The sequence below is a fragment of the Phaseolus vulgaris genome, chromosome 6, assembly GCF_051622355.1.
Source record: "Phaseolus vulgaris cultivar YP4 chromosome 6, ASM5162235v1, whole genome shotgun sequence".
Lineage (NCBI taxonomy): Eukaryota > Viridiplantae > Streptophyta > Magnoliopsida > Fabales > Fabaceae > Phaseolus > Phaseolus vulgaris.
In genome coordinates, this window is record NC_143503.1 from 20,520,810 (window position 1) to 20,592,898 (window position 72,089).

Below are 72,089 nucleotides of genomic sequence, written 5' to 3' on the forward strand. Positions count from 1 at the left end.
GCATATATGTTATATTGTGCTTTTGGGTTGGGTACTACTAACACTGGTCTTTGGCCAACAAAGGGATTTGGTGTTGGTTGCAGGTTGTGAGTTTTATTATGATGTTTTGGAGGTGAGTTTCGATCTTTGTTATATCTCTTGTGGTGGGTTTGAACAGGTCCGACGGATACCGGGAATGCCGACAGACAGGTAAGGGTACTTTTGGTTTTGAAGAAGAATGGGTTCTCCTTAGCATGGTGTTGTGGGTGTGAGATTTTTACTTGTATGTATTTGTATTGTGATTTGTAACAGTGCGTGTAGTTTCTTTGGTTGTAGTAGGGATTGTTTAGACTAAAGACTGGTTGTATGAACCAAGACGGGGTAGTAGGATTTTTTTGTATGGTTTTCCACTCCATTCTATTTGGTTTAGGGTATGTAGAGTCTGATTGGTCAAGTGCTGAGCAGGTTGGCTTTTGCCACTGTGAGTATATGGGTTGGGACACCCCTGAAGTGTTTTTATAAGGGTTGGGACACCCCTGAAGTGTCTAATTTTATTTTATTTATTCTTTGCTAATAAAAAAATGATATTTTCAACAACCTAAGAAAGAAAGCTTATTAAAAATGTTTTCAAGAGAATCAAGAGCCTTTGGATCATCGCTTGTGTGTGAAATAGGAATTGGGTTTTCTTTTCTTCTGTACTACTACTTTGTAAAGCCCAGGTGTATTCTATTTCCTTCTTTTGAATATTGTAATTGTGTGTAAGTCAGTTTAAGAAAGGGTTTCTGTAAACTGCGGTGTCGCCAATGAGTGTTGTGTGTTCTTGAGGGGTTCAAGATCAACATTCTTAGTGTGTTTTGTAATATAGTTTTGATTGCATAGTGAATTCTCAGTGGTTAGCTAAGGACCAGCTGTAGCTATTGGTTAAGAGTGAACCTGTATAAACCTCCTTGTGTAAATCTTGTTGGTCAAGAGTGATCAAGTGCTTTGAAGAATCCAAATCCAAGGTGTTTGATGAAAGGTTGGTGTGCTGCTGTGTGTGGGTGGGATCTGGGTAGGTTAAAGTGAGATCCACTCTTTTGTTGAATCTAAAATAGATGTGAATTAAAACCTTTTTGAAATTCTATGTTTTTCCAACTAAGTGAAGAGCAACCTGTTGTTTTGTCAAATCAACCAGTTGTTTTGTTCCTAGATGTTTTGAAAAAGGTTGAAAGTTGTTTGACTTGGTTGACTAAACTATCAAACCAAATCAATCGGTTGTTTCTGGTTTCAACCGATTGTTTCTTTGAAAATCCTAACAGAATTCTGTTTTTGATTGGTGAATCTGTTTTAAATTATTTCTAACTAAATACGCTCCTTCATTAAATGTTTTGACCAATCTTTGGAAAATATAAATAGTTTTTTATATGTTTCTAAAGAGTAAGAAATAGTTTTGAGAAATTCAGTTTGACATATTTGATCTCAAGTTTTCAAGATTCACATCAAGCTTTGGATTTTTAAGAGAGAGTGGAATAGGATTGCAATTGTATTCTTTTCAGATTGTTCTTTGATCAGGTGTAATCCTTTCTCAATCTTCTGTATTTCTGTTGTTGTATTGCCAAGGAGTGTTGTGTGTTCTTGAGGTGTTCAAGATCAATACTTTTGGTGTGGTTTGCCAAAGGTAGTGTGTTTCTTGAAGGGTTCAAGGTCACTACTTTGGTGTGTGGTGTTTTTTAATCTAGTTTGATTGCTTAGTGGATTACCTAGTGGTTTCTGGGAACTGGATGTAACTCTTGTTGTAAGAGTGAACCAGTATAAACTGTTTGTGTGCATTTCTCTTTCTCTTAAACTTCTTTAAATTATGTTTTTAAGCTGTTTAACTTTTAAATGGTATAAACAACCAATTGATTTGAAGAAACAACCGATTGTTTTTTCTGTGTTTTGCTTTAAAACAGTTTGTGTTCTTGGCTAACTTGATTCCTCTTCTAGATTTCTACACAGAATTTCATTGAACCTTCAAAAGTTTTCGAAAATCTCTTATAAACAATTCACCCTCCTCCTTTTTGCTTAAGGCCATATATTCTAACAATTGGCATCAAGAGCTAAGTTCTTGTAGTTACTCAAGTTTTTGATCCTAAATCTTTTTTCTATGGCTGAAGAACTACCTTTTGGGGAGGGTGCCTCAATTAACAGACCACCTTTGTTTTGTGGTTTGAACTATTAGTTTTGAAAGGTTAGAATGAAAATCTTTGTTGAATCTCTAGATAGGGGAATATGGGATGCTATTGAAAATGACCCTTTTATTCCTAAGCTTGAAAATGATGATGTTTTTATTGAAAAACCTTGGTCCCAATGGACTGATGATGAAAATAAAAGAGCAAGGTTTGATTGCATTGCAAAAAATATTATCACCTCTGCCTTAAATTATAAAGAATTTTTCAGGGTCTCAAGATGTGAATCTGCTAAGGAGATGTGGGATACACTTAAAGCAACTCATGAGAGTATCAATGAAGCAAAGAAAGCAAGGACAAGAAGTCAAGCAAGAAGGAAAAGAAAGAATATTAAAAAAGGAGTCAATCTATGTTTGATGACCAAAAAGGAAGATGATGTAAGTAGTGTAAGTTCTTGTCTTCTTTAAATGCTGAAAACTATAGTAATTTCTTCAAGCTTTTAAAGAAACTCATGAGGAAGCTAACTGATTGGCTCTCTTAAACAACCGATTGAGAGGGTTGAACAACTGTCTTGAAAATAGAGTCAAGGCATTAGAAGAAGAGTTGGAGAATTCAAAAACTGATTTGAAAATCTTGAAATGCTTTACAAAAACTCTTCTTACAAGTGTGACTCTCTTGTTTGTGAAAATTGTGAATTTCTTGAAAAGAATGTTCACTATCTTGTGAAAACTGTGGATAAACTTTCAAAGGGTAAATCCAACTTTGAGAATGTCTTAGCATCTCAAAATTGTGTTTTTGGAAAATCATGATTAGGCTTTAATCCACAGAGCAAGCAGAATAAGTTTTCAAACTGTTTTTCAAAACTGTCAGAAAAACAACCGATTGAAAAATCGAAACAACCGGTTGTTACATGCTTTTATTGCATGAAGAGAGGTCACTCTGTGGGATTCTGTAAAATTAGGAAATATTTTGTTCCTAAAGGTATTATGAGATGGATTCCCAAAGACTCTGAAGTTCCCAGTGATAAATGTAATGCAAAAGGACCCGCGTTTGTGAGGGGACCAAATCTACTTGAATTTGTCTTTTGTAGGGAAATGTGATGAAAAACATGCAGCTATGGTACCTGGACAATGGTTGTTCCAAACACATGACTGGAGATAAATCTAAGTTTGAACATCACTTTCAAACAAGAAGTGCATGTGACATATGGAGACAACAACAAAGGAAGAATTCTTGGAAGAGGCTCTATAGGAGACAAGAGCAACTTATTGATTCATGATGTCTTGTATGTGGAAGGTCTAAAACACAATCTGTTTAGCATTAGCCAACTGTGTGACAAGGGTTATCAAGTCATCTTCAAGCCAAACTCCTATGAGATATGTCTTCCCAACTCAAAGGAAGTAATGTTGATTGGTAAAAGAATAAGCAACTTTTATCTCTTAGATATCTCTTCTTCTTGTTCCATTGGTTGTCTTCTTTCTAAGCATGATGAATCTTGGTTATGGCATAGAAGAATAGCCCACATTCACATGAATCATTTGAACAAATTAATTTCAAAAGATCTTGTGATAGGGTTACCCAATCTCAAGTTTGAGAAGGACCACATATGTGAAGCATGTCAAAAGGGGAAACAAATCAAACATTCCTTCTAATTAAAGAATGTTGTTTCATCTTCAAAACCCCTTGAGTTGCTGCACGTGGACTTGTTTGGTCCTTCAAGAATCATGAGTCTTTGTGGTAACTATTATGCTCTTGTTATTGTTGATGATTTTTCTAGGTACACATGGACACTCTTCTTGGAATCAAAGAGTGATGCTTTCTCTGCCTTCAAAAAGCTTGCTAGAAGACTACAAAACACAAAAAACAGTAGCATTGGTTCTATAAGGAGTGATCATGGAGGGGAATTTCAAAATAAGAAATTCAACAAATTCTGTGAAAAGATGGGGATCCTGCACAACTTTTCTGCACCAAGAACTCCTCAACAGAATGGAGTAGTGGAAAGAAAGAACAGATCTCTTGAAGAATTAGCAAGAACCATGCTAAGTGAATCCTCCCTACCCAAAAATTTTTGGGTTGATGTTGTTAGCACCTCTTGTTATGTGATGAATAGAGTGCTCATAAGGCTAATTTTGAAGAAAAGTCCTTATGAACTCTTCAATGGAAGGAAGCCAAACATTAGTCACCTAAAAGTGTTTGGATGCAGCTGTTTTGTTCTGAATAATGGGAAAGAAAATCAGGGAATGTTTGATGAAAAAGCTGACAATGACATCTTTATTGGCTACTCCTCAAATAGTCATGCTTATAGAATCTACAACAAGAGACTAATGACTGTAGAAGGATCTGTTCATGTGGTATTTGATGAAATTGATCATAAAGATACGAAATCCTCAAAGAACAACACTGAAGAGGATGAACATAACATCATTCTGTAGAAGCTAGAATCCTGTCCAGAAAAACAACCAATTGATTTGTCGAAACAACCGGTTGAAATTCTACAGCAGGATGAGTTGCCTAAAGAATGGAGAATTACAAGGGATCTGTTAGTGGAAAACATCATTGGGCAGATAAAGGAAGGGGTTTCTACATGAAGTACTGTGTCAAACTTCTGCAGGCACACAACTTTTATCTCTCAAATTGAACCAAAGTCAATTGAAGAAACACTTAATGATGAGAAATGGGAGGTTGCAATGCATAAATAGTTGAATCAGTTTACTAGGAATGATGTATGGTTTCTTGTTCCCAAGTCAAATGAGATGAACATCATTGGATCTAAATGGGTCTTCATAAACAAGTTAGATGAGGCTAGTGTGATTACTAGAAACAAGGCAAGACTCGTTGCCAAATGTTACAATCAAGAAGAAGACATTGATTATGGTGAAACCTTTCCTCCAGTTGCAAGATTAGAAGTTGTAAGGTTGTTGCTGACCTTTGCTTGTATGAGTGGATTCAATGTGTTTCAAATGGATGTTAAGAGTTCTTTCCTTAATGGAATTATCAATGAAGAAGTCTATATTGAACAACCACCGAGCTTTGAAGATCATCAACATCCCAACCATGTATACAAGCTGAAAAAGGCCTTGTATGGGCTTAAGCAAGCTCCAAGGCCTTGTATGAGAGGCTTAGTAACTTTCTTTTATCCAATGGCTATGAGAGAGGGATGATTGACAAGACTCTCTTTATCAAGAAGTCAAATTTTGAAATTATATTGGTCCAAATCTATGTTGATGACATCATTTTTGGTAGTACCAAGGATAGTTGATGTGAAGAATTTATGGCTGCTATGCAAGGTGAGTTTGAAATGTCTATGTTGGGGGAGTTTTCATTCTTTCTTAGACTGTAGGTCAAGCAATCCAAAGATGGAATTTTCCTATGTCAATCAAAGTATTGCAAATAAATGCTCAAGAAGTTTGAAATGGAAAGTTGCTAAGAAGCTAGCACACCTATGCCATCAAGCTGTTATATGGATGCTAATGTGGCTGGAAAAGGGGTAGATCAAACCAAATATAGAGGATTGATTGGTTCCTTACTCTATCTTACAACAAGTAGACTGAATATCATGTTTGTCGTGTGTCTTTGTGCAAGATTTCAAGCAAATCCAAAGGAATCTCATCTCAAGGCTGCGAAAAGGATTCTCAAATATCCCAAAGGAACAACCAATGTTGGTTTATGGTATCCTTCTCACTCTCCTATACACTTAATTGGATATTCTGATTATGATTTTGTAGGGTGTAAGCTGGACCGAAAAAGCACAAGTGGCACTTGTCATCTTCTTGGATCAAGTCTCATTTCTTGGCATAACAAGAAACAAGCTTGTGTGGCTCTTTTCATTGCAGAAGCTGAATACATTGCTGCTAGAAGTTGTTGTGCACAAATTCTTTGGCTCAAACAACAACTAGAAGATTTTGGCTTAAAGATTAGCATGGTTCCTTTGCTTTGTGACAATACAAGTGCTATAAATCTCACCAAAAATCATATTCAGCATTCAAGAACAAAGCACATTGAGATTCGTCATCACTTCATAAGGGATCATATGAACAATGGAGATTGTGAGATGAAATTCATTGAAACAAGACTGTAACTTGCTGACATATTCACAAAACCTTTGCCAAAAGACAGGTTTTTCTTTTTAAGAAATGAGTTAGGCATTCTTGATTCTCAAACTCTTTCTTAAAACTGTTTTTCTCTCTTCCTAATTCTATTTATGAAGACAATAGCGGGAGAATATGGTTTATGTGTTGTCTTAAAACTGCTATAAACTGCTATTACTCTGATTTAAAATTCAGCTGCATATGATGTCTATTTTGGTGGTGCAGTTTGGTGTGTTTTGGCATAGTTCATGGCTGGTTTTTCTACTCTTGTGATTATGTAGAAAACTAGTTGATTGTAATCATAACCTGCTTTTAGAGATGGTCTGGATTGCATAGTTTCTGTTTTGCAGGTGCTGTTTCAAATTCAAAAAGATCAACACAAGCAACCAGGGATTTGTCTTCACCAAATAGGGGGAGATTGTTAATCAAGAGTGATCAAGTGCTTTGAAGAATCCAAATCCAAGGTGTTTGATGAAAGGTTGGTGTGCTGCTATGTGTGGGTGGGATCTGGGTAGGTTAAAGTGAGATCCACTCTTTTGTTGAATCTAAAATAGATGTGAATTAAAATCTTTTTGAAATTCTATGTTTTTCCAACTAAGTGAAAAACAACCTGTTGTTTTGTCAAATCAACCAGTTGTTTTGTTCCTAGATGTTTTGAAAAAGGTTGAAAGTTGTTTGACTTGGTTGACTAAACTATCAAACCAAATCAATCGGTTGTTTCTGGTTTCAACCGATTGTTTCTTTGAAAATCCTAACAGAATTCTGTTTTTGATTGGTGAATCTGTTTTAAATGATTTCTAACTAAAAACGCTCCTTCATTAAATGTTTTGACCAATCTTTGGAAAATATAAATAGTTTGTTATATGTTTCTAAAGAGTAAGAAACAATTTTGAGAAATTCAGTATGACATATTTGATCTCAAGTTTTCAAGATTCACATAAATCTTTGGATTTTCAAGAGAAAGTGGAATATGATTGCAATTGTATTCTTTTCAGATTGTTCTTTGATCACATGTAATCCTTTCTCAATCTTCTATATTTCTGTTGTTGTATTGCCAAGGAATGTTTTGTGTTCTTGAGGTGTTCAAGATCAATACTCTTGGTGTGGTTTGCCAAAGGTAGTGTGTTTCTTGAAGGGTTCAAGGTCACCACTTTGGTGTGTGGTGTTTTGTAATCTGGTTTGATTGCTTAGTGGATTATCCAGCGGGTTTTTGGGAACTGGATGTAGCTCTTATTGTAAGAGTGAACCAATCTAAACTGTTTGTGTGCATTTCTCTTTATCTTAAACTCCTTTAAATTCTATTTTTAAGTTGTTTAACTTTTAACTGGTATAATCGATTGATTTGAAGAAACAACCGATTGTTTTTCTGTGTTTTTCTTTAAAATAGTTTGGGTTCTTGGCTAACTTGATTCCTCTTCTGGATTTTTGCACAGAATTTTATTGAACCTTCAAAATTTTTCGAAAATCTCTTATAAACAATTCACCCCCTCTTGTTTAAGGCCATATATTCTAACAAATCTCTTTATCCCTTCTTTTATACACTTCATAACAAAGTGTTCTTTCTTTACTAGTACAAACAACATGTTGTTTTAAGAAAACAACTGATTGATTTTTTTTATAAAGAACTATAAAATTGAAATTTTATCTAGTTGAACGAAAAATTAATTGGTTGATTTTTCAGTACTTTTCACTTTACTTCCAATCTTTGCAAAACTCTTGTGAAAACAATTCACCCCCTTTTGTTTTGACCACACATTCTAACATGTTGAGCCTCTTAATGTAACCTTTTTGTTTGATGAGTTATATTTTGCTTTATGAGATGATGAATCCAAGAACTAACATTTTAATTGATTAAAACGTTTTTACAACTGGTTCTTAATTGATTTATGGAAAGTTGAAGTTTTTCAATATGTTATTATAAAAAAAAATTGATTACAAACACTTATAGATTTTTAGCTTTTTTTAAAATATATTTCCATATGCTGAACACTATACTTTAATATGTTACCTAAAAAGAGTTTCTATTTTGTATCATTATAACATGAGAAAAACCTGAATTAGACCATTTTTTAAAGTAAAATCAACAACCTAACTCGTGTTTTCAACAAGTTGATTTTCTTAACTGTAACCTTTCTTTCTAACTAAACTGTACTTTTAAATTTTCTATAATTAGGGACTTTTATGTTTGAGAAAAGAGTAATAGACACGTTTGCGAAACTATACTTTGTGAAAAAGTGTTTTAGAAAATATGATCTTACAAGTTTTGAAAAATATTGAGGTTCTTTGAAGTTCTTGGAGACTTGTGTTCATCATCTTGCTAAGTGAATGGTTTTTCATTGATGTTGCGAGGATAAAAGACTATGTTGTTTTTCTTAAACTCTTTGCTCCATATTTATTCGTTTCATACTATTAATTTGATGTTTCTTGTATTGCGTTTTTGTCCAAGATAGTGTTTCCTGGATTTGTATGGTGTTGTAATAGGGTGTTACAGTTGTAGTTTGTATTTTTGTAGTGTTCAAGAACAATGTTTGTGATTTTTGTGTAACGAAATTGCATTTTAGTGGAAACTGATCCTGCCTGTTGACCAGAACGCTGGAAACTGCCTCGTCAAAGGATCGACGTGTGCACCGCTTCGAACCTCCGTTCCTCTTCGAGATCCGCCTCAAGAACCTGCAAAGAAACAGAGCGGCGCCGTTGCGGCCGATCGCACTCCAACGCCCAAGTCAGTGACGGTATCACCAAATACTAAGAGAACAAGAACCGTGCAAATCCTCTCTCACAGTAAGCTCTATAACTCGCAAGCGTAAAGAGTATAATCTGAACGTGCGTACCTTAGAAAGTTCGTTGAGAACTCTTATATACCTGGTTGTTTTCTCTCTCCTGGCAGTTACAGACCTGGACACGTGGCTCGCATCCAGTCGTACACGTGCCATCCTCTGGAGCCTCCTTGACTTGGCGCTGCTTCTATTCTCATTTTGGCTAAGTTACTTATGCATGGTACTGCCCAGTGCATAGCTAACTTGGGAGTGCGATCTCTATTGGAACTGGCGAGTTAGGAGCCTTCATACACCTTCCCTGTGGTCTCGCCGGCCGCCTTCATAATCTGCTTCTCCTTCATCTTTGGCGATGTGCTTGCTCTGGCGATCTCCAATGACTAGGTCGCCTGAATCTACATCTGGCGCCTTCATCTTTAACCTGGTGATCGCCGATTCTGGTAAGCTGGAGATCGGAACACGCCAATTTAACAACTGGCGACTACACGAGCCCCCCGACTTCCTTCCCTTTTGCCAACCTGGCGCCTTGCCAACACGCCTATACTGTAGCTGGGTGCCACGTCATCACTCCCGACCACCAGGGCGGTACACAAGCCCCCCAGTCTTAAGCGAAGACTTGTCTAGCGAAAAGACTGAAAGAGCCACGTCAACACCGATCTACGTGGCACTGACGTAGAATTTCAAGCGGTTGTACCTTCTGCTGCTCTGACGCTCCACCAAACCCCTCACTCATCGCTCGACACGTGGCTTCATCAACGGCTCTCTTCAGTTGCCGTTTGCGCTTCCTAAACCCATTTCGAAAAAACCCTTAAACCCATTTTCACTCAACACTGTTCCATCACTTTCCCTCGCATTCACGAACGCTCCAACTTTCTTCTGCGAAAAACTCTCAGCGTTCTCCAGCATTCTGAATCACCATCAACCTTCATCGTCTTCCTGATCATCAAAAGGTACCCACTTTCCTTCTCCTGCTGGTTTTCCTTGCATTTTAACCGATTCGCATCATCCTGTAACTGCCTGGTGCATACGCTGTGGGTTGTTTTTCCATTTCTCCTTCTGCGTAACTTAGGGCTTCGTCAATCGTCGCAACGAACCTACATTCGTTCGTTTTTCACCTTCCTTCTATGATCGAGTCAGCCTCTGTAACCCCTGATCATTTTTCCTTTCTTCTTCCTTTGCAGCTGCTACCATGACTCGCACAAAGATCACCCCGAATCCTCCTCCTTCATCACGAAACCTCCCTTCACAAGCACACGACCCACCACAAGTTCGTGGCGCTTCATCTTCGCAGGCTGAGAGGCCTGCGTCTTCCCGTCCTGTCGCCGGAGGAGCCCCTGTTCCCCTGCCAGACTTCAAAACCTTGTATCCCTGGGCCAACTCGACCCTTCTGAGGGAGACATCCTCCGTGAACACTGCGGGAGCAGTTTTGCGGCTAACTAAGGGGGATGAGCTTCATCAATCTTTTCACAAGGAACACGACGAGAAGATGATGGTGCTGCCTTGCCCCCCCGATCTGCCTGTTTGCGCCGATGACAAGGTGAGCGCCGACGGGCCCTTCTGCTTCGTCTACACGACCTTATTCAAGAAGGTGAAGCTCAAGTTCCCTTTCACCCGATTCGAGAGGGAACTCCTAACCGAGCTCAACATTGCCGCCGCCCAGCTTCACCCCAACAGCTGGGCGTTTGTTCGAGCTTTTCAAGTGATGTGCGACCACCTGGGGTTGCCCGCATCGGTGGACGTGTTCCTATTCCTCTTCGAAGCCAAGCACCCAGGAGACCGCCTGTGGGTTAGCTTGAATGCGATTGCTGGGAGGTCCATCTTTGCTATCTTCCAGCAATCCTACAAGGACTGGAAGGGGAAGTTCGTCCAAGTGCGCGCGAATGACAAGGACGCCTCCCTTCTCGACGGCTTCCACTTGTACTGGGTGGACAAGGGGAAGAAAGAGTCTAAGAGCTACTTCAGGAGACCCAGAAGTCCTGACAGCATGGGAGCATTGGACAGAGATCTCTGTCTCTTCTGGAAAAGGGTGGCGGACGCCAACATTACTTTCCTTACCACCACCTTGATCTGCTTCGAATTTTATGAAGACCAGCTAGAAATTCGAATAGGTTAGGACATTAAACTGTTGTTTTGATACTGCTTCTGTTTAGCTGTTTCTGGGCGTCTTGTGCGTTATGCGCAAGACTTTGGTTTTACCTTTCCTGCACATATCATCTGCTTTGCTGTTTACTACCTTATGCACTTATTTTTTTTTCCTTGAGATAACCCATGCATTTTCGTTCCATGCAGACAACATGTTGGGCAAAGGCATGCTCGCTGAACTGAAGGCGCTCGCCCGAAACCACGGGTTGGCGACGAGTTCTCAAACGGTGCCCAACTCGGTGGTGGAGACAGCCATCGTCCAAGGGCGATCACCACCCAAGGAACCCGCCCAACGCAAGAAAATGGTCCTCAAGAGACCTAAAAGGAAAGCCCCTCAGGTGATCCATGAGGAAGAGGAAGAAGATGACGAGGCCACCGAAGACGGTTTGGTCTCAAAGAGGAAGAGGGTGGCACCTTCCTCACCGCCTGCTCCACCCCCTCTTCCGACCTCAACACCTCCATCGACGCCTGCTCCTCCTCCATCATCGCCACCCCCACAGGCTCCTGCCTCTCTAGTCCAAGCGGTCCCACTGGCCACTGCGCCACCTGCAGCTGAGGCCCAAGAGCCAAACTTCATGGAGGACCCCCCAAGCGCCTCTACACCATATGTGTCAGCTGGAGGGGGTCTCCCTTCAAACGCCTCAGCTGCAGAAGCTGCTCCAATCGGGGATGAGGTTGCTCATGCCTCTCCGATTCTGATCACCGAGTCCCCGATTCCGTCGCCACGCCAGGAAGCGCCTACTGAAGAACCCGCTAAGGAAGGTGGCGACGAGAACCAACAACAGGCTCACCTGGTGCCTCTCCAAGCAGCAAACCTCCCTTTGGAGGTCACAAGGATGTGGGAGCCTCTAACTGCCAAGCTGAAGACCATAGCGGAAGATATCCCGGCGATCATAACCAGAGCTGTGGAGGGCTCAACCAGGAGGCTCCAAGACGACCTCTTCAACCTCAAAACCGAAAATAGCACCATGAGGGTCGAGGTGGAGAAGTTGTCTTTCAGCCTGACGCTCGCAGAAATCGAACACTCCCGAGTGGAGGATGCAATGAACACCGAGCTCAGGCTGGCGCGCAAAGAGGCCACTGACCTTCGCCACAAGGTGCATCAACTTGCTCAAGAGAAGGTCGAACTGGAGAGCAAGATCGTGCCTCTTCGCGTCAGGGTGGTTGACCTGGAGGCTCTCATGAAAGCTGACGCCGCTAAGGTGCAAAAATTGGAGCAGAGGTCAGTCGACCGAGAGAAATTCCTTGGGCAAGTGGAAAAGGCGAGGGACGACGCCATGGCTGATCTTGCCGAGGCCAACAAAGAGAAGGGAAAGGTGGCTGCTGAGTTGGCCCAAGCATAAGCGGAATCCAAGAAGGTTACTGAAGACCTTCTCCAGGCTCAAGAGACCAACGAACAACTCAAAAAACAGGTTGAAGAGCTGGAGCAACAGAATAAAGAGCTGAAAGAGCAAACTGAAGACCTCAAGAAGCGGATTGAGGAACTTCAGAGGCAAATTGAAGAACTCAAGCTAAACTCTGCTCAAATTCTGGCTGCTGGATTCGAAGCTGCGCGGGAACAATTTGCTTGCCTATTCCCCGACCTGGATCTCAGCATGGTGTCGCTGAACAATGAGGTGGTGGATGGAAAAGTCGTTCCTGCTGAAGATTAATCAACTCTTTTTCATCTGCTACCTTTGTGCTTTCCCTTGTATTATAACTTGTAATAAACTTTTATGTCCCCTCGCATATATGTTCCGAACTGTTATTCACTGCTATCTGTTAATGACAAAGGTTTACGTTTTTCCTTTTATAACTTCTTCACTCGCTTCAACTTTCCTTGCTTGTTTAATTTCAAAGAAATGACTTAGGAAAACTGTAGGTACAACCTTTGACTTAACTACTTCGGATCACTTCAGCCCTAAGCAACAAACACTTAACAATTCGTAACCTTAAGGCAATTACCCTTATCGTAAAAATATCCTTCAAACAATGAACTGTAACTCAGTTGCTGGCTTAAACACCGCTCTACTCGACCTGCTTCATCAAACAGGTCTTTTAACCTTCCCGCCGCTGTTTGAACTCTTCCCGATCGCCAAAGACTCTTGGTGATATCAGCTTCTTTCTAGCCTCATGCTTTGGCCATTGTTTCTTTGTCTGGGGTAGGAACGCCTTTTGGGATCCTTCTTTACCTCCCTAAACTTCAGAACCAAAGACCGGTTGACTAGGCGTTCTCTTCGAACCTACCTTAGCCACCTTCCAAACTTCTTCCATCCTCTGCACCATACCTGAACTCGTTCGAGACGAGAAGGATTTTATCTTGCCTAAGCTCGCATGTAAGCGAAAAGGTCTTTAACTCGCCTGAACTCGCTCATCGGCGAGAAGGTCTTTAACTTGCCTGAACTCGCTCATCGGCGAGAAGGTCTTTAACTTGCCTGAACTCGCTCATCGGCGAGAAGGTCTTTAACTCGCCTCTACATTGCCCCAGGGGTTACATCTTCTCGCCCCCAGAAACACGGAGGACTTTTTACTCTTCCTCGCCTGCACTCGCTTGACGGCGAGGAGGTCTTTATCTTGCCTCAGAACGCGCGAGGGCGTTGAGGTCTTTCATCTGGTGCCTCCGATCGCCGAAAGACGATGAGGACTTAAAAACTTTAACTGGTGCCTCCAATCGCCGAAAGACGATGAGGACTTAAAAACTTTAACTGGTGCCTCCAATCGCCGAAAGACGATGAGGACTTAAAAACTTTTTAGAAAGCACGCGATATATCTTTACTTGCCTTAAATCACGTACAAGTGACAAGGTCTTTCTTCAAAACTTTTGGAAAATAGCACACATGCAATCTGAAAACGCCTTGTACTTCGAAAACTTTCCTTTTATTGGGTGGCCTCGTTAAAAACCCTCCTTAGGGAAAAAAGAGTGCCCCCTTCAAACTGTTTCATCAGAGACATTGTAATATGACTTTGTGTTTGTCTTTACTTACAAAGCTCTTAACTATAGTACAACTTCAGGTGTGTGGCGTTCCAGGTGCGAGGAATCGCCCCTCCTTCCAGCGTCTCTAAGCGGTAGGCGCCGTTCCCGAGCGCCTCGGTTATTCTGAACGGTCCAGTCCACTTGGGTGACAGTTTATTCTCCATCTCGTACTGGTGGGCCTTCCTCATCACCAAGTCGCCTTCTCTAAACTGCCTTGGCATCACCTTCGAGTTGTATCTTCGTTCAATCCTTCTCTTCACGGCTTCAGCCTTCAACCTCGCCTCTTCCCTGACCTCATCCAGTAGATCCAGGTTCAGCCTTCTCTCTTCATTCGAGTCTTCCTCTACGAAGTTCTGGAATCTCGGCGAGCTCTCCTGGATCTCCACTGGAATCATGGCATCACACCCATAGACCAAGCTGAACGGGGTCTCATGGGTTCCTGACTGCTCGGTGGTGTGGTACGCCCAGACTATACGGGGCACCTCCTCAGCCCAACTTCCCTTGGCTTTCTCAAGCCTTCTCTTCAAACCTCTCAACAACACCCGATTAGCTGACTCCACCTGGCCATTTGTCTGAGGGTGCTCGACGGATGCAAACACTTGTTGAATTCCCACCCCTTCGCAAAGCTTCTTCAACAGGTGGCTTGCAAACTGCGTCCCATTATCCGACACCAGGCGTTTAGGCACTCCAAACCGGCACACGATGTTCTTCCACACGAAACCTTCGATCTTGTGTGCGGTGATCTGGGCCACTGGTTCTGCTTCAATCCACTTGGTGAAATACTCAATCGCCACCACCAAGTACTTCATCTGCCTGATCGCCAGCGGGAAAGGTCCCAGGATGTCGATTCCCCAAGTATGAAACGGCCAAGGGCTATAGATCGACTTCAACTCCTCGGGAGGTGCCCTGTGCCAATCGGCGTGCTGTTGGCATTGTTTGCAACACTGGGCATACTTCTTGCAATCTTCTCTCATCGATGGTCAGTAGTAGCCTGCACGGAGAGTCCTCGCGGCCAGAGCTCGACCCCCAACGTGGCTTCCGCATATACCCTCGTGGAGCTCTGCCATGATCCTCGTGCACTTCTCGCCGTGTACGCATTCCAGGAGTGGGTGAGTGAACCCAAACCTGTACAAATCGCCATCAATCAATGTGTACTTGCTGGAATTTTTCTTTACCTTCCTAGCTTCTGTCGGATCCAGTGGGAGGAGGCCATCTGCCAGGCACCGCTTGTACTGTGTTATCCAAGTGTCTGGCTCATGGGTGGCGCAGACCTGCATCACATTCACCTTCTCTCCTCGACATGCTCTAATTCTCGGCGATCTCAGAGTTTCTTGCGTCAAGGACTTATGGCTTCTCGCTGCTTTCTTCGTCGACTTGCTTATCTGAAGGACCAGGTGATCTGCTACAAATGCCCTTGGCGTCTTCAGAGTTTCTTGAATCACCGTCCTCTGCCTACCCCCCTTGCCTGAGCTGGCGAGCTTAGCAAGCAAGTCAGCTCGGGCATTCTGCTCTCTGGGCACATGTACTACTTCAAAGGAGGCAAAGGAACTCTTCAATTCCTGCACGTACGCCAAGTAAGCCGCCATTTGTGGATCTTTAGCCTGGAACTCGCCTGTTACCTGCCCCGTGACTAGCAGCGAGTCACTCTTAGCCATCAGCACCCTAGCTCCCATCTCCTTGGCCAGCAGAATCCCGGCGATCAGCGCCTCATACTCTGCTTGATTGTTGCTGGCTTTGAAGGCGAATCTCAACGATTGTTCGATCAGCACGCCGTTGGGTCCCTCCAATATGACTCCAGCACCGCTGCCCTGCTGGTTCGACGATCCATCCACTGAAAGTACCCAACGGAAATCGTCTCCTTCAACCCGTGTCGCCTCTGATGAGAGCTCAACCACGAAATCTGCAAAGATTTGCCCCTTGATCGGGCCTCGGGGCTCATATTTAATATCAAACTCTGACAACTCTACTGCCCACTTCACCATTCTTCCCGCAACGTCAGGTTTCTTCAAGACCTTCTGGATGGGCAGGTCGGTCATCACCAGTATTGTGAAACTATGGAAGTAGTGGCGCAACCTCCTCGCCGAAAATACCACGGCCAGTGCAGCCTTCTCCAGGGCCTGATATCTCGTTTCTGGGCCCTGCAACACCTTGCTCACAAAATAAATAGGCTTCTGAGCCTGATCTTGATCCTGGGCGAGCACCGCACTCACCGCCCTCTCAGTTACAGCAAAATACAACCTGAGAGGGATTCCCTCCAGCGGTTTGCACAGAACCGGCGGGCTAGCCAGATACTCCTTCAGTTTGACGAAAGCTTCCTCGCACTCTTTCGTCCAAACGAACTTATTATTGCGCCGCAGACACTGAAAATAGGGATGCCCCTTTTCTCCGCTAGCTGACACGAAGCGAGATAGGGCTGCCATCCGACCTGTTAGCTGCTGGACTTCTTTCACCGTAGCTGGGCTCCTCATCGCCAAGATGGCGGCACACTTGTCTGGGTTGGCTTCTATTCCTCTTTCAGTCAAGAGGAAACCCAAAAACTTTCCAGCCTCCACGCCGAAAATGCATTTCTCCGGATTGAGCTTTAACTTGAACTTGGCGATCGTCGTGAACAATTCTTCCAAGTCTGCAACGTGCTTGCTTTTTTCCGGCGAGGTCACGACCATGTCATCGACGTAAGCTTGCACGTTCCTTCCCAGCATTGGTGCAAGTACTCGATCCATCAGCCTCTGGTACGTGGCCCCCGCGTTCTTCAGCCCAAACGGCATCACCTTATAGCAGTAGCACGATCTCTCCGTCATGAAGGCTGTCTTCTCTTCATCCATGGGATGCATCTTGATCTGACTGTATCCCGAGAAGGCATCCAGGAAACTCAGCAACTTGCACCCTGCAGCACTATCGACCAGGGCATCAATGCTTGGTAAAGGATACGAATCCTTTGGGCAAGCTTTGTTCAGGTCGGTGAAATCGGCGCACATGCGCCATTTCCCGTTACTTTTCTTTACCAGCACGACATTTGCCAGCCATTCAGGGTACTAGACTTCCCTGATGTGGCCTGCAGCGAGGAGTTTCTGTGTTTCGTCCCTGATCGCCTGCCTCCTCTCCTCGTTGAACTTTCTTCTCCTTTGTCGCACTGGTTTTACCAAGTCGTCCATCGCCAGATGATGGCACAAGAAGTCGGGATCAATCCCGGGCATGTCCGAAGCGGACCATGCAAACGCGTCCAGATGCCGCTCAATCACATTGGCGATCTGGTCCTGGAGCTCGACCTCCAGAGATCTTCCCAGCTTGAAGATCTTTCCTCCGATCTCCTTTTCGAGCCACTGCTCGACAGGTTTTGGCCTGGATTCTCTGGCGATCACCGCCCTGGCGATTCCCTGCTCCCTCGCTTCCTCAGGGCGATTCCGCTCCTCTTCCTCCTCCAGACCAGCATCCTTCTCCCCCGGCTCAGCGTCCACCATCTCCACATCTCTTCCGGCGGCCTCCTCCGTTACCGTCGATCTGGGCTTCACACCGGGAGGTGGGGTGGTTGTTACATAACTCACCGACCTCTTGTTTTTCAGGCTATTCTCATAGCACTTTTTCGCTTCTTTCTGATCAGACTTGATCGTGATCACCACCCCCTCCATAGACGGCAACTTTACCTTCATGTGCCGGGTCGACGGGATTGCGCCTATCCTGTTAAGCGTGGGCCTTCCCAACAGGATGTTGAATGCTGAGGGGGCGTTCACAATGAGGTACTTGATTTTCTCCGTCCTCGACCCAGCCTCATCTGTAAACGTGGTTCTCAGCTCAATGTACCCCCTGACCTCCACCTGGTCACCAGCGAACCCATATAGGCACCCTCCATAGGGCCTTAGCTGGTCAAGGGGCAACTCCAGCTGCGTGAAAGTCGGCCAGAACATCACGTCTGCCGAGCTCCCTTGGTCCACCAGAACTCTGTGGACCTTCCTTCCCGCCGTAACCAACGAAATGACTATGGGATCGTTGTCATGAGGCACAACGTCCCGAAGATCCTGCTTGGTGAACGTAATGTCCACTTCCGGCGAGTGATCTTCAAACATATCCACTGCCATCACCGATCGCGCGTACTTCTTCCTCTGCGATGCGGTGCATCCACCACCTGAGAAACCCCCTGCAATGGTGTGGATCTCCCCGTGGATAGGCATCTCATGTTGCTGGGCTTCTCCACCTGCTGGCTGGGAACTCGACGCTCCCCCCGTCCTCCTGTCCAGCAGATAGTCATTTAGGAACCCGCTCTTAACCAGATCGTCGAGCTGATATCCCAAAGACAAACACGAGTCCAAAGTGTGGCCAAAGCCTTGGTGAAACTCGCACCAGGCATCTGGCTTTGACCCCAGCACCTTGTCGCCCACCTTCTCAGGCGCTTTCAACCTAGCAGATATGTTAGGAATGGCGATCAGATCCGCTAGTCCCATGACAAACTTGTGCTTAGGCGGGCGATTGTATTCCCGGCGTGCTGGTTGCTGGCGTGCTTGGCTCCTTCCCTTGTTTCTCCTATCGTAAGGATGGCGAGTCCTCTGGTCCTTCCTGGCCGCCGCCGCTGTTTCCAGCACCCTTTGCGGCTGGATTCTGGTCTGGGCGCGTGGCCTAGCGGGAGCCAGGCTCCCTCTCTTCTCAGCGACCTCACTTTCATCGGCGATGTGAGCCACCGCAAGTCGCCTGACTTCAGCAAACGTCGCGGGGTGAGCCCTGATCAAGGCCTCGCAGAATGGTCCTGGCAGCACGCCCTTCTTGAAGGCATAGACCAGCATTTCTTCATCCTTGGCCGGCGATCTGACCATCTGCGCCCCAAAGCGATTCAGGTAGTCTCTGAGGGACTCTCCCTGGTACTGCCTTATATCGAACAGATCATAAGACACCCTAGGCGGTGCCTTATTCACGATGTACTGCTCGACAAAAATCTTCGAGAACTGTTGAAAATTGGTTATGTGGCCGTTAGGCAGGCTCACAAACCACTCCATCGCCGTTCCCTGGAGCGTACTCACGAACATCTTGCAGTAGACGGCGTCTGACCCTCCCGACAGCATCATCTGCGTATGGAATGTGGTTAGATGAGCCTTTGGATCCTCCACGCCGGTAAAGACAGCCTTAACCGGAACCACGCTCGTGGGAATAGGCGTGTCAGTAATCGCCTGAACAAAAGGCATAGGGAAAACACGAGGTGGCGATGACGGCGCCACCTCTTCAGCAGAAGAACGCCCTTGCTGCTCCTGAAGAGCTTGACGCAGCTCCTCAGTCACCTTGCTGAGCTCCTCGTTCCTGGCGCGAGAGGCGACCAGGTCCTCATGCATTCTCGCCTGCTCTACGCGTGAGGCTTCCACAGTTGCCTGCAACGAACGCATCATCTCTGCCATCTGCGCCATGGTCATGGCAGCGGCGCCTTCGGCAGCGACGGGCGCAACTGGACTTGAGCGACTGCTTCTCATTTTTCTCATGAAACTCAGCGAATCACAGAATGCAGCGAACGACACCTCAACCACGATCGATTCAGCGATCAGTCGGAGAAAACTGTGCGAAACTGCGCAAGAGAACTCAAGAACACCGTAAACCTTCAAAGAAAACCACGACTTCACCAGAAACCAGCGCTTCCCCACGGACAACCAAACGAGCGAAAGAACTTCGAACTCCACCAAACAAATTACGCGCAAACAGCAGTAAAACCTCACCTCACCGATCGAAAACCCAAACGAACGGTATAAAACGCGAACTCACCGAACGAAACTCAAGCAAACAGCGAGCGATGGTTGCACCAGCACACAACCACGCAGAAAACTTCGAAAACCTCCAAGAACTCACGCTGTGGATGGGAGCAAGCTTTACACGGTGGGCGCCTGATGATCCTGCCTGTTGACCAGAACGCTGGAAACTGCCTCGTCAAAGGATCGACGTGTGCACCGCTTCGAACCTCCGTTCCTCTTCGAGATCCGCCTCAAGAACCTGCAAAGAAACAGAGCGGCGCCGCTGCGGCCGATCGCACTCCAACGCCCAAGTCAGTGACGGTATCACCAAATACTAAGAGAACAAGAACCGTGCAAATCCTCTCTCACAGTAAGCTCTATAACTCGCAAGCGTAAAGAGTATAATCTGAACGTGCGTACCTTAGAAAGTTCGTTGAGAACTCTTATATACCTGGTTGTTTTCTCTCTCCTGGCAGTTACAGACCTGGACACGTGGCTCGCATCCAGTCGTACACGTGCCATCCTCTGGAGCCTCCTTGACTTGGCGCTGCTTCTATTCTCATTTTGGCTAAGTTACTTATGCATGGTACTGCCCAGTGCATAGCTAACTTGGGAGTGCGATCTCTATTGGAACTGGCGAGTTAGGGGCCTTCATACACCTTCCCTGTGGTCTCGCCGGCCGCCTTCATAATCTGCTTCTCCTTCATCTTTGGCGATGTGCTTGCTCTGGCGATCTCCAATGACTAGGTCGCCTGAATCTACATCTGGCGCCTTCATCTTTAACCTGGTGATCGCCGATTCTGGTAAGCTGGAGATCGGAACACGCCAATTTAACAACTGGCGACTACACGAGCCCCCCGACTTCCTTCCCTTTTGCCAACCTGGCGCCTTGCCAACACGCCTATACTGTAGCTGGGTGCCACGTCATCACTCCCGACCACCAGGGCGGTACAGAAACCACTTTGGTGTAAAGTGGAACTGGACGTATCTCTTAATAAGAGTAAACCAGTATAAAAAAATATTTGTGTTCTTGTCTTTTTACTCTTTTCCTTTTTGAAGTTAATGTATAACACACTGACATGATATGTTTAATTGGTTGTTTTCATAAAAGAATAAGTTAATTTCATCTCTACGGCATTGTATTGTATTTCTGTGATTTTTTAATCTTCTAAATTTTTGGGAATTAATGTAGTGTTTCTTGACATTGTTTTATAGAAAAATGAATATTTGAATTGTCTCACTAAACTGATTCAAAATTGTAAACAATGTATTGGTGCATTGTCATTAATTCAATCCACTATTGGTGCAAAACAATGTATTGGTGCATAGAATTCATAGAAGACTGGATAGGGCTTTATGTAACAGAGTATGTCTGGATGACTCTTGAAATAATAAGGTTGTTGGGTGTCCTATGTTTATTTTGCAACATAAGTTAAAAAGGTTGAAAAATGAGCTTCGTGATTGGAATAAAAACTATTTTGGTAATGTTCACAATGCAGTTATTCTTAAGCAGGATCTCCTCCTTGGTATTCAACAAAATTTAGATATTGCTAGTATGTCTGATATTGACGGGCTTCTCTGTAAAGAAAAGATAACTAAGGAGGAGCTTTATCATGCTTTTCACTGTCAATATTTGTTTTAGAAAGAAATAACTAAGATGCTTTGGTTTAAAGATGGGGATAGAAATACTGCTTTTTTCCATGCTGTTGTTAAAAGGCGAAATAATTCTGGTGGGATTCATCGTTTACGAATTGATAATGTGGTTATTGTGGATCCTAAAATCATTGAAAAACATATTTTGGACTTATATAAAACTCTTTATGCTAAGTCTATTTCTCATGATCAGGATACATGTAATGTGGAAGATTTTATTGGTACTTATGTTCCTAATCTGGTTTCCTCTGAGGAGTATATGATGTTGATGAAATGTCCTGATTTTTTAGAAATCAAGAATGCTTTTGGAAATTGTATTTTTAGTGAAAACCACTTTGGTGTAAAGTGAAACTGGATGTAGCTCTTAATAAGAGTGAACCAATATAAAAATATTTGTGTTCTTGTCTCTTTACTCTTTTCCTTTTTGAAGTTAATGTATAACAAACTGATATGACATGTTTAATTGGTTGTTTTCGTAAAAGAATAAGTTAATTTCATCTCTACAACATAGTATTGTATTTCTGTGATTTTTTAATCTTCTAAATTTGTTGGAATTAATACATACAGTGTTTCTTGACATTGTTTTATAGAAAAATTAATATTCAAATTGTCTCACTAAACTGATTCGAAATTGTAAACAATGTATTGGTGCATTGTCCTTAATTCAATCCACCATTCTTCTGGATTAATTGGTTGTTTTTTTTATCAATATGTGTTTTCAATATAAATAGTTAAAATTTCTTTTCAAATGTATTTCTAACTTGTGTGTTTCTGTCTTGACTCAATGTATTGAAGAGTTTTTAGAAAATTTAATCAATTGTGTTTAGTTTAAACAAACTTAATTGTTGTAACAATATATCTTAATTGGTAATATAATTTGTTGATTTGTCTTTGTTTTGCAATAAATAAATATTTGCGAAAATCTTCTAAGTCCAATTCACCTCCCTCTTGAACTTATCTCCCCTTATTTCAACAATGTCAGTCCAACCTCACTTTAGAAACTAAGTATTTATCTAACCTCACTCAGAATCAACTCATATCTCCATCTTCAAACTCAACCTGTGACAAGTTCAACCTTCAATCATGCTTTTGCAACTTCAATCTCCTTGTTCATGAAATAAAATTAAACTTAAACATATTTTGAAGAAGAGCTCCTAGTTGCATGCAAGGTCATATTGCATCAAGGGATATCATGAGCCTAGGTTATTCAGAATAAGTTCTTCTACTGTTTCTAATTGTTCCATGTTGTTTAAATAATGTTTTTCATGTCTTGACCTGTTTCCACAGTTTAAATTTGATAATATATTTTGTTCTTCAGTTAAAATTATTTGTTCATTGAACCATCACTAGTGTGTCTTAGTTATTCTTATTTGTGTGTTGTTGTTTTTGTGTGTTTCTATTGTTTTTACAATTTTTGAGTATTTTTTTTCAATATCAATCAGTTAAATCAGTTTAAACTTGAGTAATTTTCAATTTTTAATCTTTACATGTTTCCTAAAATTTTCATAAAATTCATTAAAACTAGTATATCAGGTGTTTGTGAAAATGTGTTTACTATGTTTTGTAGGTGTTTGATAAAATATCTTGAGTAGAATTATAGTTGTAATGTGCTTTGAGTGTTTTTTACTTTTTTTTTAAAAATTTGAGTTGATCATTAACAAGTTTCTTAAATTAGGTTTTCAATGTGTCTTGTTGTTTTATTAAAATATTTTTGTCTCTTTTAAGATTCTATTATTTGGAAAATTGATTACTAATAGCATTGGAATATAACATTTGTTGTAAACCAAATAGTTCATATTTTTTTTTATGTTAGCAAATATTAAAGCATGGCTGGAAACATTAATAAGAATTCAACAACAGTTTTCTCTTATTCACTATTATGAAGTGGACTTTAAGTCTAACTCAACCCCATAAAACCGACTCATGAGGTGAGGTTTGCACCCACTTATATACAATGAAATGTCATAATCTCTAGTCGATGTGGGATCTCCAACACACACCCCGTCACGCCAAGAGTGACAACTCATGCATGGGATAACATATTATGGTTGGTGGGATCTCCAACACACACCCCGTCACGCCGAGAGTGACAACTCATGCATGGGATAACATATTATGGTTGGTCCGATAACGACCCGATAGCGGGTGGCCTGATAAGCCCAACAAACACTTGCTAGGATAGTCTCGAAATGGCTCTGATACCATATTACAAAGTGGACTTTAAGCCTAACTCAACCCCATAAAACTAGCTCATAAGGTGAGGTTTGCACCCACTTATATACAATGAAATGTCCTAATCTCTAGTCGATGTGGGATCTCCAACACACCCCTCGTCACACCGAGAGTGACAGCTCTTGCGTGGGATAACATATTATGGGTGGTCTGATAACGGCCCGATAGCGGGTGGCCTGATAAGCCCAACAAACACTCGATATTACAAAATAGAACAAAGATGAATAAAAGAGAACAAAAGATGAACAAAGAGTAAAAGGAAGGTAAAAGATATGAGAATGAATATCTCTCTTTTCTTGTTATTAAAATCAAAACAAATGGTCTGAATATATACAAGTAGTACACTCATTCTAGGTTTAACTAAAGAGGAAAAAAATCAATAATTAAATACTAGAATCAATCATGACACACAAAGACAAAATAAAAGTTATTCACCTCTATAAAGAGAAACAACTGATAATTAGAAAAGACACTCAATTATTCTCCTCTATAAAGAGAAACAACTGATAATTATAAAAGACACCCAATTAATATTAGGATCCTTCTATAACTCTGGTATCCTTTAATATTCACACTCGTGTCAAAATCCAGTTACATGCCTACAATCAATTTTAAAGAGTAAAAAAATCTTATCATTTAAATACCATGTGAACGTTGTCCTTATGTGTATTACTCTTGTAGTTCTGGCTCTGTTGCACAGGAAACTTCCTAACATAAATATTATGTATACATGGGACCGAGGATGACTTTGTCACATGTCTCTGTTTCTCCTACTTGTTGCAAACAATGCAAATATTGAGTTTCTGAGCTTCAAACCTATTTTTCAATATTTTTTGTTTTCAATTCTCAATCACATATGAAATCTAGGGAAAAATGTTTGATCACATAAACCACGTGGTTTGGTATATGCAACAATATCAATGATCAAAGAGGATGAATATTGACTTACGGATTGACAGTAAACAAGGGAAGTGGAATGACAAAATCATAAGGGCTGGTGAAAAAAAGCATTTGGTAATGCTTTGTTGTGTTTCTATCATTCTGGTTTACAGATCTTTTGGTAGAATTTAAGGGAAAGATACATAGATTTCAATTTCACATATTTGAAGACAAAGCTCAACGTGTAAATTCTACTATCTGGGAAACAAATTGCATCATTCAGAATGAATTGAGTGTGTAAATTGTTGTCTACATAAGACATTTTTGGATTCAAATAAGGATATATATATATATATATATATATATATATATATATATATATATATATATATATATATATATATAAAAGGTTTACTGTGTTAAATAGATTTCTAAAAATCATATAGATTTTTGTTTTTCTTCTTTCTATTTTTTTTTTACCATTGTGAAATCTAATTGTCTTGTTTTAATATATTTGTTATTAATGATAAAAAAATAATTAGGTAACAATTTATCTTTATTTTACATAGATAACTTTTTCATACAAAATCAACTTATAAAACAAGACTTACATGTAGTTGGTCACTCAATTGGTGTAATTTTCTTTTTCAAATCACTAAAATGTGGTCGATTTTTTGAAAATACAAATTAGGATTAGTCATGAAAACATGCAACGATTTTACTATAAATATAAAACGTCACATATCAAGATAAACTCGTGTCAAAGTAACACTTCTTTAGTGTAATTTTTTTCAAATGAAGTCATATCACGTTCTCTCGACTTCAAATAGAAAAAAAAATACTAAATTCGTATACTAATCTAATTAGTAATTTCAAAAAAAAAAAAAAATCAACCCCTTTGAATGATTTGAAAAAAAAAATGAGTAAAATCAAATACTTTGTTTAAAATTTGAATAAAGTGATACAATGATTAAGAAGTGTTAAAAGAAAGTGTGGGAAGCAAAAGAAAAAGCCCTCTAGATTTGGTTGCTGCTAGTAGTACTTGGTTGTGGGACCTTCTTGAAAATGGCTCTAAGCAGATCAGCATAGAGAGGAAACTGCAGCACTGCATAAAAAGTAATAGGCAAACAAGTTGCAATGTAGACAGGGAACAAGATGTTCTTGTACTTGTCCTTGAGCACGAAGAAATGTCCAGCACAGAAGGAAAGCAACATGGAAGAAATGGAGACGAACAAAGAGCTGAGGCCGAAGAGGAGCTTCAAGGGCAAACTCATCTTGAAGTCCTGGAACTGCTTCCGTGAGGTCAGGATCGCCAGGAACATTATAAGAGCGGTCACCGAGAAGCAAAGACCAATCAGGGATGCGATGGCGAAGACATCGAAAGCTGGCTGCCCTTCTAGCTCCGGCTTTCCATTGTTAGTGCCCCCAGGGACGGTGCTGGAGGTAGCGAAGGAGACGCCGGCGATTAGGGCAGCTACAACAGAGCAGGAGTTGGAGGTTTCCTTCATCCACTCTGAGCTCTCCTTCAGCAGGACTTCGTGGTTCAACTTGAAGACTTCTGTGCTGGTTTTTTTGTCGTTGTTGGTTCTTGATGTGAAATGTTCCGGCACTAGGGCTCTCACGTACTGCATCAATGCATGCATGCATGATCATGAAAATTAATCATACATTTGTGTGTTTGTGTTGCAAGTGCAAAGGTTGACTTGGATAATATTATGAACGTGAAAACATGCATACCTCATACCACTTGATATCCCACATCATTTGCATGGCAGAACCAGCAATCTGCCAAGTCCTTTCATTGTGGGTAGTTGTACCTGAAGCTAAATGCAACACAGTGTTCTCCATGTCATCCACTTCCAAAATTAAGTTATCGAACAATTTCTTATCCAAATTATTCTTCAACTCCTCAACAATTTTGGTCTGCCTGTTCTTCACTGCCACAAGCAACACGTTCTCGTTGTTGGAGTTGGTTTCATGCATAACACTCGGTATTTTGGATTTAAGTGCAAGCACAATCTCCATAATGCCGTTTTTTGCAGCAGTCAAAAATGCATTATCCTTATCCATTTCTTTTGTAGGTTCATTCAGCCCTGCAAGTATGTACAGAAAGAGGAAGATGGGGCCAAATATATAGATTTGGATAACAATACAAATAACGAACATGGTTTTGTAAAATTATAGTGTTTTGTCATAAAGTAAAGTGATTATGGCTTACTCTCATTCTCCTTTTTTTTTGTTCCAGATTTTGTAGTATTGTCTTGTTGACCTTGCCCTGAGCTAGGTTCATTCAGCCCTGCAAGTATGTACAGAAAGAGGAAGATGGGGCCAAATATTTAGATTTAGATAACAATACAAATAACAAACATGGTTTTGTAAAATTATAATGTTTTGTCATAAAGTAAAGTGATTATGGCTTACTCTCATTCTTATTTTTTTCTGTTTCAGATTCTGTAGTACTGTCTTGTTGACCCTGCCCTAAGCTATATTCACTCAGAACTGCAAATATGTACAGAAAGAGGAAGATGGGACCAAATATTTAGATTTAGATAACAATACAAATAACAAACATGGTTTTGTAAAATTATAATGTTTTGTCATAAAGTAAAGTGATTATGGCTTACTCTTCTTATTTTTTTCTGTTTCAGATTCTGTAGTACTATATTCACTCAGATCTGCAAATATGTACAAAAAGAGGAAGATGAGACCAAATATTTAGATTTAGATAATAATAAAAATAACAAACATGGATTTGTAAAATTATAATGTTTTGTCATAAAGTGAAGTGATTATGGCTTACCTTTCAATTGTTCTGTCGTAATAAAGAGTGAGTCGATGTCTTTATTATTTCTGTTATATTTCATGGATGGTGTACCTCCAGCAATTCCTATGTCCATATAAGGGTTTTCCATAAAAAAAGTCAAGAGCTGACCACTCCATATGTGTTTTTGCTTTATCTTCTTTATTGCTTCCAAGTCTTCTAAGTTATGTACATATGCATGGAGAAGACCAATCATTTATGATAAATAATCCAATTAGATTATATTCACTTAACTACTATAATATTTTATATTACAATAAGATTTTTGTGAATTTTATATAAAAATTCATCAACATACCTAATGTCACAACCCATCCTGAAGGCCAAAGGCATTTTAGTGCAAATCGAGCAATACTCTTTACAGACCGAACAAGAGTGACATACTTTGGTTCCACACATATTTGTGCTTTCTTGCCTTCTATATCCACTGAAATTAAAACACCAAGTTAAAGAGTTGACTCCTCTCTTTATAGTCTTTAGAAAGATATTGTAAAGAATAGAGTAAAAAAAACTTTGTAATTGTAAATCATAAAATATACCTTTTAGAAAGATAATTTTAAAAGAAATTGAAATTTTTAGAATTTTATAAGAATAAATTGATTAGTTAAAATTAGATCATTTCGAATTACAAGAGTGAAATTTTGATACCCATTTTATTTATTTTCTTCTAAAACTTATATTTTTTTTTGAAAATACAGTGTTAGAAGGTAGGGTGAGTTTGATGAGTTATGTAGGAAAAATCGATGAGAACATCAAAGTATCTACGCAATAGATTTGTGTAATTAACACATGATCAAGTGCATAAGCGGTACACAATACGAATTTTGAACCTATGACTAAAGAGCCTAGCCAGAAAATGTACAGTGTTATAGCAGGGGGCTTAAAAGAAACATGTATATAATTAAAAAAAGTGGAGAAGTCTGAGAATATTAACTTGATGAAAGCCTGCACAAATTTGGTTCATAAAGTTTATTTAAAATTTGGATTTAAGGAAATGAAGGTAGATTACAAAAGGGGTTGAGCATATATGATTTAACTAATAATACACATATAATTTAAGCCTTATATACTTATTTTCATATTTAGTAATAAAATAATTATGAAACGATATAATTTCACATTACTTGAAAAACAAAAACACTTGTTAAAGATACTTTTATTTGCTTCTGGGCTTTTATTGGGCCCATCTCCTTTTTTCTTTTTTTCCCACATCTTTAGTCATTTCTTTTCTTATAATTACACTCTTGCTTTTCACTTTCAAACACACAATAGAATTGTATGCTTGTTGAGAGTTTCTTTTCTCTATGTCTCTTTTTCTTCTCACTCGTTATTTTCTCTCTGTTCTCTTTCATCGCGATTGGGTTTCAATTGCCCTTTGCATATCATGTTCTCTGATTGGTTTATGTTTCTTGATTGGGCAGCGTTTGGGACTTGTCTTTTGATTTTCAATCGATTGTAATATGGTATCAGAGTCATTTAGAACCTATCCTAGCGAGAGTTTGCTTGGTTTATCAAGCCACCCGCTATCGGATCGTTATTGGATCACCCATAATATATAGATTCACACACGAGTTGATAGGCTCGCGGTGTGAGGGGGGTTGGAGATCCCACATCGACTAGAGATAAAGACATTTCATAGTATATAAGTAGGTGCAAACCTCACTTTATAAGCCAATTTTATGAGGTTGAGTTATGATTAAAGTTCACTTCTTAATATGAAGAGCTCTGTTGTGCCTTTTTTTACTTTTCCTTTTCTTGGTATTTTTTTTCTTTCATTGCTTTGTTTCTTTTGCTCCACAATCTTAACTATTTTTATTGTAAACAATGCCTGACGAAAACCCTACTTTGTCCTCTCCATCGGAAAAACAAGTGAGTAGCACTTGTTCTTACATCTCAGTGAGAATCCCGCTACCTCATTGGTTTTGCCATTTCTTGACTCAACCAACTACCATTCATGGAGGCAATCAATCATCCCAATGCTTAGTGCCAAGAAAAAAGTTGAATTCATTATTGGCACTCATCCTTGTCCACTGTCCACCAAAGGATAACCGAACTTTTTCGACTTGGTCCCGTTGTAACAACATGGTCGTCTCCTAGTTAGTCTATTTTGTCTTTGTCCCTATTAGGCAAAGTGTTATCGGAATGGATGTGGCTCTTGATATTTGGAACAATTTGAAAATTAAATATTCTCTAGGGGATTTATCTCATATTTCTAATTTACAACTTGAGGGTGATTTGTCTGTTACTGACTATTTTAAAAAATTATGTATAATCTGATATGAATTGGAAAATTTCAAACGTAACCCTATCTGTACATGTTCTGTGAAATGTTCTTGTTCTATTGGAATTGTTATAAATCAACGAAAATGTGAAGATCGTGTTTTCCAGTTTCTTAGGGGACTAAATTATCAGTATAGTAATATTTGTTCTCATGTCTTACTAATGAAGCCTATTCCACCAATACCAAAAAAAAATCCTTTTTGTGCAAGAAGAAAAACAATTGTCTATTGTTGTGCCCATTACTAATATTCATAGCCTCAATACTAGTCGTACTGCTACTCCTAATAGTACCTTGTGTATTTTTTGTGGAAAATATGGTCACACTAAGAATATATGCTTTCAAAAGGTTAGGTTTCCCACTATTGATGCTAAAACTTCTAAGTTTAAATCCACTATAAAACTTTACGCTTATTGTAATAAAATATGTCACACTGTTGACACTTGCTACAAGAAATATGAATTCCCACCTAGCTACAAGTTCAACACCACTAACAGAACTACTCAGGTTCATAATTTAGTTACTACTGATGATGTTTCTCCTGAGCAATTTTTTAAAGAACAGAACATCAAGGATATTCATCTCACCTCTCAACAATGTTAGTTTCTAAATGATATATTGCGTCAAAATAATCTTGGTGCTCCTTCTTCTCAAGCTCAGATTAATCAAATTGACACCTTCTCTACATATGTGATCAACGCAACTGAACAGTCTTCAATGGGTAAGTTTGTTTCTTCTCTACCCAATATTAAAAATTCTTGGATAATTGATTTTGGTGCCATTGATCATGTATGCACTGATCTTTCTGCTTTCACAACTTACACCAATGGACAATCTGTCTTTGTGATTTATTCTGGTTCAGTTAAATTTTCTACCAAATTTTATCTTTCTAATGTGTTATACGTGCCTTAGTTTTAGTTAAATTTAATAGTTGCTTCCAAATTATCCTTGAAACTTAAATGCAATTTAACTTTCACCTCTACTCACTATATCATACAGGACAATCTATCCCGAGAGAGAATATTGGTATAGTTAAAGTCAATGTTGGCTTGTATCTCTTTAACTCCTTATCTGTTTCTTCACATTCTATACCACAAACTTTTGATTCTTTTATTAACTACAATATTAAAGACAATAAATTGTGGCACTATAGACTGGGGCATCCCACCCATGAAAGATTACATGTCTTGAGCAAACAATATCCCTTCATTACTATTAACAAACTGCACATATGTGATACTTGTAATCATGTCAAACAAAAGACAAACCTTTTTCTTTAAGTACTTTTGCTACTTCTACTATCTTTGATATTTTACATTTAGATATTTGGGGACCCTGCCTCATTACTTTTATGCAAGGTTTTCGAAATTTTTTTACTATTGTGGATGACTACTCTCGATATACATGGACTATTATGTTGCATAATAAATCTGAGGTTCGTAATTACATTATTAATTTTCTAGCTTTTGTAGAAACCCAATTTAATTCTAAAGTAAAAATCATTCGCACTGATAATGGCGCTGAATTCAAGCATTATTACTGCACATAGAAAGAAACTGGATGATAGATTTGTTAAAGGCATTTTCTTGGTTTTCCACATAATACTAAGGGTTATATTTTCTTGAATCTGAAATATCATCGCATTGAAATATCAAGACATGTTATCATGAAACTCATTTTTCATATAAATTGGATCATGGTTTAAATAGGATCCCCAACACTTTATCTCTCCCTATTCCCCATGAATATAATTATGTCTATGACATTTCTTTTGCACCTCCCACTGAGCAAACAAAGTTTGTCACCACACACACCACTTCACCTTATCTTCCTAGGCGCTCCACTCGGCCTCACAAAACACCATCATATGTTGTTGATTTTCACATCGCAAACACCACTGTAAATACAAGGTACCCCATACACAATTACTTATCTTACAATGTTTTATGTTCATCTTTTAAACATCTTGTCTCTTCTATTTATTCTAACAATGAACCTCGTTCCTACCACTGAGGCTTTAAAATATGCTTGTTGGAAAATAGCCATGCAAGATGAGCTTACTGCTCTTGCCACTAACAACACATGGCAACTCACTCCTTTTCCCCCAGGGAAGAAGACCATAGGTTGCAAATGGGTATACAAAATCAAACATAACTCTGATGGAACCATTGATCGTTATAAAGCACGATTAGTTACCAAGGTTCTCGCTCAACTAAAAGGCCTTGACTTTCTAGATACCTTCGCTCCAATAGCGAAACTCACCACCTTAAAGTTGTTACTTGCTATTGCCACATCACAAAATTGGATTTTGAAACAACTTGATGAAAAACAACGCCTTTCTTCATGGAGATCTTCTTGAAGAAGTTATATGAATCCTCCCCCTGGTTTACCTCTACCTTTTCCACAACATGTCTGTAAGCTTCAGGGCTCCTTATATGGCCTTCACCAAGTTGGTCGTTAATGGTATGTCAAGCTCTCTCATTTTCTTTTGTCTCACAAATATACCACGTCTGCAACTAATCACTCTCTATTTCTTACATACAATAACTGTTATCCTTATTTATCTTCATGATTTGGTTCTCATCATGGGTAACAACAGTAAAAAAATCACTACCATCACTACCTCACTTGATCTTCACTTCAAAATAAAAAACCTGGGCAACCTCACTTATTTTTTGGGGCTTGAAGTGGCCTGCAATAATACCAGACTACATGAAACTGACATGATAGATTCAGCACCCATGCCCACTCCAATGACACATTCCTCATGTTTCTCCTCTAAACAAGGCACCAAACTTAACGCTGAAGCCACTTCTCAATATAGAAGACTAATTGGGCGCCTCATTTACCTAACCAATACTTGACCAGACATTGCTTTCACTTTCAACAACCTTAGTCAATTTATATCTGTTCCTACCACTCTTCACCAGTAAAATGTCTCTCTCCTTCTTCGCTACCTAAAAAGAAACCCTGGTGATAGCATTTACTTCTCTCGAACCAGTACCCTTCAACTACGGGATTTTAGTGATTCAGATTGGGCTACATGTCCTGAAACCCGAAAGTCAACCACTGGATACTCCATCTTTCTCTAGGACTCCCTTACCTCTTAGAAGTCAAAGAATCAACAAGTTATCTCTTGAAGCTCCTCTGAAACGGAATATAGAGCATTGGCCACCACAACTTGTGAACTGCAATGGTTAACATATCTTCTCAACGAACTTCATTTCCCCTTCAACCAACCTGCGACTCTATTTTGTGACAACCAGTTTTTCATCCAGATCGCTTCAAACCAACTTTTTCACGAACACACCAACCACATAATAGAATTTTATGCTTACTGAGAGTTTCTTTTCTTTACTTCTCTTTCTTCTCACTCACAATTTTATCTACTCTCTTTCATCGTGATTAGGGTTTCATTGCTCTTTACATATCGCGCTCTCTGATTGGTTTTGTTTCTTGATTGGGCAGCGTTTGGGACTTATCTTTTGATCTTCAATCGATTGTAATATCACTATAAAAGAATTATCTTTTTTTTTGGTCGACAATGAATAAAGTTAAATTAAGAAGGGACACTTAAGGGGTGTCCCCAACCTTAAACATACATAGACAACCAAACCAACTAATACAAGCAAATTCAGAAGAGTTTAGGTTTCTAAATTTCAGCATAATTATGTAGCAGAAAACTATTAACATCACATGGCACATGGCTGCAGACTTCAAGCATTTAATCTATACTAAAGCTTATGGAACTTGTATGCTTGCATTCAGCACAATAGGCATAAAAGACCCATTGCTTCCCTAAATATAATGATTGTATTGACTCACCCACCAACCCCTTTCACACTAATAAGCATGGTTATCAAACTCGCGAGTCAACTCGTTGACTCGTCCGAGTTTATGTGCCCACTTTGCCTTACCGAGTTAACTCGGTAGTCAACTCGTTTTTTAGGTAAACTCGGTGGACTCGGCGTAGACTTGGTGAAATCGCAGTGGACTCGCGACTCTGGTCCGAGTTGGCGAGTCCAACTGGGTTTTTTTAAACCCCAAAACGGTGTCGTTTGTCGAGTTCTTCTGTGAAGTGCGGCGGTAGATCGAGCGGAGCGTGCGGTGGTCGCGGGTTGCAGGTGGTCGCGAGTTGTAGGTGGTTGCGTCGCGGGTTGCAGAAGCGGTGGTCGCAGGTTGCTGCTTATCATTTAAGGTTAGAGATGGGTGGTGTGAAATTTGGGTAGGAAAGGGATTAGGGTTCTATGTTTTTTTATTGCGCTGCTGCAGAATGAAGTATGTTTTTTTAATTGGGCTTGCTACACATTTGTTTTTTTGGGCAGAAATTGAATTTAGAGTTGCAGTATATTTTTTAAGGAATGTGTGGGAGGGAGTGGACCAAATTCAAGTGAGGTTAATAAAACTGCATCTTTTAATAGAAGTAAAAATGCTCTAGGAAACTATTAATTTTTTTTAATATGAAAGTAGACTCTTACGAGTCTACGAGTCGAGTTTACGAGTCGAGTCTACGGAGCTCCCACGAGTTTATGTAGACTCGCGAGTTTGACAACCTTACTAATAAGTCTACCATCCTCCAACTTGCATAGAACCTCATTCCCTTTCAAGAGCCCCCAACACTGCCTTAAACTTGTTCAATCTACACACTCACTCCCCTACCTCCAAAACTTCTAGAATATGTGATCCCCTCCCTTGTACTTCTTCCTCTACAAAACTCCTTATCAATTTACTCCAGAAAAATGAACCTTTTTATACCATTTTTTGCCTTGCCCAAAACTAATTATGCACCAGCCCTTTTTTGTTGCAGCCTTACCCCTACCTCTGAGAATTCAACTCCACTAAGTTGCAGGTGTAGCAGCTTCAATTCTCACCACTGCCACATACAACTTCCATAGCGGTGTCCTCATTTTCCAAGAAGTGCAGCAAAAGACCCATCTCACAGTTCTACTACTCAATTATGCAGAGGACTCCACCCAAGTTCTGCGTCTCCACCACACTCCAACAATACGGTCCTAAATTCCTTGGCCAAAAAAAACAAATTGTTTTTCATCCTTCAAAAACCCCCGAAACCTCTACTCCGCTAAACTGATGTTAAGCCAACAACAATATCTCACCACCACCTCATTCTACATCCATAGTGGCTTCCTCATGAGCCAATATATGCATCCAGGAGACTTCTCCCATAATTCTGCTACTCAAATTTGCAAAGAACTCCACCCGAGTTCTTCACATCCCCAATTATAGAGGTCTGCAACACTTCCTATCCACCCCACAACCATGCTCAATTAGAGGTTACCCAATCAACTTACATGTAGCTTTTAATGCAAAGGACAGGGTTCAAGTGCCACTCCAAGAACAAGAAACTGAAGGCTCGAACCCTATGCTTCATCCATAACCACGATCTGAGTTGAGCTATATGGAATACTTTCTTCTACATCAGCCACCCTTCTTAAATATAACCTTATTCCTTTGTTCTCATATATCCTTTATTATTGTCACCCACATATCTTTCCACACCAGATTTTACTTACAGCTCATATGAACCAAGTGAAAGTTCTCAAAAAATTATCTTGGTGATTCCATATTTTATATTGAGATTTAAAAAAAAATTGTACACAATTTTGAAGTTTTTAAAATATAGCGATGTCCCTCCATTAAATATAATCTACAGTGATATTAATTTTTTTATTGTTGAACTTAATTATCGTTGATTACAACAATTATTTAAAAATGATAATTTAATTAGTTTTCGGAACACTTGTTCACACAGAAGAAAATAATATAGTTAACCAAATACATAAAAAAATTAAAATTATAATAACATAGCAAATTAAATACCAATGAAAGTTGTTGAAAAATTAAGGAACCAATTATTTAGTTTGAAATAAATAGGTAATTAATAGTCGTAAGATCATAAAAATGGGAAAACTGGAAACAACCGTGAATTTGACTTACATGCGTTAATTAGTGAAAGTTAACTAACAAGTATTATAACATTTTAAATATTAATCGAAAGTAAGTTTACCTTTGTGTTCATGGTCGTCTTCCATGTATAATATTTTAGTTTTCTTTGCATCTAGAGGTTCTTCTTTTTTAACTTCCTCCATGTACGAATTTATAGCTTGAACAACATCTAGAGGTTCTACAGAAATAACTTTAACATGAAAAATAATAAAAATAGCATTAAAAGTGTGTTTTGGTGGGTTTGACATAAATAACATATATCAATTAAATGTTATTTTGGTCTTCCAAAATATAAGTTTTATAGGCTCACTTAAATGTTTGATTTTCTAGTTTACATTAATATGCATATGTTTTTCATTATCTAAGTTTTTATTTATTTAATTAAGTATATATTTACTTTTAAAAATTCGCAAATTTACTTTTCATGTAAGCTTTTATATATAAAATAATTTTAAATATATTTTCAAAATGGCTATTTAAGTTAATTAATTAATGATATGTTATGGTTTCACATTATCTAGTAAGAGAATTCAAGCTGTTGAAACCATAAGAGGTTGATTCACCAAGAGATTTTTTTAGGTTGGTTTTTATAGTGGAAGATAATGGTAACCTAGGTTGGATGCATTTAGTTCCTCTTATCATGAGAGCAATTATATAGATCGTTGGGTTATTGTTCTAAGATGCTTAAATATAGTATAACGTTCTTTTTTTCACATTTCTTCTTTGCACACAAGGAATATAATTTGTGAAAGGTTTTTTTAGAGACGGTCAATATATGTCTTTATTTCAAGGGGGCTTAATAATATAAATCAGAGATTTGGCTTCATTAGATTCTAAGGTGTGTCAAATCCACAACAACTTGAGAAACAACTAGATGCAATTTGGATTGCCAATACCAAGTTACATGTTAATGGGCTGAAAAGTGTGAAGGAATCATGAGAAAAGGTCAAGCTGAAAAGTGTGGAGGAGAAAAGATGAAAAATTTTCATACATGCAAGTGGTGAGGAATTAAAAGAAGATGGTGTCACGACAAGAAAGGGAGAACAATGTGTTGAGGGAACTGTATCACATCTTTGCGCTTTAGTGTTGGAAAGTGTAACCAAATACTGGGGATCGGGACCGAAACCTTTTAGGAACTTAGATGTTTGGAACAATGGTAGAAAACCTATGGGGTTAAAGGGTTGTTTGTTTTAAAAGAAAAATTAAAAAGATTAAAAGAAGGATATAATTGTTTTAAAATCTATTCTCAAATGTTTTAGCTAATTTTTGAGTTAAAAGTGAATTATTTAAAAAGACAAATAACTAGCTTGATTTACAATTATGCTAAAATTCTTAGTTGTGATATTATGAGTATATTTTTTCATATATGTGTCAGATGATGGGAGGGAATCATAATAAAAACTCATTTTGGGATGGGGTAGTGGCTAAGATAAAGAACAGATTGGCAAGATGGTAAGGGAAATTCCTATCTTTTGCAAGAAGATTTTGTTTGCTGAAATTTGTTATTACATCTCATCCTCTTTTCTATATCTTTCTCTTTAAAATGTTTGCAGGGATAATATCTACTATTAACAAAATTCAGGGGCAAGTTTTATGGAAATGAGGGAGGGAGGACAAGAAAATAGTGTGGGTATGGCTGAAGGTGTGCAAATTAAAGGAAAATGGGGTCTAGGAGTTAGGGATTTAGCATTAATTATTAGGAAAGTGCATTTGAAGGTTAGGAACTAAAAAGGGGGACTCTGTAAAGAATTATTACACGGTTGGAGGGAATTGAGAAACACATGACATCTTAAATCAAATTCATTATTATGAAGAGACATTAGGAAAATAGCACTTTTGGAGACATTGTTGTTTGGATTATAAAGGATAGAAATTTTATAAGGATTTGGGAGGATACATGGGTAGGAAACACCCCTTTTAAAGAGAAGTGCTCAAGACTTTACATCATCTCTTGTTGTAAGGAGGTAACATTATTTGATGTAGAGAGTTGGAAAAATAATACGTGGAAGTGGTATTTGAATGGAGAAGGAGGTTTGAATGAGAAATATAACAAATATATCTTTTGATACAAGAGTTAGATAAGGTAACCTTGAACATGGAAGGAGAAGATAAATGATTGTGGTAAAAATGTGGCACAGGTCTTTATAGTCAAGTCTGCTTATAATGATCTATTTAATGATGTCTTTGAGATTGAAAGGGAACTTTATGAGAACTTCTGGATGATAAAAGCTCTCCCCTTAGCACAATTTCTAGAAAAGTGGTAGTATTTGACAGTACTTTATGTATCATGTGTAGTGAGAAAGAGAAGATTGTTACTCATTTGTTCCTACACTATAACATTACCAAAACAGTCTGGAATGTGTGTTATATCTGGATTGACGAGGTAATGTGCTACACTTTGATCCAAAAACAATATTTAAGACAATTTAATATTTTAAGATTAAATAAGGCTGGAAATAGAGCTTGAGGATGTATGTGGATCGCCATAATAGGGGGAATTTGGAATTGAAATAAAAGGAATAACATATTGTTCAGGAATGCAACAGTTGATCCTTTGAAAATTTTTGTGTTATCCCAAGTAAAAACTTGGTCATGGATCAGAAGTAAAAAGAGTACAACTTCTTTTACTTATTCTTATTGGTGTATTATCCTTATAACATGCTTGAAATCTATAAAGAAGCAATAAGCATTGAAATGGATGGTTATGCTAAATTATGCAACTAGGTACAGCACAACCTTTGTTGTCTAAACAATCATATATTTTAAATAAGATAGTCTATGATAAGATTCTAAGTATGGTAGTGAAATATAAATTTTTTGGTGTAGGATGTATGTTTATTTGCTATAAATGACTTGCAATTGACTTTGAGTTGTTGATAAATGGGTTAGAACATTTCTTAAATGTTCTAATTAATTCACTTTATTCTTTGCCAAAAAAAAAAGTTAATTAATGATAAAATTCATATATTAAGTTTATAAATATGAAATAATTTAAAAGTTTATAAATATGAAATAATTTAAAAGTTTATAAATATGAAATTCAATAATAAAAAATAAAAATTTAAGAATTAATTAATAGTTTGAAATAAAAGATGCTACATTTTGTTGTTGGGGAGTTAAAATCCCTATTAGGCTAGCCATTAATTAAGAATTCCACTATTTGAAAGGATGTATTTTAACTAGAACGTATACAGGATAAAACTATAACTATTAATTAAAAAGCTTAATTATATATGAGATTAATGAGCACAACACTTACAATAATATAGAATTTGCTTCCACCATGGGAGATTGTTTCCACTCTTGAACGCTGAAGGTCTGCAAGCAAGAACTTTGATAGGTGTGGCATCATCGTTGTTTCGTATGTTCACAAGTCCAGGATAACAATGGTTTATTATAATTGCCAAATCTATATATCAATCACACATACAAATCATTAACAATAAATAGTTTTATCCAATCAAATTTAAAATAGTGATATGTGAAAGTAATTTATTCTATTGGTCATTCAAAATCATGTTTAGGGCTTATTTTTTAGATCTAAATAAACTACAACTACAACATAAAATTATTTTCAAATTTTACTTTTAGAAAAAACAAATTAAAGATATGAATTGCATATTCAAAACTTTAAAACTGTTTAAATAAAATATTCAACCGTATGTATAAAGAGAAGTTTTTTTTATTCAAACATATAAATATAAATAGTATATAAAGTATATATTATGACTTATACTATAAAAAAAATATTAATTTAGTTATTCACTTTAGCAATCGAAAAGTAGTGATTACAACATGATTGAAATAGTCTCAATTTTAAATATGTGACCGAAATAATGATTAAATGAATTTTTAGTAATATTAATATATTTAACGATAGAAGATAGAAAATAGAAGTATCAAAAAATTTGGTCATGACAAAAAGTTTGTTTGTTAAATAAGTTATTATATTGAAAAAATATAAAAAAAAATGATGTTTTCCACTATCGATTTAATAATCGAAGTTGTTTATTTTTTTAGCAATTGATTTGGTATTTCTTTTATAAATACTATCGTTTAAATGATTTATTGAAAATTAAAAGTGAGAAAATGTTGTTAGAGATTTCATATTGGTGAATTTGAAATCAACAAGTGAAAGAATATAGATAAAGAAGGTTATAAGTGAAAAGATTATTGATTAAGAAGGTTGAAAAGCTTTGAACATATATATATGTAGATTGATGGAAGTAGATAGAGATGAAGATGAAATTAAAAGCTTGCTAACCCAACGATTCTCTCCAAATGGATTTGTGAAGGATGGTGTCTTCATGATCGTTCGTAAGTGAAACATCTAAATCTTTGGAAACATCGTAAAGGTACAGAAAGGCCTTTCTTTGGCCTGTGAGCACAGCCTTGAAAATAGGTGTTTCACGCTTCTTGTTCCTAACCCTAATCAAATCCTTCCTTTCACCATTTTCCCCTATGATGAACTTACACATGCCAATGAACCCTCTGGAAGCTGCAAGATGCAAAGGAGTGTTCCCTCTCTCATTGGTTGACCTCAGTGCACTGTCATCCCTCAACTTTCCCCTCCCTTCATGCCTCAAGATTGCTTCAACAAGAATGCTAACAAGCTCCACATTCCCATCATTCACTGCCACATGCAGTGCAGTGCCTCTGCTTTCGTTGATTATGACTTTGTGGTACTCACTGTCGTTCTCATATGCACTAATAACGTGCTTCCATCTTTCTTCCAATACCAACTCTTTGAAGTGTGTGATATCATACCAATCTGTAACATGAACTATAAAATATTATGATCTGATATGTTTAAAAGATGTTAAAGATTTAATTTGGCCCACCAGTATATCAGATATTAATTAAAGCATGGTTAAATAAATAAAAATGCTGATAACAACTTGATTCCAAGGTTATTGGATAACAAGATAAACCAAGAACAGTATGTCAATAAATTTAGTACCAAATATATAGAAAACAAGAGTACAAAGGAGAATTTTAAAATTTTAGAAAACTGATTTGTAAAAGTTCAACTCACCTTCACTTGAAACCATTTTGAAACGAAGAATGCAGAGAAGAATGGTGATAGACGTGAAATCTCTCAAATAAGCAGAATGCAGGCTTGCTTTTTATAGTGACAAAGCTCCCAATTCTACACATTTCTGTTTAGTATATGCTACTACTTCTTTTTTTATTTGTTTTGTATTATTACTATTTCTTTAGTTTTTATCACTAGTTATAAAATAATTAGTCAAAGTTATCTCTTACCATTTTCTCACTGTATTAATTTCTAGTCTCCTATTAAATTAATTTTAAATATATGAAATCTATTTCCTGATTATATTCATAGTTTCGACTATAGTAAACGTATACTTCTATTATAAACAGTGTATAAATGTATTTATGCATCAAAAGTTGAGAATAATAGCATTTTATTTGTATAAAAATTAAGAGTTTCAAGTCATCTTAGAGTCAGTCCAGTGAAGTGGAATCAAGGAATTTTCTTGCTCGACAATCACATTTATGTCCATATACTGAGCAAAACGAAAGCTCAAGAAAAGCATAAAGCACAATGTTACTGTTTCACTTAGAATCTTCGCATCACCCAAAGATAAGGATTGGTATCTCTTGTCTTTATTTTCATTGCTCTATATCAATCATTTTATTCCTAAAAGCAAGCTAAATACTGAAGTAGTGCTCTTTTTCTTTTATTTGGTAGAATACTAAAATAAGAAAAGAAAAGAAAAGTTAAAATGTTACTCAAATGAGTAAAGAATTGTTCTTCACTTCAGAAAGACTACTCCTTTTCTTATCAACAAATATACTAGATACATTCAACAGCAATAGTACATACTACGACTAGTCTAAAGAGGGTTGCAGTCGATATCATATATGTCCTCATTGATGCTAATTAGATTGTGAATGCAAATCCCGTGTATATTTTGCAGTATTAAACGCAAAAGTTTGGGAGTATTCCTAACCTCAGGAGCCTTCATCTAACACTACACCAAGTTACTCACCCTTATAAGCATCTTAGCCACTAGGGTTTTGTTCTAAGCCAGTTCACTTAGATAGTTACACAACTTTTTTTTTATCAGCAAAGAATAAATAAAATAAAATAAGACATTTTAGAGGTGTCCCAATCCTTATACAAAAAATGACCATGACCAACTTGCTCAACATCTGACCTACAAAAGTTCCATCTTACCCTACAAATCAACTAGTCAATCCTCAAAGATAGATACATGAAAGAGAAGGATAGGTCACAAAAAAAACAAATACAACATCCCTCATAAGTTCCTATCAAGGCCCTAATAGTCATTTTTCAGGCAAATGAGAACAAAACACAATACACAAGAAACACCCCCTATTAACAACCAAAAACCCACCAGAACACTCATTTCGTATTACAAGACAACCATATACCCTAACCCAAAAACAGGTCAAAGAACCTACTCAACAAGAGAACATCCCTACACAAAAAAAAAATCACTTTACCACCTTCTCCTTCTTCAAAACTATAAATTGTACCTGCACACTAAACTAACCCGAAGCCAAAATCTCTTTCCAAAGCCACAAAATATTGCAAAAGCAAAAACCGATACAGAAAAACCCAACAAACCGTCCAATCCTGGACAAGTGATTAAAAACCAATCTCCAAACGTCATTTCTTTCAAATACTTCATGCAACACAGGAGATCCAAACACCAATCCGAGTAAGAGAAGTCCGCTAATATTTCCTTAGTCGTAACTCAAGATAGACAGTAAAAACCTCCAAATTATTTACTCTCCCATTCTTAAAGATACACATATTCCTATGATTCCATATTTCACCTATAATTGCTACCCAAATTCCCCCAACATCTATTAGAAGATTCCTTCATACCTACATGCTTAAGCAATATAAAAATGCATATGTGCATCGTAATTGTACATCAAGTAGAGCTCAAGTCACTCAAAGCAAAGACTCCAAATTCTCCAAGATACCTTACACTCAAAGAAAATATGATTTACCTGTTGCTTACCAAAACTATGCCACGTCGCAGGAGATTGTCCTTAGTAGCAATTGTATTAGTGATGACTTTTTACGGCAAGTGCACCGCTTTGTCAGAAGTAATAATTGTCCCTAAGGACGGATATCGATCCCACAAGGAACACTAAATTATCAAGTACAATAATTGCTAAATATAGAACAAAACAATTACAAGTGTGTTAATGGTTGTGTTGGCGATGATCAATAAGGAAACAGACAAAGAATTGGTTGTTTCAAGTTGAAAAAATAGGGATTAGGTTTCATCTCTCTCACTCTCATGTATTTTGATTAGCATGTCAATATTAAGTTCTTTGATTGAAATTGATGCTCGTATAAAAATCATTTATATCGATTCCTCGCATATAAAATCCTTAAGAATGTCCCATAACTATCGATCCCTCGCATAATTATAAAAACAACTTAGAACAAAACTCAGATGTTTAATAGCAATTAATATCTCAATTTTATTCCTAACACTCAAATATGTTAAGTATTGTTATTTAGGTTAGAACCCTAAAAATACTTTCCAGTCAGATTTAAGATTCTCACTTTGTCACGGAAAATTAAAAGTAAAACAACAATACCAATAATCAATGAAGAACTTAATATTTTAATATAAGATATCACCTCAATACATAAGAGTTCGAACAAATTACTTTCAATCCTAAAGGGTAGAATTAGCCACGCATACTTCTAACGCCTTCCATTCTTCCAATTGGGTTAAAATTCACTATGTGGTGTTTTCCTCTCAATTTGGCACCCCAGGGTTGAGTCTCTAGCCCCATATTTATCCTAGTTTTCTAGGGTTAGGTCGCTTTTTGTGTCGCGCTAATGGGCTAAGTGATAAAACATAAAAAAAGGCCCAATCTTTCTCTGCATCTTTTTCCATTCTGGGACCTTCTAGGTTTCTCTTTTTAGCTCAAATTATTCTCCTTTACTCCAAATCTTCAATCCTCCCTAGAAATCTGCAATTAACACCAAATTTGGGAATAAAATGCTCTTATTCAAATAAAGCTGATAAAAAATGTAAAAAGGTATAAATTGATAAATTAGGGATTATTTTATATGTAAATTAGCAATAAATCTTCATAGGTGCCTATATTTTAATATGAAATATTACTGAAATTAGACACTTATCACTCTCCCCAACTTAAAATCTTGCTTGTCCTCAAGCAAAGTAAATGAATATATTTTAATTTAAATATCAAACTGCTTAATTCACTAGACAACAAATCAAATTAAAACTTATGCTTCCAAACTCAAATATCGTATAGAAAAATATAGACACAATCAACTATCAAGATAAAATCAAAACAAATAAATGACAATTCATCAAGGAATGTCTTCTCATATGCTCACGGGTAAGTGTTTCTCTCTATTTTCACTGAATTGCAACAAATCACAGTTGTTTTTCATTTCATCTTCAAATCACAAACATATTAGAAACATGAATCTTGAGGTCTTTTCCAGGATTGTAATGAGGTTGGGCTTCCAAAAAATATTGGTTTTTCTTAGATAACAAAATGCACATCTTAAACAAGAAGAACATATGTACAATCTAATTATAGAGAATATATGTTATCTAATCACCACTTTCTTTCGATGTCACACTTTTCCTCATTTTTCTTTCTATCTTTTTATGAATTTCAACAAAAAAAAATTCTTTTTTTTCAATCAAAAGGAATAGATTTTTCCTATTTCAACTTTTTGAATTTTCAATAATCATAACCAACCATTCCCTTTTCTATATGTATTGCGTCTGTGTTCTCCTTCCTTAGACATGTTAAAGGGTAGGAAATTATATCATTAAAGGTTAAGGTGCAATATTAACAAAAAAATTCTTGGCCCAAAAGGGATAAAAAGAAAATGGAATTACAATAAGATAAAGGTTGGCTATTTGGCATTGGGCTCCTAATTAACACAACAAATGTCTCAATCATCTTCATGCTCTTTTATGATGTAACAAAATAAAAATTAAGCAACCACAACTGTCAATTCATCAGTAAAACTCTCAAAATTGTTTAAGGTCCACACAGTCACTTGGTTTAAATGGCCTCATTCCTTTTTGTCTTGTCATTCTCTGTCCTAATCAATCAACCTGTTAAATTTTCATGTATCATAATTTCAACTACATTTGAATAGGGATTGAATCAAAGTTTGTTTTCTAATTTGTGTCTAATTCATCTCACTATCTAATATTTAAACACAAATTCTTTTTCAACAATTCAAAATTAATATTCTAGTTCCTTTTATTTGCGAAAAATAAACTAAAAAACAAACAAATTAAAACAGAAAATTTATTCAAAATAAAAAATAAGCAATTAAAACAAACTAAACAAATAAGCAAATAAATAGAAAACTGAAAAATAAAATAAAAACTAAACAAAAAATAAAATTCAAATAACTAAAAAGAAAACAAAGTTAGAAAGATAAAACCATATTTTTTTCTCAAAACTCTCTCCTTAAGAAATCATCCAGCTTTTTGTTAAAATCTTTATCTACGGTTTTGCTTCATTTGCTGGATCTGCCCCCTTAAATAATAGAACCTGTCCCCAGGTCAAAAGACATAACTTGCAAAATGAGTAGGAGACATATAAGATTTTTTATTATTTTATTATTATTTTTTAAAATTTTAAAATTTATTTTTATTTTTTAAAAAAAATCAACAAAGGTAACAAAACAACGTAAAACTAAAATGTGGACTGGGTTGCCTCCCAGTAAGCGCTCTTTTAACGTCATATAGCTTGACGCCTATGTCTTTATGGGTCATCTAAAAGGATTACCGTAGTGAGGTTTTCCTATTCATTACCCAAGTAAGGCTTTACCCTCTGACCATTTACAACCCAACTTCTGTGTGATTTTGGTTCTTCTAACTCTATTGCTCCACAAGGCTTTACCTCTTTCACAACATAAGGACCTGACCATTTAGATTTTAACTTTCCAGAAAAATGTTTTAAGCTAGAGTTCAATAAAAGCACAGATTGCCCAGGGTAAAAATTTCTTTCCACAATCTTCTTGTCATGATATTTCTTTGTGCGTTCCTTATAAAGCTTTAAGGAACTATATGCGTTTAACCTCATCTCTTCAAGTTCATGGATTTGCATTTTCTCTTTTCCCCAGATGCTTTAGCATCTAAATTTAGTGTCTTTAATGCCCAATATGCTTTATGCTCTAATTCCACCGGAAGATTGTTGAACAAGATGCTTTGATGCCTCCAAATCCAAGAGAAAAGCTTGAAGACCTTGTTGATGGGTGTGTGTGTGTTGTCTAGTTGTTTGAAACTTGTTAATTCACTCCTTAAGATGATCCAAGTTCATTTGAATCTTTAACCTTTTGAAAATATGTGTTTTCTAAAAAGCTGTCAAAATTTCAACAGGTTGTTTTTCAAAACAACAGGTTGTTTTACCATAGTAGTTTTTGAAAAACTTGGTTGACTTTGCTGTCAAACCAAAACAATCGATTGTTTCGACAAAACAACCGATTGTTTTTCTGAAAACCGTAACAGAATTTTGTTAAGCGGTTTTAATTTGTTTTAAATGATCCTAACTAACTTGGCTCCTTCATTAAATGTTTTTGACCACTTGGTTGGTCTATATAAAGGTGGTTTTACGCTCCTAATCATGGAGTAATAGAAAGAATTTATCAAAACAGTTTTTCCAACATTTGAAAGAGTTTTTGGGTCATTCTTAAGTGTGTGAAATAGGATTGGGTTGTATTTCTGAACTTTAAGTTTTGTAATACTCAAGTGTATTCTATTCCCTTCTTCCTTGATTACTGTATTTCTGTATTTGTGTTGCCAATGAGTGTTGTGTGTTCTTGAGGGGTTCAAGATCAACACTCTTGGTGTGGTTTGCCAAAGGTAGTGTGTTTCTTGAGGGGTTCAAGGTCACTACTTTGGTGTGTGGTGTTTGTAATCTGGTTTTGATTGCATAGTGGAATGCCCAGTGGTTTCTGGGGATTGGATGTAGCTCTTGGTGTAAGAGTAAACCAGTATAAATTGCTTGTGTGCTTATCTCTTACCCTTAACTCTTTAAATTCTGTTTTTAAGTTGTTTTTATAAACTGCTGATAAAAACAACCGATTGTTTCGACAAACAACCGATTGTTTTTCTGATATCATCTTAAAACAGATTTGGGTATTTGTTTCCTTGATTCTTTTCTCTGTAATTCAGCATTGATTTTCATTATACCTTCAAAGTTTGCGAAAATCCCTTTTAAACAATTCACCCCCCCCCCCCATATATTCTAAAAAAGATGACAGGCTTTCCCATAAATTAGCTGAAATGGGGAAAGGCCAGTAGGAGTTTTAAATGTCGTTCTATACGCCCACAGAGCTTTATCAAGTTTGATTGACCAATCTTTCCTTGATGCATACACTGTTTTCTCAAATATTTTCTTGATTTCTCTGTTAGAAACTTCTGCTTGCCCATTTGTCTGTGGGTGGTAGACCGATGCTACTTTATGACTAACCCCATAATGCTCGAACACTTTCTTCAATTGGGTATTACAAAAATGAGACCCACTGTCAATTATCAATACTCTTAGAGAGTCAAATCTGCAAAAAATATTCCTTTTAAGAAATTTGATGACTGTCTTGGAATCTGCATGTTGTGCTGGAATTGCTTCCACCCATCTAGAAACATACTCAACTGCCACTAGTATATATTCATTTGAAAAAGAAGATGGCAAAGGTCCTATAAAATCAATGCCCCAACAATCAAAGACTTCAATTTCTCTAATATTTTGTAATGGCATCTCATGTCTTCTAGAAATGCTTCCTGTCCTTTGGCACTTGTCACATCTTTGTACTGATGCATGTGTATCTTTGAACAACAAATGTCAGAAAAAACCTAATTGAAGAATTTTTTGCAGTTGTCTTTTCCCCATTAAAATGTCCTCCATATGCTGAATTATGGCATTGATATATAATTTTCTTGGCTTCATCTGAAGAAACACATATTCTCAGCTAATTATCTGCACCAATTTTAAACAAATGAGGATCATCCCAAACATAATGATTGACATCCTTAAAGATTAGTTAAACAATCATCAAAAGAAGATCCAAACACACAAAAATCATCCATAAAAACCTCAATGCATTTCTCAATCATATATGCGAAAATAGCAAACATACACCTTTGGAAAGTTACTGGAGCATTACATAACCCAAATGACATTTTTCGATAAGCAAAAATGCCAAATGGGCAAGTAAATGCAGTCTTCTCTTGATTTTCTGGATTAACCACAATTTGATTATATCCTGAATAACCATTCAAAAAACAATAATATGCTTTACCTGCCAATCTTTCCAACATTTGATCCATAAAAGGTAATGGATAATGATCTTTCCGAGTAGCTTGGTTCAATTTCCTATAGTCTATGCACATCCTTCATCCTGTAACAGTTCTTGTAGGAATCAATTCATTTTTTTCGTTATAAATAACTGTCATACCTCCTTTCTTAGGTACCACTTGTACTGAACTAACCCACGCACGGTCTGAAATGGGATAAATCATTCCTGCTTCAAAGAGCTTTTGTACCTCCTTTTTAACAACCTCCTTCATAGAAGGATTCAAGCGCCTTGGTGGTTGAGCCACAGGTTTGAAATCTTGCTCCATGTGAATTTTATGCATGCAATATGATGGGCTTATACCTTTCAAGTCAGCCATCCTATAGCTTCTTTATTTGCCTTCAGCACTTTTATCACCTTTTGTTCTTCCTCTTTGGATAGATGGTTACTTATGATAACTGGCTTCTCCCCATTTTCTTCAAGAAAAACATATTTCAAATGAGTTGGCAATTGTTTCAGCTCTATTTTCTGAGGAGTGTTGGCTTTGTTCAGTTCTAATTCACCAAAAATCTCTTGTTGAACTTCTTTTTCCTTTCCCAACTCTAGCAAACATTCATTGACTTCCTTATCCTTCCAGTCCTCGCAATTTTCATTATCATTTAAGACTGCTTTCATCAATGAATCATCTATAAATATTTCTCTGTGATTTTCCAAATACAGTTCATTCAGTGCATCCATCCTAAAACAATCATTCTAATCAATCGAATGTTTCATTGCTTCAAATACATCAAAACTAACTTCTTCATCCTGCACTCGAACCTTCAACTTTCCTTCATCCACAAATCATAATTTTTGCAGTCTTCATAAATGGGCGTCCAAGAATGAGAGGTACTTCAACATCTTCCTCTATGTCCATGATCACAAAATCAACTAGGAAGTAAAATTTGTCTACCTTCACCAAAAGATCTTATACTATCCCATGTGGATATTTTATTGATCTGTCAGCTAATTGCAATGTCATCCTTGTAGGCAAAATTTCAACATCCTCAATTTTCTTCAACAAAGATAGTGGCATCAGATTTATGCTTGCCCCAACATCTAGTAATGTTTTGGCCACTGTAAAATTTCCTATTGTGACTGGCAAAGTAAAACTCCCAGGATCTTTAGATTTTTGTGGCAATGATTTTTTAATAATGGCACTACATCCTGCTTCTAGCTCCACAATTCCTTGTTCTTTTAATCTTCTCTTCTTGGTCAACAAATCCTTCATAAATCTGGCATATGTAGGCATCTGTTCCAAAGCTTCAGTGAATGGAATACTTATCTCTAGTTCTTTCATAATTTCACAGAATTTGAAAAATTGTCCTTTTATATTCTTTCTGGAGGGAGCATGTGGATAAGTTAAATATACAATTGGAACACTTCTTTTTTCATTCTCTTTTTCCTTTTTTTTCTTTTCTTCCTGTACCCTCTCATTTTTATTTTTCTTTTCTCCCTCTTCACTCTTGTTTTTTTCTTCCTTATCTATGTCTCTTTCCTTACTTTGTAGATTATCACCAATCCCCTTTCCTACAACTACTCCACTTCTTGTAGTGATTGAATTACATTTCTCCCTGAGTTCCCTCAACTCTTGTGTAAGTTGCTTAATTTGTGTCTCAAAATTCTCAACATTCTTCTGCACAACCAACATGGTGTGTGTAAATTTTTTTGTAGAATCTTCCATTTTTCTCATTCTCTCTTGGGACACAAGATCTAATAGTTGGAGTTGTTGAAAAGTTCCTTGCTTTCCTTTATCTTCCATGTAAAACACTTTTTCTTCAGAAGAAATATTTTGGTAAGCACATTGCTCACTGAAATGCTCACCTCCACATAGTTCGCTCCTTAATTCTTGATCTTGCCTTGGAATAACATGTAATTGTTGAGGCAATTTCGCCATTTGTGTGGTTAACTGATCAATCTGTTGTGTCAAAATTTGATTTTGAGCCAATAATGTATCTTCCCTCCATCCTTTCTTCTGAGTACTTCGTCCATCATACTGGTCTTGAGAATCCGCTGATGCCAATGCATTAATAATCCTCGTTGCTTGTTCTGCATCAAGAGTCATCATTGTGCCACCAGCTGCGGCATCTAAGAGCATCTTCATATCAAATTTGAGACCATTAATGAATATGCTCAGTTGAGCAATGTCTTCAAACCCATGATTTGGACATTTTCTCAATATCATCTTAAATCTCTCCCATGTCTCACAAAAAGACTCCTCTGCTCCTTGTCTGAACATAGAGATTTCAGACATAGCTTTAATGTAGCGAGAGATTGAAAAAAATCTTTGCAAAAAATTTTCTTCTACATCCTCCCAGCTCGTGAGGCTCTGATTAGGAAGTGATCTAAGTCAATCCTTAACCTTTCCTGCCAATGAAAAAGGAAACAAGCGCATATAAACATTCTCAACTTCACCTAATGTAAAGCTCATTGCTCCCACCAATTCATAAAATGTATTCAAATGTGAATATGGATCCTCATGTTCCATTGCTGTGAATTGATGGGCACCGATGAGAGTAAGTAAATATGGATCTATTTTCAATGTCTTGGTGGTAGTAGGTATGACCATATTAGAAAAAGCCATTGACCCCTTGATCGTGACATAATCTCCAGATGTGTTGCTTCATCTCCCGCCATGTTGCTTTCCTAAAATATTAGTGGAAAAGAAAATAATAAAGTATATATATATATATATATATATATATATATATATATTCAATTTGTTTTTTTAAATAAACAGAAATTTAAATAACTGCCTAAACTACAAATTAAAACTTAAGAATAAAATAAAACAAAAACAAAATAGAATAAAAAATTAAAATGACTCTAAGAGAAATTATAACAAAAATAATTTAAAAATATATATATAAATAAAATAAAAACTAAATCAGAATAAAAGAAAACAATTAAAACAAAAAATAACGTACCTAAAAATAACAAATAAATATTAGAAATAAAATAAAAACTAAATAAACTAAAACGAAATAAACAGGAAATTATAATTATAATCTAAAAGACTAACCAACTTACTTAAAAGATACTACCTAACGTAAAACTAAAAACTAAACTAGTACTTATAAATAATTAAAACAACTAAATAAAAACTACCTAAACCTAAATAAAACTACGTAACTAAACCTAAAAAAACTAAAATAATAAAAAATCAAAAGAAAAATCAAAATAAATCTGAAAATAAATAAAAACAAATGAAATCAAAATAAGAATTAAAATAATAACAGAAAATCAGCAAATTAAAATAAAATAAAATCAAATAAAATAAATCTGTTTAAAATAAAATTAAAACACAAAATTAAAACAAATCAAAATAATTAAAATATTCACAATATTTAAGAAATTATACTCAACAAATCAAACATGCTCCCTGGCAACGACATCAAAAACTTGATGACTTTTACCGCAAGTGCACCGTTTTGTCATAAGTAATAATTGTCCATAAGGACGGATATCGATCCCACAAGGAACACTAAATTATCAAGTACAATAATTACTAAATATAGAACAAAACAATTCAAAGTGTGTTGAAAGTGATTGTGTTGGCGATGATCAATAAGAAAACAGAAAAAGAATTGGTTGTTTCAAGTTGGAAAAATAGGGATTAGGTTTCATCTCTCTCGCTCTCATGTATTTTGATTAGCATGTTAATATTAAGTTCTTTTATTGAAATTGATGTCCGTATAAAAATCATTTATATTGATTCCTTTCATATAAAATCCTTAAGAATGTCCCCTAACTATCGATCCCTCGCATAATTATAAGAACAACTTAGAACGAAGCTCAGATGTTTAATAACAATTAACATTTCAAGTTTATTCTTAGCACTCAAATATCTTAACTATTGTTATTTAGGTCAGAACCCTAAAAATACTTTCCAATCAGAGTTAAGATTCTCAATTTATCACGGAAAATTAAAAGTAAAACAATAATACCAATAATCAATCAAGAACTTAATATTTTAATATAAGATATCACCTCAATACATAAGAGTTCAAGTAGATTACTCTCAATCCCAAAGGGTAGAACTAGCCACGCATACTTCTAACATCTTCCATTCTTCCAATTGGGTTACAATTCACTCTATGGTGTTTTCCTCTCAATCTGGCACCCCAGGGTTGAGTCTCTAGCCCTCTATTTATCCTAGTTTTCTAGGGTTAGGTCGTTTTTTGTGTCGCGCTAATGGGCTAAGTGATAAAACATAAAAAAGGCTCAATCTTTCTCTGTATCTTTTTCCATTTTGGGACCTTCCAGCTTTCTCTTTTTATCTCAAATTATTCTCCTTTACTCCAAATCTTCAATCCTCCCTACAATCTGCAATTAACACCAAATTTGGAAATAAAATGTTCTTATTCAAATAAAGCTCATAAAAAATGTAAATAGGTATAAATTAATAAATTATAGATTATTTTACTTGTAAATTAGCAATAAATCATCATAAGTGCCTATATTTTAATATGAAATATTACTGAAATTAGACATTTATCAATTAGTCAGCATTCTCCAAAATGTAACTTGCACCGAAGGTAGAGTCTTTAACTTCCAAAACTCCGCAAAGAATTCCCCAAAACCAACTTGCTCAACCCTCTTTAGATGGTTATAAGTTGCCTTCACAACATAAACTATAGACACTAAATCCCTCCAAATCCACTTATCAGTCATGCCTTCACCCTCTTCCACTAACCTCTTATTATCCAATAACTGCAAGAGCTGATCAGGTTGACTATATTCCCACATAGAGAACCTTTCTCCATCCCAGCTTCCACAACCAACAATTATCACTCCATTCACCAACATGTGATAAGGTGCGACCAACATCTAAAGAAACTGAGAACAATCTAGGAAATTGTTGCCTTAGGAATTCATTATCCAAACATTTATCCTCCCAAAGCCTAATTCTTTCCCATCTCCTACTACCCACCTTCCTTTGTCTTCAAAATCATTACCCCATTCCACTAAATTCCATACTTTCCTAGGATCCCATCATAGAGATTCCTTATTAATACAAACCTAGGACCTTAAATTCTTCCAACCACCATACTTCGAAACTAAAATCTCCTTTCAAAAACAGCTCTCATTAGGCATAAGTCTCCAAATCCACGTGCCCAAAAGAGCATAATTAAACCTTCTTATACCTATAACCCATAAACCTCCTTTTTCTTTCGGCTCGCATACCTTGTTCCACGCCACCCGTCTATTTTCCTTCCCTTTGAGCCCCAACCCCATAAAAAGTTCTTTTGTACCCATTCCACTTCCTTCACCACAGTAACCAACATACGAAAGACAGACATGTAGAATAACGGTAAAGAGGAAATGACAAATTTGATAAGACATAACCTACCAGCCAGAGAGAGAAATTTACCTTTCCATAAGTCCAATTTGTTTCATAACTTACCAAGCACCCCTTCCCAGAAGGCACACCTCATATGATTTCATCCTACTATCACCCCAAATAAGTAAAAAGAGCCTTCATAATTCCATAATTAAGAATTGTTGCAAAACCCACAATCTGATTAGCAATCACACCAACTCCACCTACCTTACTCTTAGAATAGTTAACTTTAAGCCCAGAGGCAACTTCAAAACACTTCAAGATCGCTTTTAAAGTCCTAACACCCTGGGTATCAGCATTACAAAAAAAAAAAGTGTCATCCGCGTAGTGCAACATAGTCGCATTTATTCGCCTTACACCAACCTCAACGCACTCCAAAAGCTTCTTCTCTTCCGCCTGTCTAACCACTCCTGCTACCCCCTCAGCTGCAATGAGAAAGAAAAAGGGTGTTAAAGGACCCCCTTGCCTTAGACCTTTTTTGGATTGAATTCAGCAGTTAAGCTACCATTTACTAGCACCAAAATCAAAGAAGATTTAAGGCAATTCTTTATCCATTCAATCCACTTTTCAGAGAACTCCATCCTTCATAACATATAAAACAAGAACGCACAACTTATTGAATCATAGACCTTCTTATAATCCACTTTAAAAAGCACACACTCTTTTTTTCCTCTTTACTTCCTCAAGGGTCACACTAGCTACCAACACACTGTCCAACATGTGGCTCATATACCATCAAAGCGTATATGTCTCACCACCTGTGTCTCATTGCTAGATCTGTTAGATTCCCCAGCCTTTGAAACTTTCTGCCTAACACCGGTGACCGTCGCAGCTTGGACTGGCCCAAACGGTGAGACGCACATCGAGGCAATGCTATAGCTCTCTGGGACCGCGAGGCACGCATCAACAGCAGCACACCCTGGCCATGTGGCGAAACCGGAGCTCCCTAGAAGCACAAGGTTCGCGATAACAGTGACAAAGCCCAAAAGTAGTAAAACCATGTTTATCCCTACCTTAGAATATAAAAGAGCTTTGAAATTATTTGGGAATTGAATAAGTGTGGGGGTGTATCTCATTTTCATAGTTTACCTCTTTAAATACAAAAAAAAAAGATAGAAAAAAAGAAATACAACAAGGAAAAAAGAAAAGCAAATAAAGAAAATAAGAGTTATTTAACTCCTCACTTTTATGATCTAAACACCTATCCCTCCCACTCCTTGACTCTCTTCCCTCTCAAAGGTTATTGCACCAAGGATCTGATGCAAATTGTTTGGCATAGATACTAATATGGATAAGAAAATATTGCTTTTGAGAATCTACCCCAAACTTTTATGTATATCAAACTGAACAATTTCTTTATGTCAACCCTATATAATTTTATTTCTTTGATTCTATATATTCCAAACAATAATTATCCAAATAGTCCTCCAAATCCTATTTCCTTTTTCATTTAATTCCATCAAGCTGAATTATTGAAAGTGAACCTTTGCTTGGTTATTATGTATTGTGACCCTTGTTCACCTACTCCACATATTCCAAACTTGATTCGCGACCTTACAACTAAAAAACAAATGACTAGTTCATTCCTCTCACAATCCACACATTGCATACAAATTATTTTCTATCATTGCATACAAATTATTTCCTATCATTATTCTGTTGCGACACAAGTTTTCCTTTGTTGTCACTTTGTTTAAAACTTTTTTCCATGCAAAGTGTTGAATAGATGGTAGAGCCTTCAATTTCTAAGGCAAAGTGTAAAAATTGTTGTTTTTCCCTTTATTTTGAATCTTTTTATTTTTCAATTTAACATTATATGTCTCTACCTTGATGTAAATCATCCAGCCTTAACACCATTGACTAAGAGGATAGAAGAAGATGGAGTCTTATTGAAGAGGAGCACTCATATTTGAATAGTCTTTTTCTTATTCTTAGCTTTGTAAAAATTGTAAAGTAGTTTAGGAATTATTTTGGGCCTTGTATTTTTGGTCAAATAGAGTAGAATATTATATGGGTGATGAACATAGTTTTATTCACACTTATTAACTTTAATCATAAATTATTGGAATGTAATAATAAATAAATCCAATATTTTAATTAATATTCTTCTAATTGGGTTTATTTAGGTCTTAATTATTATTTCTGTTAATTTTGTATTTTTAACCCAAATTGGTTCTTTTGAATCAAAACAAGAAACAAAATCTGAAATAAAGAATTAGAGAATTAGATCTGCAAATATCTCAAAAAAGGAACTGAATGCAAATTTCTGCATGGATATTCTCTAAAAATCCTGTAATTAAAATTCCTCTGCAAAAATCCTTAAAAAAATAAAGCAAATATACTTTGAAGATATTATTCAAGAAAATCTTCTGAAATATCCCTCACAACAATGTCCGAATCAATTACAATCAATGCACAAATCTGGAGAAAATTGGAAACAATATATCTGGAAGAGAAGCAAGAATAAAATTTGAGACTATTTAGGAATGAGGATATATGTTTAATAATTTGAAACAGGAAAGTAAACATCTGATAATAGCAAAGCAATATCATAAGACAGATTTTTAATATGATTTGGTGCAAGGAAAAGAAGATTATAAAAGAGACTTCAAAGGAAGGGAGAAGGAGCTTTTTGGATGGCGTTTAAGGAGAGCTTCATAGGATTTTCTTAGTTTCTTTTCTTCTTTGTAATACTTTTCTTTTCCTCCGCATGGAAGAATAAACCTTTTTTATTGATTCCTTTGCAATTCCCCATTGAGTTCTGAGGTTTTGATGAATAAAAGTTTCGTTTTTCTAATTCTGTATAGCAATTGTTTTAACATTCTAATCTCCTGGAAAACTAGTTTTCGTAAGAGGTTGTACTTGAACGCATGATTGAGAATCTTCCTTATCTTAAACTTTGGTTTTTTAGTTAGTTCGCATTGTTCTAATTAATGTCTTGGGCGCATGATTCAAGAGAGAGGAGATAAGCATTCTCATAGAGTATATGAATGGAAAGAAGTGGGTACTGATTAAACCAATACTGATTAAACCAGTAGACGCATGCTTTACTGGTGAGTTTTAAGTTGAATAAGATTGGTGCATGTTCAATCTGGTTTAACTCTGTGTGAGAATTGAAGGATGATATTCTTTAGATGACTTATGAAGAATTTATTGGTGGAGGAACTTGGGGATCAACCGCTTTTTAATTGCTATTTTAATCTTTTTTATATTTTCTGCACAACTATCTCAACCCCCTTTTATATTTATTCTTATTGCTAACATTAATTGCTTGCAGAGAGATTATAAACACAAATTTACTAATTTTACTATTGGATTCGTTGGGAGACGACTTAGGATCCTCTAACCACAATTATATTATCACCTCTCTAGCGTTAGACAGGTCTACACTGGAATCATTTTAATTTGATAACAAAATAACAACTATCAATAGGCCTTGTATTTGGGACATGAAAAGTTTATGTTAAATAACCTAACCCTAGGAGAGAGAGAGGGAGAGAGAGAGAGAGTTAGTGCCAATCTAGGGTAAATAATCTAGTTTGGATGTTAAGTTAGTGTTTGCTTAAGGTTAGGTGGTGTCACATTCCATGTGCCACTTTTCACTCTCTCAACGGAGAAGATTTGAAGCTTGGACTGCAAGCTACCTTTGTTACATGTCAACTTGTGAGACTATAGGATTTTGAGAAGCTTACTCCACAAGTTACTCCACAAGTTAGATTTAAGGTTAGGGTTTGAGACTTGCTTTGCAAGCTTTTTCCCTATTAGGCTAGCCATTAATTAAGAATTCCTCTCTTTGAAAGGATGTATTTTAATTAGTATGTATACAAGATAAAATTATAACTATTAATTAAAAGGCTTAATTATGGGATTAATGAGCACAACACTTACCATAATATAGAATTTGCTTCCACCATGGGAGATTGCTTCCACTCTCGAACGCTGATAACTTTGATAGATGTGGCTCCATCGTTGTTTCGAATGTTCACAAGTCCAAGATAACAATGGTTTATTATAATTGCCAAATCTATATATCAATCACACATACAAATCATTAACAATAAATATTTTGATCCAATCAAACTGAATCTTCTCAAATTAAGTTGTTGTAAAATTCTTTGTATTGCATACATATAGTTATTTTTTAATTTAAAATAGTGATATGAGAAAGTAATTTATTCTATTGGTCATTCAAAATCATGTTTAGGGCTAATTTCATTTTTTAGGATCTAAATAAACTACATCTACAACATAAAATTATTTTCAGATTTTACTTTTAGAAAAAACAAATTAAAGGTATGAATTCATATGCAAAACTTTAAAAACTGTTTAAATAAAATATTCAACTATATAAGAGAAGTATTTTTTTTTTCAAACATATAAATATATATAAAGTATTATGACTCACATTATAAAAAAAATATCAATAATTTAGTCATCAAGTTTACCGATAAAAATAGTGATTTCTATGTGTCACCAATTAACATGCCAAAATTTTTGGTAATTAAAGATTTATTTTTTTTCATTAGTATTTCTTTTAAAGGTACTACAGTCTAAATGATTTTTCAAAATTAAAAGTGAGAAAATGTTATTAGAGATTTCATATTAGTGAATTTCAAATCAACAAGTAAAAGAACATTGATTAAGAAGGTTATAAGTGAAAAGATTATTGATTAAGAAGGTTCAAAAGCTTTGAACATCTATGTAGATTGATGGAACTAGATAGAGATTAAGAAGGTTCAAAAGCTTACCGAAGAATTCTCTCCAAATGGCTTGGTGAAGGATGGTGTCTTCATGATCGTTCGTAAGTGAAACATCTAAATCTTTGGAAACATCGAGAAGGTACACAAAGGCCTTTGTTCGGCCTGTGAGCACAGCCCTGAAAATAGGTGTTTCACCGTTGTTGTTCCTAACCCTAATCAAATCCTTCCTTTCACCATTTTCCCCTATGATGCACTTACAGGTGAATGAACCACTAGTGCAGATATGTAAAACAAATGCGGCTATTTTAAATTTACAAATGCGGTCATAGAACCGCATTTGATCAGCACACATTCGTAAATCTGGCATTTACAAATGCGGTCATAGGACCGCATTCATAAATCACATATACAAATGCGGTTACCTAAAATAACCGCATTTGTATATTATTCTGAATTAAGGAGTGGGTTTGGGGTTTAGGATTTATGAATGCAGTCTTGGTAAAAACCGCATTCATAAATCACTATTTACAAATGCGGTCTTGGTAAATGACCGCATTTGTAAATAGTGATTTTCTTTTTAAAGTTCACTTTGTTTTGTGCAGAAACCATATATTTTAATAACCTGCATAATGATCAAACCCAGCCAGACAAATACAGAAATATAGTAATCAATTGAAATCATCAAAATGTACATTTACAAGTGATCAAATTACATATAATAAAACCACTATTGTTTACCTATGCTAGAGTTATAAAAATTAATGAAATATGTGGACCAAGAATCTCTAACATAAGAAATGCCTTCCTCATTCATTGGTGTTTCTTCTGTGAATAACTGCATTGCAAAGTTGACATAAATTAGTTTTTAGATATATATATGTTCAAGAATTATAAAAATGATTTAACATATATAGTACCTCTTTCCAACCAGTTTTAACACCTAGTCTTATAATGGTAATAATTCATTGCATAATGTAATAGCCACACTCATAGCTTCCTGGTTGTTTATTACACTATAATTCAATAAAAAGTAATATGTTAGTATATTGATAAACAATGATAATAGAGAAAGAAAAAAATTACAAACCTTTACTTTTATGTAGTTCAAATTATTTGAACTGGATCGACCTTTTAGGATGTTATATCCACGCCATGAACTGGTTAATACAAAAAACCTCGTTAGTAGATGGTTAATTAGTAACATACAAAGTTAAGTTTATACTATACTTACGTATCAATGATATCCTTAAATTTTGTGGGCATCTTCTTGTGTAGGGAACAGAACCACACAGCAGTCTTATCAACCATTGATAAGACAAGTAACTGCCAATGATGCCTATATGATCAATGAAAAGAGTTAGTAAATATTTAAAACATGAAATAATAATAATTGATGACATATAATTAAACTTACTCATTAATATAAGGGCATAAATAAATTTGTTTTCCCTCTTTTTCCAAGATGTTAGTGATGTATGCTTGAGTCTCAGTTGAGTTTGGTCCAACGGGATTAGTATATGCAGGATCTAAGAATCCATACATATTTTCCTTCCCCTCAGTGATACAGACTCTATGCAAAAACCTACAAGTTTTTAGTTAAAGCATAATCAATAATAATTTAACATAAAGTAAATTGAATAATAGGTAAAGATACTTACATCATAAAAAATTGAATTATACTTATATTGAGCTCCTGTTTCCCATATATAAATTCTGATAAATCTGTGTTGTAAATCATCAGTGGCAGTTCAGTGTTTATTTGAAAAAATGTATTATCCCACGGAACTGGAAAAGGATCATTGCCAATCTGACTAGCAATGAGACGTAGGGAAGCCATAGGATCGTCAACTGGAACCTCACGCTTCTTTTTCGGACTTGGTGGCTGAAAAGGTTTCTACAAGATAAACAACATTTGTATTAAATTATATGTAAAACAACTCCCCTTTGTGCTCTTGGGAGTGGGACTAACAAGGGGTTCAATCGGCTCAGCACAAACTTGTTGCGATAGAAACTCTTGTCGCATTCAATCATTCTCCTTTTTCATCTCCAGCCACATCAAATCAGTCTCCTTTCTCATCTCCTCCATTATTTCTTCACGTAACTTACTCTTCATTTGAGTTTCCTTCTTGGAGGAGGAGGATGGCTGTCGTTCTGAAACTCCAAAATAAAGTTTAATTCCGACCCCTTGTCCAGCGGCACGAACACGACCAGAGTGTTCAGGTCGTCCAATTGCTTCAACCAGGATATCGTGACGACCTTCAGCAACAAATTTACCGTCGGATTCCAAGGAATCCTGCAAGAGTACACAAAAATCATATTTTCCATCATCGTGTACTGCTTCATCCATGGTAGAACCCACATATTCTTCAGTTACGGAAACACGTGGTAAATTTAATAATTCACCATGCCATGTCCAAGTTGTATAAGATCGAAGAAACCCATCACATAGTAGGTGTTCCCTCATGATATTCACATCCAGTATCCTTCCATTCAAACAGTTAACGCCCGGACACCTGATCTTTGCTCCATCATGACCACTAATAATCGCGTTACGCTGCGCAAATTGTATAAATTCCTCTACTCCCCTTTCGTACTCATCACTTATACGAACAACATTAATCCAACTTCGATCCATTATATATTCTGGAATATAGTTAGGATTTTCTAATAATTAGTATTCTATTCAATCTCACACATTTGCCGAGGGTCGAACACCCCCGGACTCAATCCAAACACGATATTTCTATTCTAAAAGTAACAATAACTAACATAACATAAAACTTTTATTAAAATGTAATTCACAACTAACTAAATATATAATATAAATTTAAGAAAATAGAAATTATATAATACAAAAATTCAAAATACACACAAATATATAAATTATTAGTTATTAGTTATAAATTCCAAGTTGTATTAGTTATTAATTAAATATATATTATAATACAGAAAAATAAAAATTCAAAATATTAAATAAAAATTCAAAATATTAAATATAAATTCAAAATATTAAATAAATATTAAATACAACACCAACCTTTAGGTTGATGGTGATCGGAGTGGCAGAGGCACAAGACGAAGGCGAAGGCGGTGGCGGAAGTTGTGGCGGTGGCGGAAGCTGTGGCGGTGGCGGAGCAGAAAAAACCAGCGAACAGCATTAGAACAGTAACCTATATGCCACAAACGAGTTAGGAAACGAAAATGACAATGCCAAGGAAGTGAATAATGAATGATGCAAAAACGAAAACGAAAACAAATGAGTGAAACGAAGAGCGGAGAGAACTGAAACTTACAATGCAGAGAGAACTGAAACTGAGAATGTTGAAACGAAGAGCGGAGAAGACGAAAGTGAAAGTGAAAACTAGTGGCGCGCTTCAATTTTTAGGGTAAAATTGATTTACAAATGCGGTTTTAGGGTAAGACCGCATTTGTAAATCAATTAAAATGATTTACAAATGCGGTCTTACCCTAGAACCGCATTTGTAAATCAATTTAATTTCAAAAATGCCACCGCGTTTTTTACAAATGCGTTTAAGCGCAAAGCCGCACTAAATAAAGGGTCGTTGTTTTCATATTTTGTACTAGTGAACCCTCTTGAGGCTGCAAGGTGCAAAGGAGTGTCCCCTCTCTCATCGGTTGATCTCAGTGCACTGTCACCCCTCACCACTTCCCTCCCTTCATGGCTCAAGATTGCTCCAACAAGAGTGTTAACAAGCTCCACTTTCCCATCATTCACTACCACATGCAGTGCAGTGCCTCTGCTTTCGTTGATTCTGATTTTGTGGTACTCATTGTAGTTTCTATATGCAGGAATAACGTACTCCCATCTTCCTTCCAATACGCACCCTCTGAACAGTGAGATCTGGTCCCCACTTGTAACTTCTCTTGTTCCTTCAATTATTGTTGATGATTCTTGAGAAACTAATCTTGGTGATGAAACTGATCTTGGTGATGATTCTAGAGATACAAAGAGTGTAAATCTTGGTGAGAATGGAATCAGAATCACATTAGTGGATTATTCACATTACATATTGAAATCAGGAAATAGTGAATATGAAGTTTTTGCCTAAAATATTAAAGAATAATTAAGTTGATCAATATATAGAGAAAAAAACTGCAGAACTTTATTATTATAATTGTCAGACCTCGGACCTCGGCTGAAAAAGAAGTTGACATCAGATGTTGACATCAGACCTCGGTGATCCAACAGTAATAATGGGTCATGTAAGTTGGGTCCCACAATAGTATGAGTTAACACTCAGATATGAGAAAAGCCTAAATTACGAGAGGATCATGCATGAGGTATGTATAGTACATTCGGGTATGACACACACAAGTGTTCCCTGGAGGCGCTAAAGCCCGTAAGGGTTAGGTCCGGGGAAAGACTACATACATGGCACGTGAATAATTAGGGCACTCAAAGAACAGATGGCGCCGCAGTGCTGATACATGAGTTGGTACCCTAACGGCCATACTGTTAGAGATATTGCACTTCAAAAGAGAAAAGTCTTGTGCCGCGGCTGCACTAAGCTTGTGCAATGCGTCACGGGATGCCTCACCAGTAATCCTAATTCCACTAAAGGAAAGATCCTCGTGGGATAGGGAGTTGACCTAGTTACAACCTATATAAAGGGTGATAAGAACCCTAGAAAAGGTACACCGTTTCTAAGACTGAAACTGTTTTACATACTTTACTGTTTCTTAGTCCAGTACTGACTTGATCTTCAGAGTGCAATCAACAGGTAGGGCCCCCTCTATTTCAACGGAGCCACTCTCAGCTACCAAAGAGAGAGCGGAAACCACCAGGAGATAGGAGGTTTTTGTATTATTTCACTAACGTTTTGTTCCCCGTCCTGGTAGCTGTGGTGTGGTTTGTGCAGGTCTCATCGGTAAATCCTTTCTGGCAAGGTTGATTTGAGGTGGAAGGTATTGTTTGTTTGTGCAGGTTGTCTTGGTCTTTTCTTTTTGGCAGGGTAGGATTGTTGTTCTGAACTGCGATAAAGGAAGTGACTCTATGCATGATTATCGGCTTGGTTTTGGAATCTTTATGGTGTTTGAGTTGAAGCAAAAAGATATGTGGTTCTTTTTGGTTACTGGCGTGGCCAGATTGGGAAGTTGTTAAGTGTTTTTGCGGGTTTTTCTGGTTTACGCATCCTCCTCGTAGGATCGAGTTGTTGATGTTAGTAATTGGTTTTTTGGTACAACTCAGTCTGCTACAAAGATATGGATTAGTTGTTTAGATGTTATGTCGTGTATTGGTTTTGTTGTGCTTGACGCTTGGGTTTGGTACTTCAACCTGTTGCCAAAAACTTTGTTTTAGTAGTTAGATGTATTTAGTTGTTGGATGTATGTCCTTGATTAAGGATGTGACATATTTGGTGGGGTGAGGTAACTGTATTTGTTGGGTTTCTATATCTTGTCAGGTTTTTTATCTTTGATCTATAGTGCAATGTCTGTCGAATTCCTAGTTGGCAGGATACTAAGAAACTTGGTGTTGGGGTTTTGTATAAGGGTTGAGACACCCTTGAAGTGTTTCATTTTATTTTATTTATTCTTTGCTGATAAAAAAAAAGTCACCATCTGCCTTTGAAGTCAACCGCGACTGAGTCAACCGACAAGAACAATTATCTTAATCTGAATTGAATGTGCATGCAAGCAGGATCACTTTATATGGTTTGCTCCTATATTCCATGAAGATTTCTCTGCTGTTTTTATTCCTTGGATTATCAACATTAATCAATCAGAAATAACAATCTTCCAAAAAAACTTCAAGATAAACAAACTTATCCAAATAATAACAAGATAGTGAAAAAAAAAAACTAGTATCAAACATAGTAACCTAATATCATGCAGAATTTGGAAACATTATAAGAAGTGTAGTTTATGAATTCATCTACAATCTATATAAAATGGACTCACCAAGTGTACTCATTCTTCTAGGTTGTAATGAAGAACGATAAGAAGGATTATGAATGATGTGAAATGGGATAGGTGTAAGATACCATAGGAGGAACTCAAACCTTCTTTTATAACACCAAAGCCCCACTTCTAATTCACGTGTGTTTTCTAGTGAATTTTATATTTTTTCTAGAGAATATTATTCACTTTCAAACTATTTTTTAAAATTTTATTTTACTATTTATTAAACTATATATTGACTTTGTTATATATACCATTGCCACTTTCCACCTCATAAAAAATTCTAGTTTGCCTTTATGGTACATAATTTTCTATTTCCCAATAAATTGACAACTCATCATAGGAACCAATGAGTTGGGGTTGAAGAAATGTTCTTGCATAACAAATCACAATGCATATATTAAAACACAAGTTTGAGGAAACACGAAAAGATACTAACGGCTTTTTTATTTTTGTTTTGGCATTAACCAATTTAAATATTAGGCTTGGCATCTGTTGTCATCTTTATTTGGTATTTTGATCATATGATGAGTCATTTCCTTCAAACTAGGGTATATTGAAGTGATGCTCTGATTTTGTCCAGTAGTTAAGAGATGAAGACTTTTTATTAACATAAGTTATGTATACAATATTTCTAAAATGAGTAAAGTATAATGCTTCACTTCACCAAGAAAACTCAAAGGGTAGGAATGATAAAAGTTGGGTATCTATAAAAATATTCATAATTGGAATAAGTAAATATGTTTCTTTATTTGAAGATAGGTCTTTGATAGGTATATTTACCTGCAAAATTTTATGGGTGCATGTGTAGAAAATTTCCTTTTTTTTCATATTTCATAGGTATAACTTTTTAAATAGGCATGTTAGAAAATCCTAACCATTATAAGGAATTAATAAGTTTGTCTGATAAAAAAATGAAGAAAAAATATAAGCTAACACAAAATACTACAACAAGAAACAAATTTTTTGGGTTTTCTTACTAAACTAGGTATTTTTGTAGGTTGATTTTAAAAAAAATAAAAATTTAAAAATTATTATTATAAATCAGATTTTAATTAATACATGTTAAAGTTACATTAAAATTTTAAATACACTAAAATCATACTATTTCATATAATTTATTTATATCAAATTGACATGATTTATTTATTTTAATATTATTTTAAAATTTGAACATTTCATAATTAACGTATTTAATTATTTTATTGGATAAAAATATCTTTTTTCTAAAGGCCAAATTTTGGGGGTGGTTTTGCTCTTTTTTTTCCGGGAGAATCCGATGTAGTTGGTGGCCGGAATTTGTTATGAGGAGCCAAATTCGAATCTCCGTTTTGTGCTTTTTGAGTTTGAAAACCCCACTAGAATTTGGTTCCTTGGTGGACGAATTGCACCAGGGGGTTAGGGAGTGGGGAAGAAGATGAAAAAAAATATAGAATAAAATTAATTTAAAAATTTGTAGGTAGAAATTGATTTATAAAATTGAAATAAAAAAATTGGGGAGAATAAACTTGAAATGGTTTGAGAGAATATTTTTAAATCATGTAAGGTGAAATATAATTTGGTTTTGTAGAAAATTTTAAAATTGGAGGAAATTAACAAATTTTGTGGATGTTTATTGTTATTGGTGAATTAAAATTTTGAAAGGAATTTAAAAAATGCAATAACAAATATCAAATAAATAAAAATATATGTAGTGTAATTTTTATATTTAAAAAATAAATAAAAAATGTTTTGTAGTAAAAAATATATATTAAAAATTGAATTAAAATTTGGGAGGTTTTTTTTAATTTGTATGACAGAGGGAAGAGAATAATTTGTTTTTGTTGTATTTTTAAATTAAACTTGTGATTATTACTTGGTTGAAATGAAAATAAATTAATAACATAAAAATGATTGACAACATTGGTTTAGTGCATTAAAAAAATAAATATATTGGTTTTAAAAAAAAATATGTGTGATTGTTAAAAAACTAGAAATAGAATTCAATTAATTTAATAACTTTTATTATGTGTGTGATGATAAATATATATTGAAGAAAGACCATTGTAATGACAGAGATGTTGAATTCAGGTGTGATTCAACACAATAGCACTGAGTTTTGATAATCCCTAAAAAATACTAAAGCTAAAGATTTTGTGTCAACTACTCTCTTAAATGTGATCACAAGTAAAAATTGTTCATTATTTTAATACTACTAGAATCAATAATGTGTTCGTTATTTTTATTTATTATCAGAATTTTTTATTTTTTTTCAATTTAAATTACTCTTACATTTGAGTTTTTATTTTATTTTATTATTTGTAATTTTCACATAACATCATATGATGAAATATTAGTTACTTTAATTTGAAATGTTAATTTTTTTAATTTGAGCAACATAATAAATATTAACAATATTGCAATAATTATTTATCTCTATAAAATTAAAATATATAATAATAAATTAAAGAAGTTAAAGATAATAAGAAAAAAATGTATTAAAAATGAAAAATAATAATTGTAACATCCTAAATTTTAGCCATATATAATGAAATAAAAGTAAAACAAGCAATATCTAATTACAAATAACATATACTACTTTCTCATTTAATATACACATCAAAAGTTTTAACAACAAAACAAAACATTCAAAAAAAAACTATCTCATTCTCCAGCTGCTCACTAAGGAGCTCTATTACCTGCAATCTCAGCTCCCGTGTAAAACACGATCATCACAGATAAAGAAACAAACACAAACAAATAACAGGGTAAGCTATCTATATAAAAAGTTTTGATATAATTCAAATTTTAAATTAATAAGCATAATTCATCAATTCTCATGCGATTTCTCAAACCATCAAGTGTCTATTACATTCATAAAATTCATATTTCTTATGTCGGACTTCTACTGACTCATAACACATAGACTCTTGACTCTACTTCCGGAATACTCGTGCGTTGACTTAGACTCAGAGATCTGCACCCATCATACTATCTGTGAAATCCACACAGTTATGCGCATAAAGAATCTCAATATCATATCTCTCCTAGTATGACAGGGTTAACTCATATAACAGGTCAAGTTAGTTATCTTTCAAACAACTTACCCATTCATATGAACCTCCTTCGACTCTCACCACCTGAATAACTTTATCTATATGATTTCATTATCTCAGGAGAGTCAGGATATCTCCTTCTAGACGAATCCCTAGTCAATGCACATCCTAAACAATCTTAACACGGTATTTTCTTTCCTGAAAATACTATGTTTTGATTAAAAATATATTCTAAACATTAAAAATCTCCCATATCAAACAATCAAATCATTCCACAATTTAGAATTTCCAAAACACCCAACAATTCATTCACTAATCATATAAATGTCTTGAATCAAAAGATTCCAAAGTGTATCTAAATAACATCAAGTTTTACTATCCAAAAAGAGAGACAATAAAAGGAGAATGAAATAAAATTATCTTCCAACTACAACTATATCTAACAGTATTTAATAAAAAGGATGAGGAAGCCACAACGTGAAAATTAAAGTTTGATCACTTATCTCAAAAACATCATAATTCAGATTACAATCAACATAGCTCTCAAAATAATCAACTCATAATTTACTTTAAAAATTGTCACAGACAATTTTAGTTCATAAACTGAATCATCAGTAAATATTCAAAATATATGCTCTTTAAATCAATCATCTTCTGAAATCACACCACCACTTCTCATCAAAGTAATTCAACAAAATATTCAAAAAGAACAGTTCAACTCATTTATATTATCATTCAAACACTTTCAATTCTCAATCGTTTCAACAAATTATTCACTTTAAAATCAATATAAAAGATTCAAAATCAACCATTTCTGTCAATATATTACTTTACTCTTCAAAAGAGACAATCCTGCAAGCAAAAACAATTGAAATTGGTGACCACGTCACCTCCAAATCCAGAATCTTCTAACCTATGGTTTCAACTGAACTTACTCTATAACAGATTCTGATCGGGCAGTCTTGTAGTCTTCGCTGCCAGGAGTCTAACGGTATACGTCAAACTGAGATCAGAATCTTAGAGAGGAGGGAGAGAAAGGAAAAGGGAAACTTTTAGAGAGATGGTGATTATTTTAAAATGAAACCTGAATAACTGAATTTTCTATTTATATGTCATTTTCATTTTAATAATAAAATATTCAGGTATCATTTAAAATATATCACTTCTACTCTAAGGTTATTTTCTAGATCCTTACAATAATGAAAGAAAATTAAATAAGAAGTAAGTTGTAGTTTGTAAATTAGAAACTATTAAAATAAGCTACCTTATCAAATAATTTTATATTAATAAACTAGTCAAATAAGATAATAACTAGCTTATTTACTTTTTAAAACACATTATAACTATATTTTAATATTTTTGTGCTTATCAAACTAGCTTATAAACATGTTAATATACTAATTACATAAGTTAATAGTTGATATATTGAAGTTTTTAAAATACTTATAAACTAAGTTGAGGAAAACATCGTCACTCTTGGGAAGCTTAACAAAACATGCACACATTTAATGTTTTTATTTTTGGCAAAAACATTATTGATGTTTGAATCAACCATAAATACACATCTCATGTTTAATTTACATATATGTGTTCCAGTTAAAGATAATTTAAACATTGTTTTAAATTTTTAGAGACATCTTTAAGAATATAAAACTGATCCTGCCGGTTGACTTAGCGCAAGAGCGTTGCCTCGTCACGATCTTCCTCACCAGCTTGACACCACGTGCCCTCCAAGTCCACTCCACAGATAGCCTCTCTGCGAATCTGAAAAACACACAGTGGCACCTCTGCGGCCGGTGGCGCTCCGACGCTCAAGTCAGTGACAAGAACACCCAAAAACTAAGAGAGAATATGCTCTGTAGGACCGTACTGTAGGCACACAACCCTAGCAGTATCAGCCGTAATGAAAAACGTACCTCTGCACATTCTGTTAAGGTTACCTTTATAGCTAGGTTTCTTCTCTCTCCAGGCCGTTATGCTTTTGGACGCGTGGCTCGCATCCAGCCCTGCACGTGTCGCCATCTGGGCTGGGATAGCAGGTAGCGCCCAGCCCTACACATGTCGTCATCTGAGCTACGGCAACTTGAGCGTCATTTCTCCATTGCCCCCAACCCTACACGTGTCATCATCTAGGTTGGAGTAACTGGTGACATCCAACCCTACACGTGTCATCATCTGGATTGGGGCAACTTGAACGTCATTCTTGTGTAGTAACCAGCCGCACAGCTAAGTCCTCAACTCAAGGAGCAACCTAGCACATAATGCACTGTGAAACACCACCCGACAAGGCGAGTATCGGATGCAACAAAGTGCATCATCTCTATGATATCGCTCGTCGCGAATGTCACCCCCTTACTGCTACGCCATGCATGTTCTAGCTGGGGAAACCTTGCTACCAACGAATGTCCACTCTGGGAATCCTGTCGCTGATGTGCAAGGTGTTCCCCCCAACCCACTCGACCTTCATGCCCCAAGTTGGTACCACAATCGCCTTACTGAACTTACACGCTTGAAATCACCCTTCTGGGCCTTCGATAGCTTTAACTAAGTTTATTGAGAAATCCGGCGATGTGCTCCTTGTGGCGGCGTGTAAACCACCTGATCACCCGATCTCCTAGCGCTCTCGTACGGCGACTGCGACGTAACTCTGGTGACCGCCGGTTACGCACACTAGAGATCGGAAAACGCCAATTCAGCGATCGGCGATTATGCCTACTTCTGAACCATTCATCTTTTCTAACCTACGCGTTCCACTGAGCACGCCCCGCCCGAACACGTGCAAGACACGTCATCACACCTGATGACCTGTTCGATACAAAAACTGTAGATAAAAACAAAAACAGTTTGAATTAATTTCTAAATATACCTTATCTTGGGAAGTTGTGGGTTTGATGTTTGCCGGACAAAAAAATCTCTTTAATTAGTTTTCACAAAAAAAATAAATTATTTTGGACAAATTTTTTTTTCTTTTTTATTGAAAGAGTAATTTTATTTAGAATTTTCTTATAAGGGGAAATGAAACATATCAAACATTATCCTTAAAATTTGAGAAATTTTTCTTTCAATTTTACTACTATACATTTTAAATTTTGAAATATTAAATTAAGTATACACATCTCTTAAAAAAATCATTTATACCTTTCATATTTTATTTAAATTAGTTATCTATATATTGTTGGAATAATTTATGTAATAGAAAATTGGATTTATACATATACTAGTTAAGAACAGACGAGTATTAAATGTTTCTGTATCTATAATGACTTATCAACATGTTTAAAATATATTAAGATCTAAAAAATATTAACAAAGTTAAGTGATATAAAGAACTAGATAATACGCTTTTAAAGTTTGATTAATCTCAATATTATCTATATAGAAAAAAAAATACTTATATAAATATTTTTATAATTTTAGTTCTTTTTTGTATCTTTCTTTTAATTTAACGTATAATTTAAAATGGTGTATTTGCTACTATTATACTATAAGTATCTTGACAAACTTTACCTTACCTCCAATAATGTTTGTGTGTTGAAGTTGGTTTAATTAAATTGGTGCAGTTTTGATTAATATATTAAAGTAAGTAAATTTTAAAAGATTATAAGTAAGTTAAGTTTTGTGATTTGAATATACAACATTTTTTAACGTACTTTACTAGTATGATTTCTATTTTACTAATTTTTTTAATTGTTAATTTATTCTTTTTTTATAAACATATTTTTCTTCAAAATATTTTTAACAATTTCATTAATTAATTAAAATTTAAATATTAAAATATTTTCATTTTGTTTACAATATTCACATATATTTTAATAACTAAAATTTACATTTATAATTTTGATAACCAAATTATTAAAAATTCAAAATAAAATATATTAATATAAAATTAAAAATATAACAAAAAATTAAAAAAAAGTAAAAGAAGATTATTTTTAATTCATTAATCAAATGATTAAGAAAATATCTTAAAAATTAAAAATGATTATATAAAAATATAGAAAAACATAAAAAGTTTAAAAAAAAAAATTCCATTAATCAAATTATTAAAAACAGCTTAAATTAAAAAAATATATATGCATATAAAAATTTAAAAAACAGAAAAAAATTAAAAACATTAAAACAAGAAAGAAATGGTAGGTATAAAGTGTGCAAAAAAAATGAATAAAGAGAAGTAGTGAAAGGATGAGATTTTTTTGAAAAAACAAGTAATATATATTAAATATAACTTCTATACAAATGAAATAATAATAAAAAATAAAAGTTGTGTATTTAAAATATAATTTCTGTACATAAATAAAAAGTTATTGAAAGTCTCTATATTAAACTACAACTACTTTCTTCTTGTTAAAGAAATTCATGTGTTTAGTTTTCAGGACTGGTTGCATTTTCACATTCCATTGAACAATTTAGCTCTATAGTTTTTTAATGTAATTTTGATTATGGATGAATCATTGTCAAGCATCATGGAGGTGAGGGAAGATTTCATGGTTTCACCAGTTGGTGACAGTAAACCAGCTTTGAGATCTGCCTATTTTCTGAAACCCCTTGCAAAGTCCCTTGAAGGACCAGTTTCCGAGGTCCTTTCAACTTCTATGACTATGCCACTGCCACCTGTTTTTGAACCAAAGGAGTGGCCTTTAGTGGTCCATTTCAGCTGGTGGCTTCGCGTAAACTGGAAATGGGTTGAATGGGTGGATGCCCTTAGAGACCGATATGAGTCGGTGTGGAAGAAAGTTGGCATCTTTGAAGCCATCATGAGTACAAAGTGTTCCCTAGTGAAAGATCAGAACTTGTGCATTGCTGTTGCTGAAAAGTGGTGTCCTGAGACAAATACCATTTTGTTTCCATGGGGTGAGGCAACAATCACCTTGGAGGATGTGATGGTGTTGGGGGGTTACCCTGTTGTTGGTGATCCTATTTTCACCACACTTCAAAGCCAGGAAATGAGAGAAGTGGAGGAAAAATTGATTCTTGCAAGAAAGGAACCTTGGAAGAAGAATAAAGGTAAAGCTTCCTTATCAGTATGGATTGATCGTTTTTGTAATAGTGGGAGTGAAATAGAGCATGAAGCATTCCTAGCAACTTGGTTGTCAATGGCTGGTTTATCTCCCAATGGCTGCGTTA

At 36.1% G+C, this 72,089-nt stretch overlaps 3 protein-coding genes and 1 pseudogene across 6 annotated transcripts in view; 3 read left to right on the forward strand and 1 right to left on the reverse strand.

Moving 5' to 3' along the window:
• Positions 1-5,586: 5,586 nt before the first annotated feature.
• On the forward strand, positions 5,587-6,204 carry LOC137833418 (secreted RxLR effector protein 161-like). Its single transcript, XM_068641770.2, has one exon. It carries the CDS (start codon positions 5,587-5,589, stop codon positions 6,202-6,204), a length of 618 nt encoding a protein of 205 aa, XP_068497871.2.
• A 19,262-nt stretch (positions 6,205-25,466) lies between these two features.
• Positions 25,467-40,731, reverse strand: LOC137831180 (uncharacterized). Of its 4 annotated transcripts, none has more exons than XM_068638754.2 (11): positions 40,645-40,731; positions 39,874-40,380; positions 38,869-39,018; positions 35,671-35,799; positions 27,666-27,794; positions 27,347-27,523; positions 27,171-27,221; positions 26,968-27,045; positions 26,765-26,842; positions 26,284-26,639; positions 25,467-26,171 (listed from the first exon to the last, which is right to left on the reverse strand). In XM_068638754.2, exons 1-11 carry the CDS (start codon positions 40,658-40,660, stop codon positions 25,563-25,565), a joined length of 2,280 nt encoding a protein of 759 aa, XP_068494855.2. In that variant the 5' UTR covers positions 40,661-40,731; the 3' UTR covers positions 25,467-25,562. The 4 variants fall into 4 exon arrangements, with proteins under 4 accessions (XP_068494855.2, XP_090160094.1, XP_068494857.2 ...); XM_090303968.1 differs by having other exon boundaries at positions 27,347-27,526; XM_068638756.2 differs by lacking the exon at positions 35,671-35,799.
• Positions 40,732-50,120: 9,389 nt separating this feature from the next.
• Positions 50,121-50,226, forward strand: LOC150027275 (small nucleolar RNA R71; annotated as a pseudogene).
• A 21,088-nt stretch (positions 50,227-71,314) lies between these two features.
• LOC137831179 (uncharacterized) overlaps positions 71,315-72,089 on the forward strand; it is a 2,547-nt gene continuing 1,772 nt past the window's right edge. The window contains exon 1 of the mRNA XM_068638753.2: positions 71,315-72,089. This exon is cut by the window's right edge and continues 1,772 nt beyond it. Within this exon, the coding sequence (XP_068494854.2) occupies positions 71,405-72,089 (685 nt within the window). The 5' untranslated portion in view covers positions 71,315-71,404.

Bases quoted from the DNA above. Each gene is read 5' to 3' on its own strand.
- LOC137833418 (XM_068641770.2), top strand. From the start codon at position 5,587: ATGGATGCTAATGTGGCTGGAAAAGGGGTAGATCAAACCAAATATAGA.
- LOC137831180 (XM_090303968.1), bottom strand. The intron at 35,800-38,868 runs GTAAGTGTTGTG...TTCATGTTAAAG, and splicing joins GAAGCAAATTCTATATTATT to TTATTTCTGTAGAACCTCTA. The intron at 26,640-26,764 runs GTAAGCCATAAT...ACATACTTGCAG, and splicing joins AAAAAAAAAGGAGAATGAGA to GGCTGAATGAACCTACAAAA.